At 33.8% G+C, this 72,089-nt stretch overlaps 3 protein-coding genes, 1 non-coding gene and 2 pseudogenes across 5 annotated transcripts; 4 read left to right on the top strand and 2 right to left on the bottom strand.

Annotated features, from left to right (window-relative positions):
• Window positions 1-30,312: 30,312 nt before the first annotated feature.
• LOC120200332 (protein ORANGE-LIKE, chloroplastic-like) lies at window positions 30,313-32,371 on the top strand. The gene is made up of 6 exons (XM_039201205.1): window positions 30,313-30,506; window positions 30,697-30,814; window positions 31,306-31,425; window positions 31,616-31,702; window positions 32,058-32,134; window positions 32,257-32,371. The coding sequence occupies exons 1-6, from the start codon at window positions 30,400-30,402 to the stop codon at window positions 32,348-32,350; spliced, it is 603 nt and encodes a 200-aa protein (XP_039057136.1). The 5' UTR covers window positions 30,313-30,399; the 3' UTR covers window positions 32,351-32,371.
• An 867-nt stretch (window positions 32,372-33,238) lies between these two features.
• Window positions 33,239-33,318, top strand: TRNAL-UAG. Its single transcript has one exon. It is a non-coding gene; the product is annotated as a tRNA-Leu (tRNA).
• A 520-nt stretch (window positions 33,319-33,838) lies between these two features.
• On the top strand, window positions 33,839-34,906 carry LOC120200320 (annotated as a pseudogene).
• Window positions 34,907-36,509: 1,603 nt separating this feature from the next.
• LOC120200379 (40S ribosomal protein S14) lies at window positions 36,510-47,305 on the top strand. Of its 2 annotated transcripts, none has more exons than XM_039201255.1 (6): window positions 36,510-36,665; window positions 36,746-36,791; window positions 36,961-37,046; window positions 37,133-37,262; window positions 37,354-37,424; window positions 47,295-47,305. In XM_039201255.1, exons 2-5 carry the CDS (start codon window positions 36,776-36,778, stop codon window positions 37,419-37,421), a joined length of 300 nt encoding a protein of 99 aa, XP_039057186.1. In that variant the 5' UTR covers window positions 36,510-36,665; window positions 36,746-36,775; the 3' UTR covers window positions 37,422-37,424; window positions 47,295-47,305. The 2 variants fall into 2 exon arrangements, with proteins under 2 accessions (XP_039057186.1, XP_039057185.1); XM_039201254.1 differs by lacking the exon at window positions 47,295-47,305 and adding an exon at window positions 37,461-37,601 and having other exon boundaries at window positions 37,354-37,421.
• Window positions 39,089-57,768, bottom strand: LOC120200319 (annotated as a pseudogene).
• A 1,285-nt stretch (window positions 57,769-59,053) lies between these two features.
• LOC120200318 (40S ribosomal protein S5-like) lies at window positions 59,054-61,741 on the bottom strand. Its single transcript, XM_039201193.1, has 4 exons — window positions 61,670-61,741; window positions 59,717-59,760; window positions 59,362-59,565; window positions 59,054-59,198 (listed from the first exon to the last, which is right to left on the bottom strand). The coding sequence occupies exons 1-4, from the start codon at window positions 61,739-61,741 to the stop codon at window positions 59,144-59,146; spliced, it is 375 nt and encodes a 124-aa protein (XP_039057124.1). The 3' UTR covers window positions 59,054-59,143.
• Between the last annotated feature and the right edge of the window lie 10,348 nt (window positions 61,742-72,089).

Raw genomic sequence — 72,089 nt, 5'->3', positions numbered from 1 at the left:
GAGTATTTTTATAAATCCAATACATTTCGTCTAATTTATCAAAAGTAGACATAATTGTTCTACTGTTATTGATGAGTCAACCTTGGATTGAGGATCTCTGCTGCATTCCTTACTCTGCTAGTCTTTCCTAATACATATGCATGAAATCAACACACGCTAAGTATTTACTTAGTGAGGCATGAAAATATAAATGAAGTGTAATTCATACACAAGTGTATCATGACTATCAAAATACGAACTAAATCATACAATTCATAAGAATAATTATAACTATTCTGGTAACCCAAGTTTCTTTCATATAGTCATCGTATTATTTTTAGTATGGCCATCATACTTATCTATCGATATTTTTCCAATTATCCTTTATTTGCCCAATATATGCCAAATGAGAATGCAAGGTACTTGCATTGCACTGAAGTGCCGAAATGGAAATTCACAAACAAATTATGAATTCTATGGATAAACTCATAGTGCTAAAAGTACACATAGTACTGATACAAAAATACATCATTATGCATTAAACAAAATCGATTGATAACTTTTATACACAATTGTATATCGGAATGGTAATTTATAAACTCGTTATGAATACCATGATTGCACATCTAGTGCCGAAAGTACATATATTACTAATACAAAAATGCACTATTATGAATTAATCCAAAATCGATCGATAACTATCATACACGAAGTATGTTAGAATGCACCTATAATTCTTAATGTACATACAATGTGCTTTTAAGTCAAATTCGCAGATTTAAACATTTATTTCTAAAACATCGATAACCATTGAACAACATAGACTTTCATCTATTCATTTTAGAGCAGTTCATACTCTAAAATTTATTCGTAATATCATTTCCAATAAACATTATGAAAACATATCAAAGTATTGTAAAATATGCTTTATCAAAACATTCGAGGTTGACTCGTCGCAAGTCTCCCTCATTTCATAGAAGTACAATAAATGCACTCACTAGACATGCCTCACTATTATTCTTTAAAGATGTCCGACTATTCGACAACATTATCCTTGCCCTTTTTCTTGCTTGACTCTGGATCTTGTTACGATCTACACAAGCATCCATAATTACACATACAATATAAATGTTAGTATACTTTCTAACACTTATACTTTTAATAATACTAATAAGTACTATTATTTTCAATTTCTATTTAAACTTCATCATATCTGAACATTTCAGACTGACTGGTATCGGTACCCCTCCTATGGTATCGATACTTTTATACTATGGTATCGATACTCCCTTCAGTATTGATACCATTTTTGCATTCTGTATCCCATAATATCGATACCTCCCTCTTAGTATCGATACCCACAGTAGTATCGATACTCTTGCATCAGTATAGATATTGTTCATCATTTTTATCGAATTTAACCTTATAGTATCAATACTATTCTTCCAGTACCAATACCCTTACCCAAATTTTTCATTTCGATTTTTACCCAAATTTCGTTTAAATCTCTTACTTTTATCACCAATCATACCATTAAGCTCATCATCACTTAACCCAACTAAATTTCCTCCATTAATCATCTTATAACATATAAAATCTCCAAAGAACACTCCAAACTAAGAATCACACTAATTTTTCATACATATTTTTAATCACTTCCAAGGCTTTTAATATCTTATTTACTTCTTTGACAAGTCAAATTTACTTGTAAACTTCAATAAAAGCTCATATTTCATCATATCATTCAAAAACTCATTTCCTTAAATCTCAAATAATTAACTAATCATTTAGTTTTAATCATCCTAGAACTTTCCTTAAGTCTCTATAACACTTAAGGTTTCAAACCAGCCCATAAACTAAAGAAAAACCAACTTGAAGAAATCTTACCTTTGGTTATGAGGAGAGCACGGGACGAGAAATAGGAGAAAAAGAAAATAACTTAGTTTTTTCAACTTTTCCCCCTTTTTTCTTCTTAAATATCCCTAATAAAAAGAAATTTTAAATTCATTTCCATTTAAAGGACCAAAATACCATTTCATTCTTCCATTATTATTAATTGGTCTTAAACACAATTTCCTAAATCATTTTGTTATACTTTACCATTTATTCAATTTAATCCTCCAAATTTTAAACCGTTTTAATATATTCACTGACCCGATGTTTCAGGTATTACAATTCTCCCTCTTAAGAAAATTCGTCCTTAAATTTTAAGAAGTACCTGAAACGAAGAGGTATGTAAATTGCTTCCTCATGTTCTCCTATCTTTACTGCTTCCTCATGTTCTCCTCTCTTTCCCAAGTAGTTTCTTCTATTTTATGGTTTTGCCAAAGCACTTTAACTAGAGAAATCTTCTTGTTACACAATTCTTTGCTTTATCGAGCCAAGATCCGCACTGGTCCTTCTTCGTATGTCAAATGTGGTTGGATCTTTATTTCCTCTGGTGTGATAATATGTGATAGATCTGATCTGTACTTTCTGGGCATCGACACGTGAAAAACATTGTGGATCTTATCCATATCGGGAGGAAAAGCTAACTGATAAGCTACTAGTCTGACCCTTTTTAAAATCTCATAAGGTCTAATGAATCTTGGACTCAGATTTCCTTTGTGCCCAAACTGCAATACTTTCTTCCACAGTGATACTTTCAGAAATACCTTATCTCTCAGTTGATATTCAATCTCTTTCCTCTTTAGATTAGCATAAGATTTCTGTTGATCAGAGGATATCTTCAGATTATCTTAGATAATTTTAAATTTCTCCTCCATTTCTTTCTTAAAATCCGGGACAACTAAGTCTCGATATTTTAGCTCAAACCAATTTAAGGGTTTTGTGCACTTTCTCCCATACAAGGCTTCATACGAAGCCATATTAATACTCGATTGATAACTATTATTATAAGCAAATTTCGCTAAAGGTAAATACCTTTCCCATGATCCCTTGAACTCAATCAGACATGTCCTTGGTATATCCTCCAATACCTGAATAGTTCGTTCTGGCTGCCCATCTGTCTGCGGATGAAAGGTTGTACTGAAATTCAATCGTGTACCCAATGACTCGTGCAAAGACTTCCAGAATCTTGAAGTAAACCTTGGTTCTCGGTCAGACACTATCGATATGGGCACTCCATATAGCCGAACTACCTATTTTATATACAACTCCGCGAGTTTATCCATCGATTAATCTACCCAAACCAGAATAAAGTGAGTTATCTTGGTCAATCTGTCCACAATTACCCATATTGAGTCATTTTTACTTGGTGACAAATGTAGCCCCGACATAAAATCCATTGTAATTCGTTCACATTTCCATTCAGGAATGGATATCAGATGTAGTAATCCGGAAGGCCCTTGATGCTCAACTTTCACTTGGTAACATGTCAGGCATTTTGCAACAAACTTTAATACAACTCTTTTCGTACCAGGCCACCAATAACGATTATTTATATCTTGATACTTCTTATTCTCGCCTGGGTCCATCGTCAAAGGACTATAATGTGCCTCAGAGAGAATATTTTTCCCTAATTCTTCATTATTTGGAATGCCAAGTCTTCCACGATAATACAAACATCCATCTGTTTTGATTTCGAAGTCTTTAGCCTCATCTTTTTCTACTTGTGCAATTTTAGTCAAACATTTTCCATCTTGTGTTTGCAGCTCTTTTACCCAATCCAAAAACATCAGCTTTAACTTAAGCTCAGCAATCAATGCACCATATTCATTTAAAGACATACATACATCTAAAGCTCATACAGCTGCAAAAGTCTTTCGACTAAGTGCATATGCTACCACATTAGCCTTTCCTGGATTATAATCAATCATCACTTCATAATCTTTTAAAAGTTCGATCCATCTTCTCTGCCTCAAGTTTAGTTATTTTTGAGTCAATAAATACTTTAGACTCTTGTGATCCGTATAAATATGGCACCGCTCACCGTACAGATAATGACGCCAAATTTTTAAAGCAAACACGACCTCTACCAATTCCAAGTCATGTGTGGGGTAATTTCTTTCTTGATTCTTTAGCTGTCCTGAGGCATAAGCCACAACTTTTCTATCTTGCATAAGCATACATCCCAACCCATTTTGAGATGCATCACTAAAGACTACATAGTCTTTACCCAACTCAGGTTGTATAAGCATTGATGCCTCTGTTATAATCCTCTTTAGCATTTTAAAACTTTCTTGGCAATTCTCTGACCAAATAAAAGACAAATCTTTCCGTAACAACTTAGTTAGCGATGAAGCTAACATTGAGAAGTTCTTCACGAACCATCTATAATAACCAGCAAACCCCAAGAAACTCTGAACTTCAAGAAGATTATTTGGGGTTGCCAATCCACTATAGCTTGAAAATTTTTGGGATCTACTCTTATGCCTTCTGCGGAGACTATATGCCCAAGGAAAATAATCTCTGCAAACCAGAATTCACACTTGGAAAATTTGGCATACAACTTCTTCTCTTAAAGAGTCTGAAGAACAACATGAAGATGAGCATCATGCTCTTCTCTTGACTTGGAATACACCAAAATATCATCTATAAATACCACCAAAATTTAAGCAAGTAATGTTGGAATACTCGGTTCATTAGGTCCATAAATGATGCAGGAGCATTAGTCAATCCAAATGGCATCACCAAAAATTCGTAATGTCCATACCGAGTCTAAAAAGTTGTTTTTGAAATATCCTATTCCTTAATCTTTAATTGGTGGTATCCCGACCTTAGGTCTATCTAAGAGAACACTGTTGCGCCTTCAATTGATTGAATAAATCATCAATCCTAATAAGAGGATACTTATTCTTTATCGTTACTTTATTTAACTGATGGTAGTTGATGCATAATCGCATAGACCCGTCCTTCTTTTTTACAAAAAGCAAAGGTGCTCCCCAAGTATAAACACTGGATCTGATAAATCCCTTATCAAGTAGCTCTTTTAATTAGGCCTTTAATTCTCTTAACTCCGTTGGAGCCATTCGATATGGAGCTATATAAATAGGTTCGATACCCGGGTAAACCTTAATCTTGAATTCCACCTCACAGTCTGGAGGTAAACCTAGTAATTCTTCTGGAAAAACATTTGGAAACTCCCTAACTGTTGGAATATCTTTTAATCTCTCTTCCAAAACTCGAGTGTCTATCACATTAGCTAAGAAAGCTATACACCCTTTTGACATCATTTTCTTTATAGTGATGTATGATATCACATTATATGGTGATTTCGCTTTTTCGTCGATCACTACGATTTTTAAGCCTTCCGCATCCTTAAAAAATAATCTCTTCTTGCGACAGTTAACCCATCCATGATGTGGAGACAACCAATCCATACCCAAAATAATTTAAAACTCATCGAAAGACAACTCCATTAAGTTTGTCGGGAACACAACCCCTCGAATCTTTATCGAGCATTTTCTACATACCCAAGTTACTCTCGCACTATGACCCATAGGGTTTACCACTATCATCTCACTAAAAATTGGTTCTAAAGGAATTCCTCTAGCTCTAACCAACTTTGTACTAATGTATGAGTGTGTAGAACCAGGGTCAACCAAAACAAATACAAGTTCATCAAAAAGATGGAATGTACCTGTTAAGATCTCTGGGTCATTCCGATCCTCATTAGTCTTAATATTGTAAATTATGGCAACTCCCTGAGTCTCTTGTCGTAGCATTGACTCAGATTGTCATCTAGATCTACCCCAGTCCCTGTTTCTATTAGAAGCTGCTACCGATCTCTCAGATTGCGCTAAATTATCCCCGGATTTCTTAGGACAATTTCGAGCAGTGACCAATTTCACCACACTGGAAACAAGCTCCACTAAGAAGTTTACATACTCCACGGTGAAATTTACCACATGTCAGACATGAAGTAGTTCTCTCTTCAAATGCTCTACCCGAGCTAGCAGTAAAAGACTGTGATTGCTTATTTTTCTGTGAAGCTGCAACAAAACCATCTCTATCAGTATATCAGGAACTCGAACCCTTACCTCTCTTAGCATGATGGGAAGTTGAAGACGTTCCAACTCTTTTTCCCATCTGCATACTCTGCTCCGCTGCTAGAGTCTCTTCTTAATCTCTTTCAATAGCCTTGTATTGGTTTATAACTTCTTACATGCTAGGCAAGTTTAAAGTCAACATCATCTCTTTCAACTTTGGTCTCAAACCCTCGATGAACCAATCACGTTGAGCTTTGTCATTGGGAACTACCTCAGTAGCAAAACGACTCAGCTTGTTGTACTCAGTCTCGTACTCATGCACTGCTCGATCACATTGGTTCAAATTAAGGAACTTCAGCAGCATCGCCCACCTAAACTGCTCACCAATGTACTTGTTCTTTAATTCCTCCTGAAAGACTGCCATGTCATTTGCTCCGGTGGTGCATACATCGTAGTATTTGACCACCACACTCGAGTTGATACTCGAAGTAAAGATGCAGCTCCACCTAGCTTTTCAAAATCCAAGTAGTGAAGACTTTTAAGCAATACCATAACATCGTTTAGCCATAAATCAACCTCCATAGGACCTTCATCATCTTCTCCCTGAAACTCAAGAGCTCCCAAACTTTTCAGCTCTTTTAGGATTAACATTTGTGGTGCTGGAGGAGTAGGGGGAGCTGGAGGAGGTTGGAACAGAGTCAAAATGGCATTGAGAGCTTGCATAAAGGCTCCAAACTCTAGCACATGCATACCCTGATGTGCAAGCATACTAGCGTTTTCAGATGGGATCAGATGCTCACTATTAGCTTCATAGCTCTTGCTACCCGATCCTTCTCTAATTACTTGATCACCCGCTCTACACGAGTTTGAAGATTCTGACATCTAATAGGACATACATAATAATAACACTCAAGTTAGTAAAGAGTGAAATCAATCATATTCTAATGACACCATATCAATAACCTTGACAATCTTAATGGCATGTAAATCCTTTATAAAGTAAAATACACCCGGTTTTGTCTGAGAATCGGCTAAACCTGTAGCACCGATACCAATAAATGTAACAATCATTTCCCGTATACATTTCCAGATACAAGTCACAGGTGTCACATGAATTTTAAAAACATTTCTTTATTTGTAAACTCATAAATTTCGTTCCAATAATAAAACATTTTAGTGTAATAAAAATAAGAGCTTGTTAACTTTCAGTAGATAAAAAAAATCTTAAGGTTATAACATAATACAACCACTATAAGTCAAATACATTCCAGAGCATTTTTATAAATCCAATACTTGCCGTCTAATTTATCAAAAATAGACATAATTGTCCTACTGTTACTAATGAGTCAACCTTGGATTGATGATCTATGTTGCCTCTTTACTCTGCTAGTATTTGCTAATATCTACGCATGAAATCAACACACGCTAAGTATTTACTTAGTGAGGCATAAAAATATAAATGAAGTGTAATTAATACACAAGTATATCATGACTCTCAAAACACAAACTAAATCGTATAATTCATAAGAATAATTATAACTATTCTGGTAACCCAAGTTTTTTTCACATGGTCATCGAACTATTTTTATTATGCCCAGCATACCTATCTATCGATATTTTTCCAATTATACTTTATTTTCTCAATGTATGCCAAATGAGAATGCAAGGTACATGCATTGCACCAAAGTGTCGAAATGAAAATGCACAAACACATTATTAATTCCATGGATGCACTCATAGTGCCAAAAGTACACATAGTACTGATATGAAAATGCACCATTATGTATTAAACAAGATCGATCAATAACTTTTATACACAATTGTATATCGAAATGGTAATTCATAAACTCATTATGAATACCATGATTGCACATCTAGTGCCGAAAGTACACATAGTAGTGATACGAAAATGCACCACTATGCATTAATCCAAAACCGATAGATAACTATCATACACAAAGTATGTCAAAATGCACCTATAACTCTCAATGTACATACAATGGGCTTTTAAGTCAAATTCACTGATTTAAACATTTATTTATGAAATATCAATAACCATTAAACAACATAGACTTTCATCTATTCATTTTAGAGCAGTTCATACTCTAAAATTTATTTGTAATATCATTTCCAATAAACATTATGAAAACATATCAAAGTACTGTAAAACATACTTTATTAAAACATTCGAGGTTGACTCTCGCAAGTCTCCCTCATTTCATAGAAGTACAATAAATGCACTCACCTGATATGCCTCACTAGTATGCTTTAAGGATGTCCAACTATTCGACAACTTTATCCTTGCCCTTTTTCTTTCTTGACTCTGGAGCTTGGTTACGATCTACACAAGCCTCCATAATTAAACATACAATACAAATGTTAGTATATTTTCTAACATTTATACTTTTAATAATACACATAAGTACTATTATTTTCAATTTCTATTAAAACTTCATTCTATCTTAACATTTCAGACTGATTGGTATCGGTACCCCTCCTATGGTATCGATACTTCTATACTATGGTACTGATACTCCCTTCAGTATTTATACCATTTTTGCATTCTATAATCCATAGTATCGATACCTTCCTCTTAGTATCGATACCCACAGCAGTATCGATACTACTTGCATCAGTATCAATATTATTCATCATTTTTCATCGAATTTAACCCTATAGTATCGGTGTCGTAATTGGTTTTTGCCCGGGCACGAATTTTTTTTACTTGGCGGGAAAAATGAAATAAATGATTTTAATTTAAAAATATTTTGGGAGTCGCCATTGAACTTTTTGGGTTAGGTAGATCAAATACCTAAAAATAATCTTTTAAAATAGTTTTGAATAAAACATAATTTAAAAGATAAAATTGATCTGCGTATAACCAAAAATTTTAGTAAAAAAAGATTCGTGGTCGATTACGTTTAGGGAAGGATAACGCCCAAAATCGGTACTTTATTAATTATAAATTGTCTCTATTATTAGAAATTTAAAAGTTCAAAAATATATTTAATTCATAATTCTGTTAAGTTTATTAATATAATTTTAAGATAATATATTAATATATATATTTTATTAAACAAGATATTTATTTATTTAGAAATATCAGAAAAGTGCTTCTAGGTGCTTTAAGACAGCTCCTTTCTTAATATAAAAATAAATAAATTTTAATAGAACATAAAAATAATATAAAATAGATTTATATATTAAAATATTTATTTTTTATTTAAAAATATCAGAAAATGGACAACCAATTGCTTTAAGACTATTCTTTCTTAATATTTAAAATATGATTAAAATGATTTAAAATAATATATAAATAGGAGTTTCATAAAATAAATAAATATTATTTATATATATATTTATAAGACTTAGATAAATATTATTTATATATATATATATTGACATAACTAATAATAATAGTAATACTAATGATAATTAAATATATATAACGATAAATATATAAAAGTAAAATATGATTAAACAATGTTTAAAAAAATTAAAAGATAGTATTAAAATGTAAAAAGTAATAAAGCTTGTAAAATAAATGAAAATATTAATCTTAGGGAGTAAAATAAAATTATATAAAACATCAGTTATTAAATGTAAAATATTAAAATTCGCAGACCTAATTCAAATTTTTAAAAATATATGTATTAATAGTGTAGTTTGACCTAATTAATTATTGGGGATCAAAATAAAAGTAATTAAAATTACCAGTGACTAAATAAAGTATTTATCCTAAAATATATATAACTATTGGAAATGACTAAATTATAAAGTAAATATAATTTAATACTAAATTGAAATTTTTTAAAAGTCAATTTCAGTGACTAAATTGCAAAGTGTACAGACGTGAAGCACTGCGGATGGGGTTTACCCCTTTGAGAAATTACGGAAACACCCTCACCAAAACGGTGTCGTTTTGGTGAGGGTATATATATCCTTTAAATCGCCCCGAAGGGCCATTATTCTCTTATTTTTCTTTCTGGCAGAGAGATAACCTCTCGTTTTTCTCTATATTTCCCTCATCGGAGGGAATTCTGGCAGCAGCCGGCAGCCACACGCCGCCGCAAGCTCCACGGCCAGCCACCACCATCGGTGGTCGAAAAATCCCAAATTTTCCTAAAATATAGATCGGAATACCCTAAGGCCGATTTCGGTCTTTGTTTTCCCTAAAAACCTTCGAAATTACCTAGATATATGGAAATACGTTCGGTATTTCAGTTTCTTTGATGGCTCGTGTAGGCTCCGATGGATGTGATCCTTCCTCGGTAAGTGCTTCTCCTCTCATTTATCTCAGTTTTTGGTCTTGGTTGCTGTTGGATGTGTTGCTTGTTGTTGTGTCTCCTCGTTGTTGATTGTTCCCCTCTGTTCTCTCTCTATTTTGTGGTCCTCCCCCTCCTTTTTGTTTTGCAGGTGTGGTGGCTTTTATAGCCACCACCGAGGCTCTCGTTGGACCGGTCCCAGAGATGAGTTCTGGTGAGTCACCGAACCTGTGGTGACTTACCGAAGAACGGGACGCGTGGACGGTTGGACTGACTCTTCTAGGAGCTTCGACGGGCGTCGTGGCAGTGGTAGCGTCGACAGCAGCTGGTTGGACCATCTGGCTTGGGAGGTGTTGGCAGAGGCGGCTGCTGCAATGCTAGGGTTTAGAAATCCTAGCTGAAACCCCAAATGTTTAGGGTTTCTTTTTGGTTTGGGCTAGTAGTAAACGGGCCTTGTAAATGGGTTTAGGGTTTTATAATATTTAATTTAATAATATTAATAATATATATTATAATAATAATAATATAGTGAAAAATTAATGTCTACAACTGCCCCTCTTTGCTCATTCTTGTGTTAACAAGAATAGAGTAAAGACGAAAAAGACAATAATTTTTTTGTATTTGACTTCTTTTGAGTAGGATGGAAAGGCTGAAAACATTCTTTCCAAATGTCTTATCATCTTGCACTGTAGGTCTTATAGATGACCCGGAGGCTTTAAAAAACATCAAAAAGCTCCCGAAGGTTTTAAAAACATCATGCACTGAAGGGCTTACAGATGACCCGAAGGTTTTGAAAACATCATGCACTAAAGGGCTTACAGATGACCCGAAGGTTTTGAAAACATCATGCACTGAAGGGCTTACAGATGACCCGAAGGTTTTGAAAACATCATGCACTGAAGGACTTACAGATGACCCGGAGGTTTTTGATAACATCATGCACTGAAGGACTTACAGATGACCCGAAGGTTTTTGATAACATCATGCACTGAAGGGCTTACAAATGACCCAGAGGTTTTGAAAACATCATGCACTGAAGGACTTACAGATGACCTAAAGTTTTTGAAAACATTATGCACTGAAGGACTTACAGATGACTCGAAGGTTTTGAAAACATCATGCACTGAAGGACTTACAGATGACCCGAAGGTTTTTGATAACATCATGCACTGAAGGACTTACAGATGACCCGAAGGTTTTTGATAACATCATGCACTGAAGGGCTTACAGATGACCCGGAGGTTTTGAAAACATCATGCACTGAAGGACTTACAGATGACCCGAAGGTTTTGAAAACATCATGCAATGAAGGGCTTATAGATGACCCGAAGGTTTTGAAAACATCATGCACTGAAGGACTTACAGATGACCCAAAGGTTTTGAAAACATCATGCACTGAAGGACTTACAGATGACCCGAAGGTTTTTGATAACATCATGCACTGAAGGACTTACAGATGACCCGAAGGTTTTTGATAACATCATGCACTGAAAGGCTTACAGATGACCCGGAGGTTTTGAAAACATCATGCACTGAAGGACTTACAGATGACCCGAAGGTTTTTGATAACATCATGCACTGAAGGGATTACAGATGACCCGGAGGTTTTGAAAAACATCATGCACTGAAGGACTTACAGATGTTGGAAATAGTTTACTAAGTAAAAAAACTATGGAAATCATTTTCTTACTTTTCAACAATTTCATTTTTAGAAAAGATTAAATGGGAAATTTTGGAAATCGTTTTCTCATTGAAATAACTTTTTGATTGGGTAACATGACCCAATTAAAATAATGTCTCTTTTGTGGATTGCGTCCATCTATTCTTTAGATGTTTGCGTGATTCCTGCATTTGAGGTTTTGAATTCTATCTTCTTCTTGTAAGGTATTGTTCATCGTGAATCTTCTTTTTCATACGAAGATCTGTAAAACTTCATGTTTGAATGCATTCAGATGTATCAATGTAATGCATTGTCTATTGTGTAAATGATGTTCTTATGAATGCATGAATGTTTATGCAATCTTAATTTGACTTCAAAGTAGTGAACTTGGTCTTCTTTTACTTTATCATTTATTGCCAGGGTTACCTTCGGATATCAGTGTAGCAACCTATGCCATAAAGCTGAAGAACCATCTGAGCAATCTTGTATCTTTGTATCTTCTTTGCTTGCATTAAAATCTCAGAAGAAATGTTTCATTTACAGAACTCTTGCCATAATCAGAATTATAACCTTGATGCCCCATTTTGTCTTTGATAACATCGGATTTCTTTGCTTGGACTTGTGTAGAAATCCAATAAAGCTTTCATCTTTGAAAAGAGAATATATCATCTTTAAAGAGATAGGCTATCATCTTTGAAGAAAGAGTCTATCATCTTTGAAAAGTGTAGATGTAGATATGTCATACTCAGCAGGGATTAATTAGGAGAGCAATGCCTGTTCTAATTTGACTCTTGCAACACATTATAAGGAGGATGTATCCTGATTCCTTCCATGTCTCCACATCTAATTGGATCTCGAACAAGGCAACTTGTCATTCAACTTTAGTTGGCTCCATTAGTTTCTTATTGTAAAACATTTGATAACACGTTCATCATTTCTTATGATTTCAACTGATCTTGATATCATCTCGAGCAAGGGTAAGTGTGATATCGATCACGTTTTCTTTCGAAATAAGCATTGTAGAAAGTAGAAACACTTCAACTATAGGATCCATGTACAAAAGGAGGTTTATGGAATTCTTACTGCTGGGGATGAAACACACATGATAAACCAAATAGATGAAAACTCAGTTCACCCTGGCTGGTAATGATAACCCTGATAACAACGGGAATAAGAATAACATAAGATGAGCCTCTTTATTTGTTCAATATCATCAAGTAAACAAACACTGATGTGAAAAATAGCTTCGTGATCTCAACAGCATGATTGAAACTAACTGTCAGGAATCTCAAAGAAATATTTCCAGTCATTACCGACACACAAAATATAAAATTCAAAGCTGAGATTTTGAGAAACTGAACCCTGTATCAAATAGTTTGCCTAGAGACCATCATTATTCATGCAACCGTGATGTAGCTTAACAAAGAACATGTTGTCGTGTGACGTATGATTTAAGAAGATTGAGTATTTGAAACCATTCTTGCTGAGTAGATATTTGTTCAACAATATGATCCTGATGTAACTGTCTGATGAACGAAGCAATCATGTATAATCAGCTCGTCTGTCACTGCTTCATCATTTTCATTCTTCATACCTTTTTGCCTCAATGGAAATATTTGCACAAATTAATGATCTTTCTATAAGATGATATGGGGTTTCAGCATGCCCCAACATTTGCTAATACAAACGTTTAAAATGCGTCAACATTCTTCATTCTGATTGAAAGGGGCTTTCAGCATGCCCCAGCATTTGCTGATATAAATGTTCAAAATACATCTCATGATTCTGATTAAGAGGGGCTTTTAGTATGCCCCATCATTTGCTTCTTGTTAATCTGAGCCTTAAAAATGCCACACATGGATCTGCCTGAAATAACCTTTAAAATGTCCCAACATTTGCTGATACAGGTGTTAAAATGCATTCACATTATTTCTTGTTGAGATGAGCCTCCAAGAATACCCAAATATTCATATTACTATGAGCCTTCAAAATGCCCTACCATTCTATTCCTGGTTGAAATGGGCTTTCGAGATGTCCCGTATGGATCTGTCTGAATTGGGCCTTCACAATGCCCCTGACATTCTAAACTGTAAGGCTTACTTTCAATCTCTATTTGACTTGAATATCATGATCCCCACAAGGTCCAATTTTGACAATGCACAGTGGTGTGTACTTGTGGTTTTATCCGTACCCCAAATCTGTTTATCTTGAATAGTCTCATTCTGGTGTTACAAAACAACATTGTTTAAGTAACTTGAGGAATACTCTTCATGTTGTCACGAACTTAAGAAATAATCAATCATTCTGACAGAAATGTATGAGATATGTGCCTCTTCTGAATGAGGTGCCTATTTTTTTTGGATCTGGAGGGATCTAGTCAGACAGAGTAGTATAAATTGCTTGGTAATTTATTTCAGGCTGACATAGTGAACCTTGTTTTCAATGAAGGCTATTTCTGGAATATACTTTTATGTGGGAGAGAAACCAATTTATGTGAATAGTAATCTGATTCAATAGTAAGACTACATATACAGTGGTACAAGCTTTTGAAAAATTTGCACCCATGCAACATGTTGATTCTGATAACTACTCATCTGATTATGAAGCGATCTTTCAAGATGATTTCAAAGATATTGATAGTTCTTCTGATACCGAGGAAATCCTGAATTCTTATTATGATGAGGAGAATAAACTGTTATACTTGACGGAAATGGGGTACTCAGAGGCTGAGGCTTTAATAACCATTGAGAGATGTGGTCCAGATTCATCAATTACAGAATTGACAGATTTTATATGTGCTGCTCAAATGGCTAAGGCTGTTGATGCAATTCTTTCAGGAGAAGATAGGAAGCCATTATGCAATGACCATAATTACAAGAAAATGCTAAACTCGGGCTATGATTTTTGGAAAAGGGAGAAATAGAGGAAGCTTGAAAAGAAGCTTCTTAATGAAGACGATTATGCAATTCACCTTTCAAATCCAATGATTGGTTTTGGGGTTTCTATCGAACCAAATCAGATAACTCAAAGAACACTTCTAGAATACTATTGGGCCTCCTTATTTCTACTATGAGAACGTGGCGCTTGCTCCAGTTGGTGCTTGGACCAAAATGTCACGGTACTTATACGATGTAGATACAGACTTTGTAGATTCAAAGTATTTTTGTACTGCTCCACGGAAAAGGGCTATATTCATAATCTGTCAATTGAGAACAAATTTCCTCTTATTATGCTTCCTCCATGCACCATACATGATGCTTTTCCATTGACAACAAACTGGTGACCTTCCTGGGATCCAAGAACAAAGTTGAACTGTTTACAAACATGTACAGGAAGTCCCAGATTGACAGAAAGGATCCGTAAGGCTCTTGAAGCTTATGAAGATGAGCCACTTTCGAGTGTCCATAAATATGTTCTTGATGAGTGCCGAAAAAGGAATCTGGTATGGGTTGGAAGGAATAAAGTTGATCCACTTGAACCTGATGAGGAGGAAATGCTTATAGATTTCTCTAAAAACCATACACGAGGATCTGTATAGAGACATGCTCCCTGGTGGTATCAATGTCCTGTCTCTTTTCTCTGGGATCAGTGGTGCAGAGGTTGCCTTCTACCTGACTTGGCATACCTTTGAAAACAGATGCGCAAGAACTGAATGGTGATCGGTTAGAGCAATTGATGAGTAGATTTGTCGGATTCGACCTGGTTGTCGGTGGTATCCATTGTAACAACCTTACTGGAAGAAATAAACATCATCGGGGTGAACTAGAAGATTTCTGTTGGTGTATTTTCTTGCAATGACTGCTACAGTGACTGTCTCTTCTATTGTCCAAAATACGCACTGTCATATCCCACTCTGCCCGAACCATGGAAAGGTTTGGCTGATAATAAAACTGGTTATCTCAACTTTTGAAATCCTGTAACCAATATTACCTCATATGAAAGGCCTATAAGTGTAGAATATGTTCCAATGTCTTATTTAAGTTCAACAATCTTCTGAATGATATAATGGATATAATCCTGACAAGGAAAATGATCGACATATAAGAAGTAGCAATGATGTACCAAGACTTAAGCCAGTATCACGGTATAACCAGAGTGTAAGTGGTGACTTGTTCATTCCCATAATACACTTAATGGGACTTATAATTCTGTGATTGGAGAATCTGCTAGAGATATGGATTGATGGTTGGGGAAAATAATTTATCTGGTGATTCTTATCGCCTTCAGCATGAGATAAGTGATAATCTTTCTTGATGGATTGCTAATGTTGTCACAAGTTCAATTCTCCAAACTTTCTGGCTTTTCAGACCACTTGATTTCAAGAATGCTTCATCATTCTGGTCTGACTTATTCTTTCTACAATAGATGTAGAATAGGCAACAATCTGCTTTAAGGACCTTCCTCATTTGAAACTGTCTTGTTTGAAAAATGTTTTTCCTCATTTCTTTATCGAAGAATGACAGAATTTTGTAAAATGTTGCCTATCAGAGGTTCACAATAAAATCAAATCATAAGCATGAATTCAAAGAATATCAAAAGAATCAACAATTCTTTAATGTTTGAGAATTATAGTTCTTTGACAAGTATCAAGATTTGGTTTGGTTTCAGGATGGCTTTCCTATTTTCTATGGTTATATCTATTTAAGATGTCACTCATCTAATGCTCTTTGTGAACTTTGTCACATGTCTCACTTTGAGGATTTGGTATTTTAACTGGATACGTACAAAATGACGCAACTAGGATTGACAATTACTAGACCTTCTAGAGTCCTTTCATTTCAATTCTATGGAATTTTTCATTTAGACTCATCTAATCAAAGTAGTGCGAAAATATCGGTCTAAAAATAAAATTTCTGAGTGCTTATGTGAAGTTGACTATAACAGGTGTTTCGTAACTCCCTTAGTCCATTTGTTAACACATTTGTAATTTTGGCTAGCTGAATTCAGCTTTATTGTATATAATAATATAATCACCTTTATCAGGTTAATTAAAACTTATCCATAAAGCCGAGGTGATTAACCAATTGCTCTAGAGGGACAGTTTATTGCATATAATAGTATAAATAGATTAGCTGAATATTATCCATAAAGCCGGGGCGATTAACTATTTGCTCTAGTGGGACAACTCAAGCTTTATTGTATATAATAATATAACATGGGTATCCAAATCCAATTTCTTAAGCTTGTTAAGAAGAACCTGTTATAGTCTAGGTGTTTTGGTGGAATTAAGAAAATCTCTTCGTTAGAGTTCAATTCCCAAGCAACTGACTTAAACTAGATTTACATATTTATAAAAATTATGTTCATCATCGAACGTCATCAATAGAGAAATATTCTAATCGGTTTTGTAATATAATACACCAACGATGCCCCATGTTGTACGCTCCTATATATAAATACCAAGCCTTTTTGTAATTTCTTTCAATAGGAGTAGGCTATCTCATATTTTTAATAGGATAGTGTTTGGGTGTATTTCTTTTGAGGTAAGGTCAGTGGTCCTTGTTTTTCTGGTTTTCAATCCTTATATTCTGTCAAAGATTATAACTCTAATCATGAAGAGCTTTTTAATCCAGTTGATATTCAAAGAGCTGCAAGATTGCAAAATTGACTCAATGCTCATAACCTTAATAAGCAACACAAATTTATTTATTGCACAAAAGGCGGATAAAGGAACAAAAAACAAGTTCAAACAAGATGCTGAAAATAGAAAAGCACTACAGTGGTAGATAACAACTTCCACTTGTTTTGTTTAACTTGCTATCTCATTCCTCGAATGTTGGGTGTGTAAAAGGATCAGGGTCATTATCTTCATTTGCCCCCCATTTCTTGATCATTTCTTGCGTCAAGACTCCCTTGTCAACAAGCGTCTTTATTTCTTTTAATAGTGGCCAACAATTCCCTGTTGAATGCCCCTTCACCCCCAAGTGAAAATTGCAGAAACTATTTTGATCCTAGCAATGAGCAGAAGGGTTGGATGGCACTTTCGTTGGTATTCGTTTGATATATCGACCTTTAACCAAATGAGGGTACAAGTCTAAAATAGAAGTTTGGAACACTTCCAAAGTTTCTCTTGATCGTATGATTTTCTTTGGTCGATCAGAACAACTACTTGCTCTTTTTCTTTTGTAATTACGAGGATTCTGGATGCGACACTCATTCACATCATCTGCTTTCACTTTTTGATCCGTTGGGCTCTTGGATGTGACTTTTGAGTTGTCTTCGATGACTACATTTTCAATTAATTCTCCACTTATCACAAGATTCTTGAATTCCTTCGTCGGATTTGCCTGTATTAACTCGAAGAAAGGAGCGGGAAAGGAATTACGAAACATACGTGATATCTCTTTTTCTAACATGGGAGGTTGAACTTGTGCTGCCACTCCTCTCCATCTTAAGGCATATTCTTGAAACCTTTTATTGGCTTTTATCGTTAATCCTCGAAGATCCATACGTGTTGGAGCTAAGCCTTTAACATATCGATATTGTCCCAAGAATGCATTAGCTAGATCAACCCATCTTTTAATCTGCTCTTGGGTCAACTGATTATACCAGACTACTGCTGGTCCAATGAGGCTAGCATGGAAGGAGTGAATTAATAGATCATCAGAACTTAAATATCCTTCCATTTTTCTGCAAAACATTCTCAGATGGATTAGGGGACAACTGGTGCCATCATATTTCTCAAAATCAGGCATTTTGAATTCATGGGGAATAACCAAGTATGGAATCAAGCTGAGCTCTCTTGCTTCTAATTCTTTGCGGGAGGCATTAACATCTTTCATATTTCTGATTGATTCATCCATCTTCTTGAATCTCTCCTCATATTATGAATAATTAATGAGGCTATTATTTGGGTTCAAGTGGGGTGCCCCAGGGTATATTATCATTCTTAACTCATTAATCTGATAGCACTGTTGCTCTTTAGCAGTTATCTCTTCCTTGTAAAATGTCATCCCTTGAATAATTTGATTTGGTCCATCTGGTACTAAATTCGATGTTTCTTTCTTTATATCCTGAGGTAACTCTGTCAATTGTTCTGGCCACTGATCTTGTAGTCTCTCATGAGATTGTTCCATTGTTTTCATGATGATGGTACAATATGAATGAATGGTCTCGATTTTACTGTTACAGAACCCTTCATGAATTATTTATATGTTTTTATAATTAATGTATATACCAATACTTTAACAAATAAAAAATGTAAATGCAAAATGCATAAATGCAAAAATGTAAATGTAAATTATTTAAAATACCAGAATAGGACATCCAGTTATATTAAGACTACCCTTTTATTTGATATTGAAAATAAATAAACATTTAAATATGTTTTAATGCATGATGTAAATGTAAATACAAACGTAAAAATACAAAAATGCAAAATGCAAATGCATGTATGAAAAGGTGTTACTCAAGAGTGATCATCTTAGAACAGATTTCATTGAACACAAAAGTTTCCGTGCATCAAACAAAACTTTTACATGTAGGGGATAGCTTTTACTCCTAACTTCTCTATTTCTCTTAAAACCCAAATTAACTTCCACTCATGTTCAGGTGTGGAGTTATCCATCTGCTTCAATTCTCTCGCGAAGCCAGCTAAGTTCACCAGCTTATGAGCCACATTGCTTGCTTGAGCAGCAATTTCCTTCGTGACATTGTCTTTTTCCTTCTTCTTCTGTGTCAACTCTCGGGTTTTTAAACAATGTTGTTCATTTTTTCTTGTGAGAGATTCTTTATGTTCAAGAAGTTCTCGTACAAGATCTCCATAATCATCTAAACATTTCTTCAATGTTTTGTTCTTGGCCATAGTGGCTTTTAATTCAGTGTCGATCTCAAGCTGATGAATCTGATATGATGCTTCCATGTTGGTCATAGCCATATTTAACCTTTGATTTTCGACTTGACATCTTTTCAATTCACTGACAGATATATTTTGTCTTTTTTCTGCAACTCGTAAATCATGAGAAAACTTCTTGGCTCGTCCTTCATGTATGTTACAGTTCTTTTTCAGTTTAGTGACCCCTGTTATCCACTCTTCTGGGGTGTTTCCTAGGCCAGTATTTTGAAAGGCTTGACTGACCTTCTGGAAATCTTCATGCATGGTTTCCATTTTGGTGCTCAATTTATCGTTTGCAATCTTTAGATGACATATTTAAGCCTCATATCTCAGCAAATTTTCTTCTTTCTGGGTGCCCCTACTGATAGTCTTACCTTTGTCCACTTTTGGTAATAATATAACAGAACCTTCAGTTACCAAACTAGGTTGATCCTTTGTCATAAATTGTAAGGTTCCATGATCCAAAAGACTTTGGACTCGACGTTTGAAGGCAAGACAATTCTCGATGGTATGTCCTTGAGTTCCGGCATGATATTCATAATAAACGTTGATGTCATACCAATTCGGATACGGAGGTTGGAACGGTTTTATGTAGTACGGGGCCACTTCTCGTGCTTCAAGTAGTTTTTCATACAACTCTTTATATGATATAGGGATAGCATCAAAATGAGAATCACATTTTGTCTTGGATTGAACCTGAGTTTTAGACGTCGGGAGCAGACTAAACTTCGTCGATTTCAAATTATATGATTTCTTTTCATCTCTGAGAGCTTTTACAGTTGTCACCATTTCCTGAATATCTCCAGATAACTTGTGAATACAAATAATGATTGTCTGAAACTTCTCAAATTGGTTAGGATCAGAAGTCCCTTGCATAACTGAAATTGCAGGATTATCTTCATTAAGCTTTCTCTCTTTCTGTGCAGGAATCTCTTCTCCTTTGGCCAAAACAGATATTCTATCCATCATCTTGGACATCTGCTCTCTTATTTCTCGTATCTCCTCTTGCTCCTTAATGGACACATGATCTTTAGGTGCATAGCTCTCCTCTATCTTCAGAGTTCCCTCAGGATGCCATTACATGGTTGCGTCATATTTTGTTTGATCATAAAACTTTATTTCCATTTATGATTTCTTTCCAATTTGATGAACAGTCTTTCAAGTCAACACCTTTTGGTTATACTATGATCATGCAATGCAAACAAAAGAAATCAATATAAATAAGTTAGAGCAAAACAAAATGTATGAAAAATAAAAATGGGAAGGAAAAAAATAAATTAGTTAGTACCAAGAAAGATTCTATCTATCAAGGTATATAATGTATCCTAACCTCATGCTTTCTAGTTCCATGCTTTGTTTGGAAAAATTAACCTAACTGCATGATTACTAGTTCGCATGCATTTATTCAGAGAGAAAAATAATAAATTTAAAGCTAAAGCTTATTTCTCCCTTGTGTACACTTATGGACAGAGGTTCAGTACTGTCTTAGATCAGGAGAATTTCTAGGGTTCATTATATGCAGGGTTTTGGTTCTAAGAGTAAAGGTACTCGAACTGTCCTTGTTGATGCCCCTTGGACTACCAACCCTCAATCCTAGTCCATCACAGACTTAAGCGGACCGAGTTCAATTCGAGGGGACACATTTCTTTATGCCTGACACAGAGAATAAATTCTCACGAATATATAGAGCATATGAACCCTAAAAGCTACTTGCTAGGTCTGACACGGAGAATAAATTCTCACGAAGACGTCGCTTTCACTCTCACTTAAAAGGGACAAATCTCAGTTATAGAGATTATGTTTATGCAATGCAAGTGTTGTGTGTGAGGAGAAATATTCAGACTTCTAACAAACAATTAAATAAAAATGAAATTTGACACCTTTAAATAAAATAAAAACAATCATAAAGAAGAAATATATAAAATATTACAAAAATAATAAGTATATGTATAAAAAATTTGAAAGGAAAGAATTATAAATTAAATATATGAATTTTTAATTTCTAGAGACAATTTATAATTAATTTCAAAGCTTGACTGGTCCCCAGTGGAGTCGCCAAGCTGTCGTAACCAGTTTTCGCCCGGGCACGAATGTTTTTTACTTGGCGGGAAAAATGAAATAAATGATTTTAATTTAAAAATATTTTGGGAGTCGCCATTGACCTTTTTGGGTTAGGTAGGTCAAATACCTAAAAATAATCTTTTAAAATAGTTTTGAATAAATCATAATTTAAAAGATAAAACTGATCTGCGTATAACCAAAAATTTTAGTAAAAAAGGATTTGTGGTCGATTACGTTTAGGGAAGGATTAGCACCCCTATAACGCCCAAAATCAATACTTTATTAATTATAAATTGTCTCTATTATTAGAAATTTAAAAGTTCAAAAATATATTTAATTCATAATTCTGTTAAGTTTATTAATATAATTTTAAGATAATATATTAATATATATATTTTATTAAACAAGATATTTATTTATTTAGAAATATCAGAAAAGGGCTTCTAGGTGCTTTAAGACAGCTCCATTCTTAATATAAAAATAAATAAATTTTAATAGAACATAAAAATAATATAAAAATAGATTTATATATTAAAATATTTTTTTTTATTTAAAAATATCAGAAAATGGACAACCAGTTGCTTTAAGACTGCCATTTCTTAATATTTAAAATATGATTAAAATGATTTAAAAATAATATATAAATAGGATTTTCATAAAATAAATAAATATTATTTATATATATATTTATAAGACTTAGATAAATATTATATATATATATATATATATTGACATAACTAATAATAATAGTAATACTAATGATAATTAAATATATATAACGATAAAATATATAAAAGTAAAATATGATTAAACAATGTTTAAAAAAAATTAAAACATAGTATTAAAATGTAAAAAGTAATAAAGCTTGTAAAATAAATGAAAATATTAATCTTAGGGACTAAAATAAAATTATATAAAACATCAGTTATTAAATTTAAAATGTTAAAATTTGCAGACCTAATTCGAATTATAAAAAATATATGTATTAATAGTGTAGTTTGACCTAATTAATTATTGGGGATCAAAATAAAAGTAAATAAAATTACCAGGGACTAAATAAAGTATTTATCCTAAAATATATATAAATACTGGAAAGGACTAAATTATAAAGTAAATATAATTTAATACTAAATTGAAATTTTTTAAAAGTCAATTTCAGTGACTAAATTGCAAAGTGTACAGACGTGAAGCACTGCGGATAGGGTTTACCCCTTTGAGAAATTACGAAAACACCCTCACCAAAACGACGTCGTTTTGGTGAGGGTATATATACCCTTTAAACCGGCCCGAAGGGCCATTATTCTCTCATTTTTCTTTCTGGTTCTCTCTCGTTTTGCTGAGAGAGAACCTCTCGTTTTTCTCTGTATTTCCTTCATTGGAGGGAATTCCAGCAGCCGCCGGCAGCTACACGCCGCCGCAAGCTCCACCGCCGGCCACCACCACCGGTGGTCGAAAAAACCTAAATTTACCAAAAATATAGATCGGAATACCCTAAGGCCGATTTCGGTCTTTGTTTTCCCTAAAAACCTTCGAAATTACCTAGATCTATGGAAATACGTTCGGTATTTCAGTTTCTTTAATGGCTCGTGTAGGCTCTGATGGACGTGATCCTTCCTCAGTAAGTGATTCTTATCTTCTTTCTCTCGGTTTTTGGTCTTGGTTGATGTTGGATGTGTTCCTTATTGTTGTGTCTCCTCGTTGTTGATTGTTCCCCTCTGTTCTCTCTTTGTTTTGTGGTCCTCCCCCCTCCTTTTTGTTTTGCAGGTGTGGTGGCTTTAAAAGCCACCACCGAGGCTCTCGTTGGACCGGTCCCAGAGATGAGTTCTGGTGAGTCACCGAACTTGTGGTGACTCACCGAAGAACGGGACGCGTGGACGGCTGGACTGACTCTTCTAGGAGCTTCGACGGGCGTCGTGGCAGTGGTAGCGTCGGCAGCAGCTGGTTAGACCATATGGCTTGGGAGGTGTCGACAGAGGCTGCTACTGCAGTGCTAGGGTTTATAAACCCTAGCTGAAACCCCAAATGTTTAGGGTTTCCTTTTAGTCTGGGCTAGTAGTAAACGAGCCTTGTAAATGGGTTTAGGGTTTTGTAATATTTAATTTAATAATATTAATAATATATAATAATAATAATAATAATAATAATAATATAGTGAAAAATTAATGTCTACAATCGGTATTGTTCTTCCAGTACCAATACCCTTACCCAAATTTTTCATTTTTCATTTCAATTTTTACCCAAATTTCGTTTAAATCTCTTACTTTTATCACCAACCATACCATTAAGTTCATCATCACTTAACGTAACTAACTTTCCTCCATTAATCTTTTTATAACATCTAAAATCTCCAAAGAACACTCCAAACTAAGAATCACACTAATTTTTCATACATGTTTTTAATCACTTCCAAGGCTTTTAATCTCTTATTTACTTCTTTAACAAGTCAAATTTGCTTGTAAACTTCAATAAAAACTCATATTTCATCATATCATTCAAAAACCCATTTCCTTAAATCTCAAATAATACACTAATCACTTAGTTTTAATCATCTTAGAATTTTCCTTAAGCCTCTATAGCACTTAAGGTTTCGAAACCAGCCCATAAACTAAAGGAAAACCAACTTGAAAAACTCTTATCTTTGGCTATGGGGAGAGCACGGGACGAGAAGAAGGAGAAGAAGAAAATAACTTAGTTTTTTCAACTTTTCCCCTTTTTCTCTTCTTAAATATCCCTAATAAAAATGAATTTTAAATCTATTTCACTTTAAAGGACCAAAATTCCCTTTCATTCTTCCATTCTTACTAATTGGTCTTAAACACAATTTCCTAAATCATTTCTTATACTTTACCATTTATTCAATTTAATCCTCCAAATTTTAAACCCTTTCAATATAGTCACTGACCTAATGTTTGGGGTATTACACTAAAGGGATGTGTAAGCTCCGAGATGCAGAACCCTTAGCCACACCATGATGTCTACCATAGAATAGAGAGTGAGTATACGAGTACACTCACTAAAGCAAAACAGAAAAATAAACCAAATAGTTGTAGACTTGATAGCTTGAGCATTTCAGTGACAAACTTTTAGTAAGTTTTAGTTATTTGTGTGGTGCAGAGCTATTTAGCTCAACCTTCGGATTTTTTTCAGTTGGCAAGTTAGTAGATCGAGAGTTCGAGGAGTAGTATATAGATCAAGGTCCAGACTAGTGAAGATTCAGAGTATGTCTCAACAGTTTTTGATGGGTATGTATATTTTGTAAACTCTATTGTATCAGTTGAGTCGTAAATTCTATTAAGAGTTGGCCTGTAATATTTTGATTATAAATATATATTTTGGGAGTTCCCTAGTATAAAATTTTAAATTATTTTATTTTATGGATGTTTTATTTGTGGAAATGGTCGTTTTATAGTACAAGAAAAGTGTAAGGTGTTGGTCAGCTACTCCAGTAGTTTCGTGTGGCATCCTACGTCGGTCAACTGTGTGTCATACTGGTATAGGGTATTACATGATCGACTAGAGGTTCATCGATGACAACGACGATGAATAGGGGTGGTCGACGTGGGTATAAGGATTGGAATAAATGTTCTTAAAGTTTGGGGTTTTAAAAGATTTTTAAAAGTTTTGAGGTTTTTCAAATAAAATTATATTTTTAAGTTTTTAATTTTAAAAAATTTAAAATTATTAGAGCGAGACATGTAACATCCCAAACATCAGGTTAGTGACCAAATTATAAAATTTTAGAACTTAGTAACTAAAGTAGATAAATTAAAAAGTTCAGGGACTTATATGAAAAATTTTGTGTAGGATTGAATAGTAAAGAATGGTGATTGAAAGGGAAAAATGGTTATTTGATCAATAAATGAATTAAAAATGTATTATGGTGAGGATTTATACACGTGAAATTGAAAGAAAAGGTGAAAATAAAGTTTTCTCCAGAAATATCTTCACTCTTCTTCCTCTTTCAGCCGTGAACTACCAAAAGAAAAGGTAAGTTTCTTGTTAGTTGATTGTTCATTGAATTTAAGCTCGGTTTATGTTCCTTAGATAATACTTAAGCTTAAGGAAAGCTTAAATTGTCCTAAAATTAAAAGATGAAGGAGTTAGAAAGGATTAAAGATAAGAAAGGGATAAGTGAAATCTTGGAAGAGAGTTAGTAAGTAAAGTTTGAAACTAAATTTGACTTGTCATCAGTTAAATTAAGGAGTATGAAGTGTTAGAATTGAAATTAGAGCATGTTGGAAAATTGGTAAGATTCTTGGTTTCAAGATTTAGGATGAATTATTGAAGATGAGGATATGTTATATGAATATAATATAGGTTGAGTTAAGTTTAGTAATATGAAAGGAATTCAAAATAGAAGGTATAAGTAAGTATGAGTAAATTTTCGAGCTAAAAAGATAAATTTTGGGCATGGGGTATCGGTACTATTCATCCAGTATCGATACTTCAAAGAGAAAATGGTCAAAATTTGAGAGAGGGTATCGATACTATATGAATAAGTATTGACGCCATAAGCCAAAATTGGACAAGTTATTCAAGGGGTAGTGATACTTAAAGGGTAGTATCGATACCAAGAGTACCCATACCATAAGTCAAGTATCGATACCATTTTGAAATAAGGATTCCAGAACCGAGATAGGGCATCGATACCCAGGCTTGGTATCGATACCACAGCTAGGGAAGTATCGGTACCATACATGTGGGTACCGATATTACTCACAGAGGAAATTATATTAAGCATTTCTTTTATCTTGGACTATTAAGGATCGAATTATAATACTTAGAATTCTGATATGCATATCAAATTTATGATTGTGTAGATATCGAGCATAAGCAAGTTCCGGAACGATCGAAGAGTTAGAAACGATCAAGAAAGAGATTAAGTCATAGAAGTTGATTTGGATCAAGTGAGGCTAAGGTGAATGCATGTTATAGTATAGATGTAGTTTTATGGAAATAAGACTTGTGATAAGTTTATTTCCTATGTTTAAATCTCATGGTTTAATAGTCATGAACATGCATATATTATTATCATTATAAGCACATACATAAGTGTTATATGTTTATATGTGTTGATACATGTTATATGATCCAGGTGAACATAATCAAATGACATAAGCTATATGATACGAGATTGATGATTATATGTACATGTGATATGATATATGGTATGATATAAGATATATGTGATTATAAGAGAAATGACATGAGTACATGAATATGTAATGAATTAGTGATTATATGACGATATGAAACCTATAAATATTCAAGCCCATGTTATATAATATGATAGTTGTAGGTATAGTTGGCATACCAAGAGTCGAGGGTTATATGAGGTCATTCGGGACATATATCAGGTCCTTCGGGACATATACATGAGGTCCTTCGGGACATATACATGAGGTCCTTCAAGATAAATTTTATATGTCACTCAGTGGGAAATTATATGAGCTGTGGTGACATCATATGTGCACAACCTCACAGCACTCGCATACTTTAAGTTCTCAGTAATATACATGGGCGCATAAAAGATATAAAAAAAAGTTTAATTTCTTATAAGATATCATGTTCTTCTTTGTTAATAATGAATCATATGTGATATGATTGAATAGGGATATGATAGTTGTGAATATATATGAAATAGTTAGGTTGCATGTTCATAATATAGGAAATGCATTATTATATTATTATGCCTCACTAAGTTTGTGACTTAGCGTATGAGTGTTTCACACGTAGGTACTGAGAAGCAAGGAGATCAGAAGTAGGATTTGCAGAGACAACATATATCTACCAACAGATCAGATCAGAAGTAATTTACACAGTATGTATTTTATTGTAATAAGTTTATTGGCATGTAAACAAAGTTGTGAATTGCGTAGGCTCTGATCGATCTTGTAATGTTTTGAACATACTTATGTAAATTTGTTAATTTTATTTTAATGAAGGTTTAAATTTTCCATGATTTTTGTAAGTGTAAAAGTTTTGAAAAGTCAATGTGACACCTCATATTCGTATCCGGGTCGATTACGGGTTGGGGGTGTTACAAGACACATGTTACTTAACGGAGAATATTAACATCGTTTACAGTCTAGACACCTAGGGTGCGTTTGGTTCACAGAATGTAAGATTACCGGTATGAATAAAAGATTACCAGGGAATAGGATTACTGGGAATGTTGTATTTTGTGTTTGACTGGTTTAGCAAGAATGTAAGATTATTGTGTTTGATTAAAGGAATAAAAGATTATTGGAATTAATATTTGACCAAATTGTCCTTATTATATATTTGTATAATATTACAAGTTGAAAAATATTTATATATTTTCTTTAAAAAATTTAAATTCATAAAATTTATATAATTTTTTTACAAAATTATAAATATAAAAATGTTTAATGAAAGGGTAAAATTTTATTTTAACACATGAACTTCATATAAAATTTTAATTATAGATTTTTTTTGTAAATCTAAAATAGTTTAAGGATAAATTTGTAATTTAACATTCGTAGAATTTTTATTATTCAATGACAGAAGAAATATATTTTTGAGAAAAAAAAATTAAAGGCATTTTAGTCCAAAACGCCGGTAATGTTACAACACCTAAGGGAAGGGATGTAATGACATTCCTGGTAATATACCCAAAAAATTCCACTATTGGTAATAAAACATTACCGGGAATGACATTCCCGGCCAAACCAAATGGGGGAATGTGGATTCCATTCCCGGGGGAATCCTACATTCCCCCTTCCAAACGGCCCCCTAAAGTGATAATATTTGTAACGTTAGGCACCTGCATAATTTAAAAAAAAGTTTGGGAACATATTTATGAAAAGCGATATAGTTTGGACAATTGTTTTATAGTTAAACCTTTCCAAAAAATACAATAAAATTTTGATGAGATTCTAAATTAACGTGGCAATCAAATTATATTATAAAATAAATTATTTATTTCTGGTATAACTATTCATATTCGATCTATTAATCGACTAATCCAGTTGATTATTGTAGAGGTGAGGGTAACTCTTCTAACCCAAATTTTCTCAATTCGTAAACGTCAAGATTTGATTATTTGATCTTACTTAAAAGATTGTGTGCCTCATTCTACTAGACTAACTAATTGTTGATATAATTATAAATTAATTTAGGGTAAACTACATAAACAGTCATCAAACTTTTAGTTTGCTTGTATTTTGGTCACCCCACTTTTAAAACTTGCAATACAATCACTAAACTTTTATTTTATTTTCAATAAGGTCCATGGCATTACTTCCCGTTAGTTTTATATGAAGTGACACGTTACATCCCGTTAACCCTTCTTCTTTTGGTCTCACCTTCACTATGCGATTTGCAAGCTCTTGCAGAGTGTCTTAGGCCAATCTAGTAGGCAATCTTGTTGGGTTTTGGAGAGAACCATTGCGACTTGGTCTCATAGAAATTGTGCTTGCTTTCATCATCCCTTTGTTGTCGATTTTTTTGCCTTGGTTTGTAAAATTGCAACGATACCTGTAGCTATGAAGTTACTGTTGGAAAGTTGATACGTACTAGTTGTCACCTTTTCCATTTTCATATTCTGCTTACAGATTATGGCGCCACTTAAATTCAAGAGAATGTACCATGTTATAATGTGTATCTTATTGGGCTTAGCATCATCGGTGGAATGACATTGTTCCCTTTTATAATTGAGGTAAATTTCATCTTTCGAAAATGGCTTATAATTTGACTTTCATGTATGCATATATTATTGAAACTTTGAAATGGGTTCCTTCTTATGATAGGGAGCGATTATGAGATCGTTGATCACGACAGTCGTAGTTGTTTTGAAAGATTTGTATGTCAAATTTGTTCACAAAGAACCCCAAAAAAAGGACTAGAAGAAAAAGTAGAGAACAGTATATCTACTTCAATAGGTTTGCTTCCACCGAAGAAAGGTTATGTACATTAGCACGGCTGGTTTCCAACAATTCCACATTACAATTCTCTGCAATCCATTATAATAATTATTAGTTACACTGACACTAGAGAATTGGTAATTTTTACTCGAGAAACAAATGACAATTGTTATGTCTTTTCTCTTCATCCTGGTGTTTGGCAATTTGTTTAAAAATATGCAAAACAATTAGCAAATGCAGACCTACTCTGGTGAAGAAGAGTTATGTTGTGGCTATGTTCCCACGAATCATCTTTACATTGGTGATATATTCTTTATCAATATCAAGAATGTCACAGCAAACTGAGTGGATATCTTGAAGGTAAGGTCGCTCGAAGAAGAAGAAGAAGAAGAAGGTTTAACAGGAGATAACATGCCACGTCATATAAAACTAACGAGAGGTAATGTCAAGGACCTTATTCAAAATGAACTAAATGTTTAATGACTGTATTGCAAGTTATAAAAGTTGAATGACCAAAATGCAACCTCCGTAAAAGATAAGTGATCATTTATGTAGTTTACCCATAATTTATTATACACCTTATTCAAGTAATTTTTTTATCTACCATAAAATTCAAGCATTTTTGCCGGCTTATTTTAAATATGCGAGGGAAGTTTAAGCTGTCTCTTTTTTAATATATAAGCCAAAACAAAAGAGATTGAAGAAGAAATGGGCACTTTCCATCTCTGCTCTCATTATCTTCATCCTACCACTTCTCCAAATTTCAAAACCCTAACCCCAATACATGGAAACCCTAAATTCCCCTCCCCCCCCAAAGCACGCTGCTCCTAATCCATCCCTCTCTTTCTGCTCTAAAAACAACCCTCCCCCTCCTGCTGATAACATTCCCAGGTTCATTCCTTAACTCTCATTTTTTGGTTGAATTATCCATCTTCTTGAAGTCTCTGTTGTATTTCATGATTTTGTAAATGGATTTTTGATTTTATCATATAAAGTGTTTATCCTTTTGTGTTTTTAGTATCGGTTGCTTTCATTGTGGAATTTTTAAAAGGAATATTTTTTTTCTTTTTTGGGTTTTCAGTAACTTTTGCATCATTGAAGGACCGGAGACTGTTCAATACTTTGTGAAGATGCAGCTGCAGGAAATTGAAGATAATATTAGGAGTAGGCGCAATAAGATCTTCCTCCTTATAGAAGAGGTAAATAAATGAAGTTTTTTAAGGTTTATAATGAAGTTCTTTGATTAATGCCACGCAATAATTTTTTTAAAACTTAGATGAAAAAGTTTGAATACTTTAGGTACCTATGTTGACATAAAATACTTTAGGTATCTATTTTGATATAAAATACTTTAGGCATCTATTTTGACATAAAATACTTTAGGCATCTATTTTCACCAAAAATACTTTAGGTATTAAAATGAAAAAAAAATACTTTTAGGTACTTATTTATCATATAAGCCTTTTTTTTAATACATAGATTTATCACAGTAATCAGGAGCTTCTAATCCCAAATTATTTGCATGAAACCATTTTGTTCAAGCTGTCAAGGAATTTTATCTTCAATCCATGAAGCACGGGCTAAAATGGAAAATGAGAATATTATGCTTTTGTGGATTGGGTTAATGTGTTTGTTGTTGTTTCTCATTTGATTTGTCCTTGTAAAGTCTTTTTTTCTTCTCCCCACATAGGTAAGGAGATTACGAATACAACAGCGGATAAAGAATGTGAAAGTGATCAATGAGAACGGCGACGAGGAAACAGACGAGATGCCTGACAATCCATCTTCAATTCCTTTTTTCTCTCATGTGGTTAGTTGTAAGTTTCATATGTATTGTATGTTTGCATTTCACGCTTAATTAGTTGAAGCACACGGGAAATGCTCGAAAAGCAGGTCTATGTTGGAAAATGAATGAAAACGCCCTTTTGGGATATTTGCTTAATGATTTATTTTGATTTTGTCATTGTTTTGTTACCTTGTTAACCTTTCTGTTGAAGAAGACACCGAAGACAATGAAGCAACTGTATTTCACAAGCCTGGCGTTTATATCTCGAATAATTGTATTCGGAGACCTTATTGCGCCAACGGTAAGTAGTAAGAACATCTGAAGTTATTTTAGTTTAACTCCATGTTGTAGTATTTATGCTTATATTTGATTTTAAGCTGTCATTTCTTTCCTTTGACCGGCATCTACCACAAGTAGTGTTTATAGACTCATTTCTAGTCATTATGATCTAACTATGAGAATTTATTTGCTTAAATGTGAAAAAAATAGAGTATTTGGAACAGGTCTGTTAATTCTGTGCTCATTAGTCGGTTAGGTATAGCTCTTACTCGAGCCAAAATTCCAAGCACATGTCTTCTTGTATCGCAGTTGATATAACTATATTTATTTCTACTTACCGGTTGTTTTTGTTATCGTAATCTACTTTTCCGTGGCAGCTGGAGCTAAAATTAGGTCTAGGAGGCACCTCGTATGAAGATTTCATACGCAGCATGCATCTGCTGTTGCAGTTAAGGTATTAATTGACCTTATCTTCATTAACAAAATTGTGAACCTGGAGCAACTAGTGCTCGGGTGCAAATGACTCTAATTGAACAATTAAAGTTACTGTTTCAACTTGTTTGTTTGTTGGTTCAGTCAGGTTGACCCTATCGTGGCATCGTTTTCAGGAGGGGCGGTGGGTGTCATTTCAGCCTTGATGCTAATCGAAGCCAACAATGTTGAACAGTAGGAGAAGAAAAGGTGTAAATATTGCCACGGAAACGGTATGTTTTAGTTTGTTGTATGGACGTGGACTTTTCCCTGATTTCCTTCCGACGATGTGAAGTTATACTATCATATGAACTTGCATTAGTTTTTATCATCTTTTGTTTTTCAGGGTTGTCCTACGGGCAGGATATTTGGCCTGTGCGAGATGTACTGCAGGTGGTGTAAGCTTGAGCATCGATCCTATCTCGCTATCCAGTGCGTCTGAACGGACTTTAAAAGTGCCTACTACCGAAAGGTGTCTGAACTACTCTGGTTCGGGAAAGGTAAACAGAATATATGCACAAATATGTGATTGACAAAGTACAATTACGAGTTTTGAGAATCCAGAGGCTAATATCTTCTTACTTTAGGTGATGTGCCCAACTTGTCTGTGCACTGGGATGCTGATGGCTAGCGAACATGACCCACGAATCGATCCATTCGACTAAGAAGACCGAAGACTCTTTCGATCACTCCTTGTTCCCGGGGTAAAAGAATATAACTGACAGACGGGAAACGAGGGAGGAATGTTACATATGATTGCAAGTGTCATAACTTATTATGGTTTACGGATTCTGCTTCTTTCTCCTATTCCTACAGATACAAGAAATGATATGTACCTTTTTAGCAGCAATGAAATCAGGTTAAGTTTTGGTGTAAGGCATGGTTTAAGGCAAATGTCGAGATTCAAACCCACACAATATAGAACAATATAGGCATCTTTGATCACTCGGTCAATTAATAGACCTCGATTTAAGGGTGATTTTGTAGTCAAATGAATCTACTCCAATCGTATATGTGCGTTTTGTAAAGAATTTAAAAAGTAAAATTATATTTATTAAACAAATATATAGGTTAAGTATACATGGAAGACAGTTTGGCCGAGTGGTCTAAGGCGCCAGATTTAGGCTCTGGTCCGAAAGGGCGTGGGTTCAAATCCCACAGCTGTCAATTGCTTTTGTATTTTTTTTCATAGATAAAAGTTCAGCACAGGTCCCTTTACTATAGCAGGAATTAGTTTTTGATCCTTAAACTTTTTGGGTTTGTATTTGAAATCCCACAGCTGTTAATTTTAATGGTTTTTTCTCATGGGTAAAAGTACCGCACTGGTTGCTTTACTATAGCAAAAATTGTATTCTGATCTTTATTCTTTCAAAATGAACATAATGATAATCTTTATAATAGTGATCAAAATAAGACGAATAAATAAAAAGGATTAGAACATAACATTTTCGATCTCTTTGAAACATTATAACTAGGACGGGGACCATGAAAACATGGGTCCAACGATGCCGCTAATCGTCCACTCGACACAAGACTGGAACGAGTACTGGCAAAATCACGATACAGAGTTCGCAACCATGGCCTCTACAACCAGTAACTTGATCAAACACGTGCATTGCAGAGAGAGTTGTGCATGTTACACTAACATTTCAATAGTGCCTCAAACTGCATTGTATATGAACAGGTCATGCAGGTGATTCAATACGCGACATAAGAATTTATGTTAAGAATATCAGCTTTGGGTACTTGATTCTGTCCCAGGAGAAGTGAAATCGGAAAACAGTGACGGTGAAGTACAAAAGGTTTTACAGACCTTGCAAAGTTTACCTTCAACAGTTCCATCACGGTAGTAAAACCTCTGTCCCTCTTGTTTCTAATTCTAGGCATTGTTGTTTTTGTTTTCTATTGTCGATCGGATCGATTTAGTTAATTAATTAGCTTCGTAATTATTCATTATCGTTGAGATTTGAGTTGGAATAAGTAACATTATTTCCTGCAGATGTTTTGGGTTCAAAAGGAAGATGCTTGCTCTGATTATTAGCCAAATTTTAGTGAACAATAAGTTGCACGTTTCAACATTCAGGGTCCGTTTGTTTCATTGAAAACAGATTGGTCATTCTGCTTGGTTTACTTGGGCTGTGCATTTATTAACTGTATGCAGTGTGCTGGGTGCTGAAAATTCCTTGTTCTTTTACATATAACGGTGTATTAAACCCGTTTGCGTATCGTGTACTTCCGGTATCTGCTTTTAGGTGGCTTGTTAATCATATGGTCGAACTTGGCTTCTCTAAGTCGTTGTCGGAGTGGATAGGCACCAATCTCAAGAAATCCGAGGGAGAAGAGACCTGGGCCTTTAATCTTGATGGTGCTGTTCAGATGTTTAAATCCTACAGGTAGTAATAACCAATGATTCCACATTGATGTCACTTGTTCTACTTTTACTTAGCCTAGATAATTTTCTTTGTTGACTTAGTGAATTATCAATGTGAAATTTTCTAGGGAGATGTCGTATTGGTCTTTGTTGGTGCACCCTCCGAAAGAACTCGAGACAGCGATTGTATGTGCGTAGAAAAGTGATCGGTGGGATGCGGATGTGATTTCTCGGCTTAAAAGACTTGCGAGTGGGGAAGGAGATGGATCTGCAGGGAAGATTTCAGTTCATGTTCTTCCCAATTCCTGCCACTGGGTTCATGTGGACAACCCGAAGGGCCTACTCGAGATCGTGACGCCCAAGCTGAAGTCTCTAATGTCTTAATGTGATTTTGAGAGGATTCGATACCAGGTTTGAACCTATTTTTGCTTTGGGATTCATATATTGTTCTTGGATTTGGTCCCAATGGTGTTGGGATGGCTTATGATGGGACAAATGTTTCACCCGTGAATTTTCTTACGATTGCAATAATCTCGTTCATGATCGTTAGCACTGATTGTATAATTTTAAATAAGTAATAAACACCTGTGTCGTGATATTAATCACTGTTTTATAAACGAATTCGCCTTCATGTGTGTAATCGCTGCAATAGGTGGTCATACTTCGAGGTTAACACGATCTCTCTACAAATTCGTACACTCAAAAATCGGAGTGATAAGTGGTGTAGAAAAAAATGAAGTGTTTTTGGAAGAATTCCAGCTAACAGAGAGAATATTGTAAAGCAGGAATATTTGCTTGGGATGATTTTCAAATGCCTCTCAGCCTCGGTATTTATAGGTAGACGGAACCAACAAACAATTAAACTCAAGCATCAACTATGCCTAAAATCCAACAATAAACAGCTGTAATCACAACTAATAAACAAACTGTTATAACAACAATCAAATTACAGTTGATTAAGCAAGTGAATGAACCAACAAAAACGTCCAGGTTCATGAGTTTAATATCAAGAATCAAATCGAGTCGGACGAGCGATGACGACATGCGTGTTCAAAGTCCTTGTCTATGGTCCTCAACAATAGGGTATTGCTTTATTGAGTCACCCAACTATTGAAAATTATAAAATGATCTGCTTTATTGAATCCATTGACTATTAAAAGTTACAAAATAGTCACCCGACTATTCATATGTTCCAAACTTGTCATTTTTAAGTAAAAAAATTGACGTTCATTTGAGCTGAATGTTAACTTGATGACTGAGATATGATAGTCGTTTGACATTATGATATCATATTTTAACATATCATAGTCATCATGTTAACATCTGACCAGACTAACGTCAAACTTTTAAAGGAAAATGATGAGTTTGGAACATATGAATAGTCAAGTGATCATTTTATAATTTTTAATAGTCGAGAGACTCAACAAAACGACGCCTTATGATAAAAGGATTATTTTGTAAATTTAATAATTAGGTAACCCAATAAAATAACAACATATAGTCGAGGGAATATTTGTGACTTTACCATGCAAAAATCAGACTCTAATAAATAATAAAGACAAGGTGTTTTTAGTCATTTAATGTTAGGGTTATAAAAACCTACCTATAAATTAGTCGCAGCCGATTCACCATCTTCCCCTCAAGCTTAGAGTCGTCAGAGGCCAAAATCATCATATTAAGCTCATTATTTCTCTCATCTAAGCCATGGTAAGTCTATTTACATTTTTGATTTATGGATTTTTTTTCCTTCTCGGTTGGAACTGTTTACTTTGCGCTACCTTTTCTTGTGTTTCTGTGCTTGGAAAACTGAATCAAAATATATTTACAAATTCGCAGTTCTTTGTTATGTACATGGAATCGAAAGCTTCAAATCGAGACCTTTTTCCAATCAGATTAGATTTAACCTTGCTTATTTTCGCCTTGGGGTTTTCCTTTTTAGGTTTATTGCCATAGCAGATTCTTAGATTTACATGGGTGCAAATAAGATAATTGATTTGTTCGTTGATTTTGTTGTATTTTCTAGTCAAGGAGAAAGGTTAGGGAGCCCAAGGAGGAGAATACTACCCTCGGACCTGCTGTTCGAGAGGGCGAGTTTGTTTTCGGAGTGGCTCACATTTTCGCTTCGTTTAATGACACATTTATCGTAAGTGATGACCTAAATTGATTACATTGTTCTTTTTCTGGTAGTTTATCATGCATAACATGCTATTATTTGATTTCCAGCATGTGACTGATTTGTCTGGAAGGGAAACGATGGTTCGCATCACCGGTATGCTTTATGATTATCATTAGAAAATGGGTTCTTTTGCTTTCGTCGGTTTTTCATGTCGAATGTTGATTTTTGTTGCAACGTGTGTTGATATTCATGTCTGAGGTTGGATTTTTTTCCCGTAAATATTATTTTTTGATCTTATATACTTTTGATTTTTCAAATGTAGGTGGTATGAAGGTGAAAGCCGATAGAGACGAGTCTTCCCCTTATGCTGCCATGCTTGCAGCCCAAGATGTTTCTCAACGCTGCAAGGTCTAATTGCTTACTCTTTGTCTCGAGGGTAGTAATGTTTTATGCATGGTGAACTTATATGCCTATATGTATTTGTTTTCTTGCAGGAGTTGGGTATTACTGCCCTTCATATAAAGCTAAGAGCAACCGGAGGGAACAAGACCAAGACGCCTGGTCCTGGTGCACAGTCTGCACTTAGAGCCCTTGCTCGTTCAGGCATGAAAATCGGACGGATAGGTACGGTTCATTTATTCTTTTGTTTCTGGAGTTTTCAATCGGTCCATTCATTTCAACTCTCATAAACCGACTTGAAACCTTTTTACCTCAGAGGATGTTACCCCTATTCCCACTGACAGTACTCGTAGAAAGGGTGGTAGACGTGGAAGAAGGCTGTGATTCGTCGCTTCATACCTTTTGCTCATTGCCACCGCCGGGTATGGTCGGAGTTTCTGTTTTAAACAATTTTCGGTTTAGATTCAAGCTTGTTTTGCACTTTTCCATTGTTTCACAATAGTTCTGTAGTGGATTTTGATGGTAATTTAAACAGACAAAAGTCGTGGAACTCTTCTAAGTTGAGCTTATATTGTTTCTGATTTTGCTGATCCAATGTTATGGCAGATAAGAATTCCCTGCATTTGTTTGATGCATTTTATATCGTCGGGTTTTCAAATGACTTCCCCAAGTTTATTTTTGACTAAACTACGCATTTAATACCGAACTCAGTTTTGATTTGTTTTAGTTCTTTAACTTTCAAATTTTTCAAAATCATATCTAACATTTAGTTTTCATTTCATTTTAGTATCATACATTTAAAAACTTAACGTGTTTAGTACCTAAACTATCAGTTTTCACCCGTTTTAATACTTAAGCTTTTAATATTTTCTAAACTTTATGTTAAATTTTGAACATGGTGCTAAAATGAAACAAAAATTAAAGTTTTTAACGGTGTGTTATTAAAATGAATAAAAAATTAAACTTTAGGTATGATTTTAAAATAATTGAAAGTTTAAATACTAAAATTGATAATTTAGATATTAAATATGTAATTTACCATTAAAAAATTTATACTCTCAATAATATATACAAGTCCAAAAAAATGTTATATTTCAAATTCTAAGATATAGAAATATAATAATTTGAGTGGTTATAAGGTAATATTTGTTTAATTTTTTTATTATTAACACAAATTTTGTTGACATAATAGTTCGAATATTTGTCCTCCATAGAAGAGAATTATTTTCACCATGGAGATTATTCAATATATTCGTATATATATTGATTAATCTGAGTGAATTTAAGATAATATCTTTACAAATATTTTTAATCATTTGACAATAAACATGCATATATCTTCTTGCATTTCATTTCTTCATTTTTGTATCAATAGAATATTTGACATGTCATTTTATTAATAAAATCAATTAAATATAAAATAAATGATATTATTTTAATAATTAAAATAAAAACAATTTTATTAATATGCATGTCATTATCCAAGACATGATATATATTATACTATCACTTGAGATATATAATATATATTACATCATCACCTTGTGACACGTATATTACATTAGCATTTTGAAAGGACGGTAAATATATAAGAGAGAAAATAAAATTCAATACTAAATAATATAATTTGCACTTATGTCTAAATCATATCAATTCATAAACTAAATATATTAATCATATCGAACATGATCAGATCATATAACAACCCAACTTAATATATTTTGTCAAATTTAAAAACTTCACACCGGTATATTTTTATTAACATTTTTTTTATTAATTTTGGTCATTTGCAGTAACATAAATGCATTAAAGATTAAAATGACCTAAATCTGTAGTACGTAAAACTAAATTGCACTTTTGATTATAATACAGGAGCTTTATTTATTCTTTAACCAGAAACATAGTAATTATTCAATAGACTAACACATGATAAACGTTCATGCACTCCTTAAAATTTTATAATTCCGCATTCCTTTAAATTCTTAATATAACCTCTTTAATTCTCACTCAATGACATAAATTTCTACATCGGTCTCCATATATACAAACCATCAGTTCATCTGAGGCTTATTCATGCTCCACGCATTAAGGTTGTTTATGGTGATGGTCTGATCCCCATTGTTGAATGCATGCAAGTGAGCATTGTCAAGCACAGCTAATGTCGGATAAACCCTAGATGTTATGCATGTTTTTCCTCCTCCGAAACTTTCCACCACGGAATGATCAATCTGCAACCCCAAAAACCAAAAATTTTATATATGAAACGATTGAGTGTGTTTGAGATATTTTGTTACGAAAATTCTAAAGAGGTTGAATTTCACTTTTCATGTTATATTATGAATTTCACTAGGTATTAGTTTTGTTTTGTGTTGGGTATATAGTCTAGGGTAAATTATGTATTTACTACTTAAATTATTAGTTTTAGTCTATTTTAGGATTTAAACTTTTTTTTTTCAAAATCATACTTAATTTTTAGTTTTTGTTTTGTTTTAGTACATCAATGGTATCTTCAAGCAAGATTAGTATTTTAAAGTCGGCTTGTCGGGAATTTACATTATCCTGGTCGACTTCGCGTATTACGTCTTCCAAGTGAACATCTTCCAAGCCAAACTGCTCACAGACCTGTTGGAGCTCATCTTGAGTGATGTAGCCACTCCCATCTTTGTCGAAGTAGTTGAAAGCTGCAAACAGATGATCCTCCTTTTGGATCTTGTTTAGATGAAGCATGGCCGCTATGAACTCGCTATAGTCTATGGTGCCACTGTTATCAATATCTGCCTGCAGTTTTTTTAAAAGAAAATGACAACAAATCAACAATAATGTTAATTATGTTATAGCTTAGGTCTGTGAGCAAAACTTGATTCGAATCGAAAAATCAAATTTTTCGACTCGATTCGAATCAAGAAAACTCGACTCAAATTAACTTCAAGTTGTAATTTCATAAACACGACTCGGATCGAAAAAAAATTTCATGTTCAAATCGAATTGTAAAATACAACTCGAAATTTTAAAAAATTAGTGGATTGATTTTTATATTTAAGTTTAGTCTCTTGACTTTGTATGATTTATATATATATATATATATTACATATGAATAAATATATTTATTGTATATGGTTATAAAAACCATTTAAATTGGAATCAAATAATATCATAATATTATAAATATTTATTATTAAATTTAAACAGAAACTCAAAAATTTGACTCAAATTTCGTAAACTCGACTCGATTCGGAAAAAAATAAAGTCAACTTTGAGTTATAAAATAAGACTCGTCAATTCAAATAACTTAAAAAAAATTTACTCACTCGATCGAACACTTACCCCTAACCTAAGTGCTTGCCTGGTCATTCTTAAGCCATGCATATGCACGAGTTGATCTCACATTTGACATGATGAATGGTGAATGTAGTTTCAAATATAGAAGAAAAAAAACTTTGTTTTCTAACAACTTCAGCCATTGGACTTATTAATGTCCATGGTCAACGCACTTAATAATAGAACATGAAAACGACTGATATTTGTTATGGTAAATTACAATTTAGTATCTAAATTTCAGTTTCAATTCGTTCTAATATTAAAATTTTTATTTTTAAAAAAAATCATATTTAATATTTAGTTTTTATTTCATTTCAGTACCTGCCGTTAAAAACTTAATGTGTTTAGTAACTAAACTATCAGTTTTGGTCTATTTTAGTACCTAAACTTTCTATTTTTTTAAAACTTAACATTAAATTTTGAACGGAGTTACTACAATAAAACAAAAACTAAAGTTTTGAATGTGGTACTAAAATGAAACAAAAACTAAACTTTACGTATGATTTAAAAAAAATAAAAGTTTAGGTACTAAAACGAATCAAAACTGATAGTTTAAATACTAAAGTTATAATTTACCCTATTTGTTTACTAAAAGGAGACTTACTGTTTGCATTAACCCATTGATCTCAGAATCCTTGAGATTAGAACCAACTTTTTCCAAACCAATTTTTAGTTCCTCAAGAGTGATATTCCCACTATTATCTGCATCTATCATCTTAAACATTTCTTTCAGGCCTTCTATTTCCTCTTCTGATAGGCTATCGGCAATGACCTGAATAGATAAATACAAATTTTGATAAGAAGTTTATGTACTTATATACATATATATAAAGATGTCATGTCCCCTGAAAAACTAAATTACAGCCTTTTGCAGCTACTGCGCGATAAAAAGGAAAACTACATGTTTAGTATTTCAATTATCACTTTCGTTCTTCTTTAGTCACTCAAATATTACATTTTTTTCCTTTTCTTTTTTGGTTAATATGGGGAAGTACAAGGCAATATATATTCATAGATAACTCTCAACCATTTGACATTGAACGCTCACATATTTGGCTTTCATGGTGCTCGAACCCGAAACCTCAAGGAACAATAACAATTATTTTATATTGAAAAAAATTAACAGAACTGTTGACGTGATATTTAAAAAAAATCAATGATGACATGGCATTACCTTAGGGTGATACTTCAGCGTCACTATTAATTTTTGGGTAAACTACACATTTAATACATAAACTATTAATTTTGATCCGTTTTAGTACCTAAATTTTTAATTTTTTTAAGTCATACCTAAAGTTTAGTTTTAATTTCATTTTAGTACAATGTCGTTAAAAACTTAACGCATTTAGTACATAACTATTAGTTTTGGCCAGTTTTAGTACCTAAACTTACGATTTTTTTCTTCAAAACTTAACATTCGATTTTGAACGGTGTACTAAAATGAAACAAAGACCGAAGGTTTTAACGGCGTGTATTAAAATGAAACAAATAACCTTTAGGTATGGTTTTGAAAAAATTGAAAGTTTAGGTATTAAAACGGACTAAAACTAATAGTTTAGGTACGAGCTGTGTACTTTACCCTTAATTTTTAAGGGTGGGTGACCAAAATGGAATGTTAGGTATAATTTTAAAACAAAAAATAATTAGGTGACCAAAATGAAACAAAAGCGATAGTCGAGTACTAACGTGTAGTTTAGTCCATTCAACATGTTTCTTTCATGTATGTTATTGTGTATAAACACAATTCTGTCGATAGTCATTTTCGTCCCGTCCTTTTTATATTATTATTATTATAATAATTATAATTATTAATAAATAATAAATTTTATTACAATAGATATTTACAAACCGAAACCCATTTGACCCGATCCAGAACCTAGTAGCAAGGGTTTCCTACACTTTTCCTCCAACCGTCCAAGTGTTCACTCCAACACTGCCATGCCGCCGCCTCAGTAGAAGACTCCAGAAGAAGCAAGGAGAACCGCACACCTCACTCCCTATGGTGAGTCACCATTGTAGATCCGGTGACTCGCCAAAATGAATGGTTGTTTGAAGCTTTCCGATGCCTATAAAAAGCCTTGAAAACCTACAAAAAAATAACAACAACAAGAACGTGAAGAGAAGCAACAGACGACTGAGAGAAATGAACAGAGGAAGCAAAAGAAAGGAGAAGAGATCTTACCACCGTTGAAGCTCAAACATCATCGGAAAAGTGATTTTACCGAAGGTAAAATCTCAGATCTAGTCCGATTGACTAGCTTTTAGCAAAAAAGAAGCTTAGATTCGGGTCGAGGGAAAGCCGATCTACGTTTTGAGGTATTTTTATTTTTTTTGACCACCGTGAATAGTGATTAACGACCGGAATAGTGCCCGGCGGTGGTCGGAAGGTGGCCGGCCGGTGACTGGCTCTTCCTCCGGTGAGGGAATTTAGAGAGAATGGAGACCTTCTCTCTCTTTAGAGAGAAGAAAAATGAAGAAATGAGAGAAAATGAGGATTTTAGACCATTTAAGGTCTATTTATATCCTCCTCAAAACTACGTCGTTTTGGGGAGGGACTTCTACGTAATTTCTTAAACGTGCAAATCATGTATGTGGTTCATGTACTTTGTATTCATTACAATTTAGTCACTGGAATTGATTTTTGTGCACTATAATTTGGTTTTTAGATTTTATTTTATTTTATTTTAATCATTAATCGCATATTTACATATATTTAGGGTAAATAACCTATTTAGTCTCTGATGTTTTAATTATTTATATTTTAATCCCGAATAGTCATTTAGGGTTAAATTACACTATTAGTAATTATATTTTATAATATTTTGAATTAAGACCATTAATTTATATATTTTTACAATTTAATCACTGAGGTTTAATATTTTAATTTTAAATAATATTTTAGGATTATTTACACTAATAATACCTAGATTTCATGATATTTAGAATTAGGATTTTTAATTTTGATATTTTACAATTTTAATCCTTTATTTTTAAAATAATAATTTTAAATATTATTTTTAGAATTATTTACTATTATAGTACTTTGCATATTAAGTATTTATTAATAGTAACCTAATTTTTTATTATTTTTAATCATTAAATTTATTATGTGTGTTTGGGTTATTTTATTTTATACAATAAATTATAAAAATATTTTCTTAACTTATTAGGAATTTATTTTAAATAATTTGTTGGTATAAAATAATATCCTTAATATTTTTATGGGATCATAAATTGAAATTAAATACAAATTTGTTAATTTATTGCAAAGACATTAATTAATAAACAAGGTACCAATTTTGGGCGTTGTGGGGGTGTTAATCCTTCCCCACACGTAATCGACTCTCGAACTCATTTTCTGGTAAGCAGACCCTTTTGTGTTATTTTAATATTATTTTTATAAATTTTATTAAAATAACATAACATTTTTGGTGACCAATCACACCTTAATAAAATGATTGGTGGCGACTCTACAAATTGTGTTTTATCTTATACCAGAAGAAAAACACTCACTTTTTCGAGACGAGATTTAGAAAGCAACGACACTTGTTTTCGTCGGGCGAAATACCGTCTCGACAGCTTGGCGACTCTGCTGAGGATATTTTTAGAGAGTTAAGCCACCAGTTTATTAATTAATTGTCTTTGCAATAAAAATTATAAATTTGTTTTAATTTTGTTTTAATTCCTTGATTATTTTAATAACCATTTTCTGTATAAGTAGTTGTACTAACTGGTTTGCTATTGTTTTCAGGTTTAATTATATGTCTTTATATTGAAAGAATAAATTTTTTTGTTGTACATTATTTGTTTCTTTAGATTTAAAGATTATATTTTGTGTGTTGTATATTATTTATTTCTTTTTATATTTTCCTCACATGATGAGCACTGCATTCATGACATGAGCTAAAACCTCGCTCTTATCCTGTTTAAGTAAATGAGAAACTACTCCCTCGTGTGGTTTTCACCTTCGTATGGGATAGGGGACCATTTTTTGAGCTCACACCTTATGTTCCTCGTGTGGTTTTCACCTCCGTATGGACTTAAGGAAGTGTGTTCATTCGAATTGAACTCAATTTGAAAGTCTGTGATGGACCAGGATTGAGGGCTTGGTAGTCCAAGGGGGCACCAACAAATGACAATTCGATGGCCCTTTTACCTTAGATCTAAACCCAACATATACTAAACCTAGAACTCGAATCTAGTCAGAGCCTAACCCAAGAGAATCTCGTAAGGTTAGCACACAAGGAAAAACATATTGAGTCTTAATTTACTTCATTTTCCTAAAAAAATGCATGTGAACTAGAAATCATGAGGTTAGATTTATTTCTCCAAATAAAGCATGGAACTAGATTACATGAGGTTAGGATTTTTATGATATTTCTACCTAATTTTCCTTTGTTTGTTTTTATCATTTTCATTATGCATTACATTTTTCATACCATGGTGTTGATTCATGATTGATGTTCATATAGAAGGCTAGAAATATAGAACGAAGAGTCCTATATGAAGTAGAAAATAATGCAAATGTATCTGTAATATGTTTAAAACTTCGTTTTAGTATAAAAGTTGTTCTAAGGAATCAGTTCAGTATCAACACCTCTTTGCATGCATGCATTTGCATTGCACAATTCACATTCTTATTTTTTCATTTATACATTTTTTACATTTTCATTTTGCATTCACATCTTTGCATTTGCATTCGCATCTTTACGTTTATATTTACATTTTCATTTTTTACATTTGCATCTTTGTATAGTTATATTTATAGTTTCAATCTTACATCATGCATTTGCATTTTGTTTCAAATTATTTTACATGCATTTAATCATAAAAATATGGGAATAATTCGTGGAGAATTCCATGATAGAATTTTGAAATCAAATTGGAGCTAACTTGGTCTTCCTAAAGAAGGATAATAGCCATGAATGAGATTTTATCAAGGATTGGTAGAATCGAGAAACTGCAAGAGCAACTTATCAAGACTCAACAAGGGATGATTGATCAAGTAAAAAAGTTCCAGGGTGATTCAAATGAACAAATGGATCAAGCAAAAAAAATTCCAAGATGATTCAAAAGAGCAAATGACAAAACTAATGGATATGGTGAATATTGTGATCCATGGAGAGAAACCCTTAGAGGATCCCATTGTAACAGATTTGAATGGGTTTATAAATGTTAGTAGTATAGCCAATGCAATGGAAACAAATGACCAAGAACTTGTCAAGAAATGTGGAAATCCAATAAGTCTCCAAAAATCGGGTATGATCCCAGAAAAGGCAACAAAGATCAAGTTGAAGCGAAGTATAGAAGAGGTTAAAAGGCCATTGAAGAAAGCTAGGAAAAGCAAAAAGAAAATAATACCTCTCATTCCAATTCCAATCTCATATTCAGATTTATTACCATTTTTTTTTAAATTACCTCATAACATCAATTTCTCCAAGGCCTAATACTTATTTGAGTCCAGATTGGCAGGGTGTCAAGAATTCATGCAATTATCATTCAAGAGAGTTTAGCCACTCTACGGAGAATTATAGGGTTATGAATTTAAAGGTCCAAAACCTCATCGCAGAAGGTTTGCTATATTTTGAAGATGGAAAACCTAAGCTCCTCATCAAAACTGGTCGAGAAAGAGAAATTTTTGAATTACTATTTGTCTCATGATGCTCAAGAGTCAAACATTCAAAGCAAACATTTTGGTCATCATTCACATGGTTTTCAAGAAAGCAAAGTAAACAATTGTAAATAGACAGTGATGTCAAGGGAGAATCTACCCCGTTTTCCTTCAGTTTCATGCAGCAAGTTATATTACAAGTTGCTTTAAGCTCAGATTATTGCTCCATGTCGAGCTAAGCCTTTGTTGCTTCCATACCCGAGTTGATATAATAAGAAACTCTCTTGTGATTATCATGCTGAAGCCCGAGGGCACTCCATCGAGAATTTTGGTAACTTCAAACGACGGGTTCAAGACCTTTTGGTTCATGGAATCATAGAAGTGGATGTTAATGATCAGTCTGTTTTGGTCAAATAATTGGGAATCAAACCCCAAAATAGAGTTAGTAATATCAAAACAAGTAAAGTACATGCCGCAGAGGACGAGGAAAATGAAGTACTTAAGCCAATGATAAAACATTCAACTCTCAATACCTCTCTGATTATAAATGATAAAGAAGTAAAAGGAGAAGTAATCCGAGACTGGCACATAGGTTTAAAAAAGAATAGGGTAGATGTAACCCATAAGACACCTCAGACACCTATATCAGATTTTCTGAAAACAAGTGAGGTAGGGGCAATTTAAGGAATCTGGTGAATACTACCCCAATCGTAGGTGCAATGAGCATTCAAAACCAAGACAAAACTATCATCACCAAAGAAATTTGTTCTGGATCTAAAATTGAGCCCAAATTCCAGTCAGAGAAGAAAAAGATGATGATGAGATTCTACCAAGAAACTGCTCAGAAAGAATAAGAAATTTGTGTATCTAAAGGTTTATCCAAAGAAGTTGACACAAAAGATGATCAAGAAATTGGGGCAAATGAGGACAAAAATTTTGGGCCGATTACACACCCAACATTACTGGAATGATGGGGTAGGCTAAATAAATAAGTGGAAATTGTTATCTACCACTATAGTACCTTTATATTTTCAGCATTTTGTTTGAACTTGTTTTTTATTCCTTTCTCCGCCTTTTGTGCAATAAATAAATTTGTGTTGCTTGTAAGGTTATGAGCATTGTGTCAATTTTGCAATCTTACAGTTCTTTGAATATCAACTGGATTAAAAAACTCTTTAAATGATTAGAGTTATAAACTTTGACAAAATATCAGGATTGAAAATTGGAAAAACAAGGACACTTGACCTTATCTCAGATGAAATATACCCAAACACTATCCTATTACAAATATGAGATAACCTTCTCCTATTGAAAGAAATTACAAAAAGGCTTGGTATTTATATATAGGAGCGTACAACATGGGGCATCGTTGGTGTATTGCAAAACCGACCAGAGGATTTTTCTATTGATGACATTTGATGATGAACATGTTGTTTTTACAAATAGGTAAATCTAGTTTAAGTCAGTTGCTTGGGAATTAAACTTTAACGAAGATATTTTTTCTGATTTCCACCAAAACACCTAGACTATAACAGGTCCTTTTTAACAAACTTAAGAAATTGGAGCCATATACTCATGTTATATTATTATATACAATAAAGCTTGAGTTATCCCCCTAAAGCAATTGGTTAATAGCCCCAACTTTATGGATAATATTCAGCTAGTATGTTATGCTCGAGTTGTCCCTCTAAAGCAATTGGTTAATCGCCCCGGCTTTATGGATAATATTCAACTAACCTATTATACTATTATATGCAATAAAATTATCCTCTAGAGTAATTGGTTAATCGCCCCGACTTTATATATAAATTTCAACTAGCCTGATAAAGGTGATTATATTATTATATACAATAAAGCTGAATTCAGTTAGTTAAAATGGCAAAAAATTACTAAATAAAGATGGACTAAGGGGATTAAGGAACACCTATTATAGTCAACCTCACACGAGCACTCATAAATTTTATTTTTAGACTGATATTTTCGCACTACTTTGGTTAGATGAGTCTAAATGGAAGATTTCAGAGAATTGAAATAGAAGTATTCTAGTAATTGGTTATACAAGTTGCGTCATTTTGTACGCATCCGGTTAAAATACCAAGTTCTTAAAATGAGAAATGTGACAAAGTTCACAAAGAGCAAGAGAGGAGTGACATCTTAAATAGATGTAACCATAGAAAATAGGAAAGCCATCCTGAAACCAAACTAAATCTTGATACTTGTCAAAGAGCTATAATTCTCAAACATTAAATAATTGTTGATCCTTTTGATATTCTTTGAACTCATGCTTATGATTTTATTCTATTGTGAACATGTAAGAAACAATACTTTACAAAATTCTTTCATTCTTTGATAAAGAAAGGAGAAAAACATTTTCAAACAGGACAGTCTCAAATGAGGAAGATTCTTGAAGCAAATTGTTGTCTATTCTACCTTTATTGTAGAAAAAGAATAAGCCAGGCCAGAATGATGAAACATTCTTGAAAACAAGTGGTCCAAGAAGCCAGAAAGTCTGGAGAATTGAACTTGTAATGATCTCCTATGACATTATTAGCAACTCATCAAGAAAGATTATCCTATTTTAAAGGGACACTTATCTTATACTGATGACGATAAGCATCACCAGACAAATTACTTCCCCCATCCACCAATCCATGTCCTCTAGCAAATCCTCCAATCACAGAGCCATAAGTCTCATTAGGTGTATTATGGGAATGAACAAGTCCATCACATGCACTCTGGTTATGTTGTGATACTGGCTCAAATCTTGATACATCATTGCTGCTTTTTCCATCCCGATCATTTTCTTTGCCAGGATCATATCTATTATGTCCTTCAGAAGATTGCTAAACTTGAATTTGAAAACTTATAGGGACAGAATAAGACATTGGAACAGATTCTACACTCGTAGGCTTTTTATATGGGGTAAAATTTGTTACAGGATTCCACAAGTAGAGATAACCAGTTTTATCGTCTACTAAACCTTTCCATGGTTCGGGCAGAGTGGGATATATTTTGGAGCAACAGAAGAGGCAATCGTTGCAAGAAAATACACCAACAAAAATCTTCTAGTTCATCTTGATGATGTTTGTTTCTTCCAGTAAGGTTGTTATACGGGATTCCACCGACAACAAGGTCGAATTCGCCAAATTTACTCATCAATTGCTCCAACCGATCACCATTCAGTTCTTGCATATCTGCTTTAAAAGGTATGCTGAGCTGGTAAAGGACAATCTCTACACAACTGATCTCAGAGAAAAGAGACAGGACATTGATGTACCTGGGGAACATGTCTCTTAAGACCGAAAGATGATAAACCACTGTGTCGACCTAGAATGGATTCCCAAGCGATTTATACCGCTATGTCCGACTAGACCCCTCCATATCCAGAAGGAGATGATCACCTCATTCAGAAGAGGCACATATCTCAGACATTTTTGTGAGAAGAATTAATCACCTTTTAATTTTGTGGTGACAACATGAAGAGAATCCCCAAGTTACTTGACAACACCGCTATCTAGTAACACTAGAATGAAAGCATTCAAGATTAAGAGATTCGACACCAAGAAAGCCACGAATACCCACAATAGGGCATTATTAAAATTGGACATTATGAGGATCACGAGATTCAAATCAAATGAACATTGAGAGTGAATCTTACAACTTAGAATGTTGAGACATCTTAAAGGTTCATTTCAACCAGAAATAATGAGGGGCATTTTGAAGGTCCATATTATCAATGATTGGGACATCTTGAATACTCACATCATCATGTTGGGACATTTTGAAGGTCCATTTTGACCAGAAATGAAATTTTGGTACATTTTGAAGGCACATTTCAGACAGAAATGATCCATGAGGAGCATTGTTGAAGGCTCATATCAACAAGAAGTAAATGTTGGGGCATGCTAAAAGCCTATTTCAATCAGAAATAGGAATGTTGACCCATTTTGATTGTTCATATCAACAAATGTTGGGGTATGCTGAAAGCCCATATCATCTTGTGTTAAGATCATTGAATTGAGCAAATATTTCCAATGAGATAAAAAGGTATGAAGAATAAAAATTGTGGAACAATGACAATAGAGCTGACTATACATAATTGTTTTGTTCATCAAACAGTTATTCTGGTGATTTGATACTGGCAGTTAAAGCATTCCACTTGTAGTCTCACTGAGCTTTGTTCTTAAATAACGTCATACAAAAGCTCTAAACGCTATGCAAAGAGCTTCACTGACAAAATGTTTTTGGGCAGAAGTCACAGGAAAGAATAAATGTGTTGTCAAATGTTACGAACCAGTGATTATGGTGCTAAACCAATGTTGCGATCATATGTTGTTTCCATTTGTTGATCCGAGATGAAGGTTGTCTGCTACAACTCCAAAGGATAAAAATGAGAAATTATGAAGATTACTTTCCACAGAAAAAAGGCATTGAAATTTTCAAGAAATTAGTGGAACCAACTAAGATTGAACGATGGGTTGTTGCATAAATGTCTCAACATGATATAGTCTGAATGGTTTGTACGAGATCCGATTAGATGTGGAGATGTAAAAGGAATTAAGATAAATCCTTATTGTGATGTATTTCAAGAGTCAAATCAGAATAGACACTGCTCTCCTAATTAATCTTTGTGGAGTTAGGAATATCTACATTCTTCAAAGATGAAAGCTTTATTGGATTTCACACAAGTTCAAGGACAAAATAGGGACACTGAGCTCATAATTCTGACTGTAACAAGAGATCCATAAATGAAACATTTCTTATGAGACTTTAATACAAATTGAGACAATGAAGACACAAAGATACAAGTTGATCAGATGGTTCTTCATAAATGCAAGCTTGATAGCATAAGTTGCTACACTAATATTTGGAGGAAACCCTAGAAAGGAATTATTAAGTGGAAGAATATTGAATTCGTCACTCTGAAGTCAAACGAAGATTGAATCGACATTTTGCATTCATAAGAAAATTATTTGCATAAAAGATCATGCATTACATTTGATTGCATTTGCATAAATACATTTTCCACATAAAGATACAGGGACAAAGTACCTTAAAAATGGAAGGTTGAATTCAAATCCCACATACAGGAACAAGCAAAGCATGAGACTCCACCCAAGAGATAAAACAAGACTTTTAGAGCCAATTTCAACTTCACAGCGAAGGATGTTGGGCTCAACAAACAACTTTTCAGTTTCATTCAGAGTCAATTTCAACTTCACAACAAAAGATATTGAACTCAAATCAATACAACCAAAGATTGGATTTCAACTTCACAACGAAGGATATCGAAATCAAAGCTCAACTTCACAGCGAAGGGGCTTTCCAGTTTCATTTAGAGCTAATTTCAACTTCACGGCGAATGATATTAGACTCGAAACAACAACAATGCAACCCTTATATTTCAACTTCACGACGAAGGATATCCAATTCTAGGCTCAACTTCACGACGAAGGGGTCATTCACGATATCAACTTCACGACAAAGGATATTGTGTCCACCAGCAGCAATGCATCCATGATTTTAACTACACGACGAAGGATATCGTGTCCATCAACATCATCCTTAGAAAGCCAAACGTCCTTATCACGAAGGAACTGTGTTATCTCAAGTATCTTCAAAGATGGCCATACGTCCTCATCACGAAGGAACAATGTCATCCATCGATCAGAACTCCTCATCACGAAGGAGCAACATCATTATTAGATAACCAGATATCCTCATCATGAAAGAACAATGTTATCTCAAATATCTTTAAAGATGGCCAGACGTCCTCATCACGAAGGAACAATGTCATCCACCGATTAGAACTCCTCATCACGAAGGAGCAACATCATTCTTAGATAACCAGATATCCTCATCATGAAAGAACAGTGTTATCTCATCATGAAAGAACATTGTTATCTCAAATATCTTTAAAGATGGCCAGACGTCCTCATCACGAAGGAACAATGTCATCCACCGATCAGAACTCCCCATCACGAAGGAGCAATATCATTCTTAGATAACCAGATGTCCTCATCATGAAAGAACAGTGTTATCTCAAATATCTTTAATGATGGCCAAACGTCCTCATCACGAAGGAACAATGTCATCCACCGATCAGAACTCCTCATCACGAAGGAGCAACATCATTCTTAGATAGCCAGATGTCCTCATCACGAAGGAACCGTGTTATCTCAAATATATTTAAAGATGGCTAAACGTCCTCATCACGAAGGAACAATGTCATCCACCGATCAGAACTCCTTATCACAAAGGAGCAACATCATTCTTAGATAGCCAGATGTCCTCATCACGAAGGAACCGTGTTATCTCAAATATATTTAAAGATGGCTAAACGTCCTCATCACGAAGGAACAATGTCATCCACTGACCAGAACTCCTCATCACGCAGGAGCCGAGTCATCCTCAGATAACCAGATGTCCTCATCACAAAGGAACCTTGTTAACTCAAATACCTTCAAAGATGGTCAAACGTCCTCATCATGAAAGAACAATGTCATACACCAGTTGGATCTCTCCCATGAAAAATGGAACGGATTTCCCATCAAAACATTAAGTCAACTGGACGAAAATTCATTGTCTTTTTATCTTTGCTCTATTCTTGTTAACACAAAAAAGAGTAAAGAGGGGCAGCTGTCGACAGTCATTTTCATCCCGTCCTTTTTATATTATTATTATTATTATTATTATTATTATTATTATTATTATTATTATTATTATTATTATTATTATTACTATTAATAAATAATAAATTTTATTACAATAGATATTTACAAACCAGAACCCATTTGACCCGATCCAGAACCTAGTAGCAAGGGTTTCCCACACTTTTCCTCCAACCGTCCAAGTGTTCCACTCCAACACTACGATGCCGCCGCCTCAGTAGAAGACTCCAGAAGAAGCAAGGAGAACCACACACCTCACTCCCTATGGTGAGTCACCATTGTAGATCCGGTGACTCACCAAAATGAATGGTTGTTTGAAGCTTTCTGAGGCCTATAAAAAGCCTTGAAAACCTACAAAAAAATAACAACAACAAGAACGCGAAGAGAAGAAACGGACGACTGAGAGAAACGAACAGAGGAAGCAAAAGAAAGGAGAAGAGATATTGCCATCGTTGAAGCTCAAACATCATCGGAAAAATGATTTTACCGAAGGTGAAATCTCATATCTAGTCCGATTGACTAGCTTTTAGCGAAAAAGAAGCTTTGATTCGGGTCGAGGGAAAATCGATCTACGTTTTGAGGTTTTTTAATTTTTTTCGACCACCGTGAATAGTGACCAGCGACCGGAATAGTGCCCGACGGTGGTCGGAATGTGACCGGCTCTTCCTCCGGTGATGGAGTTTAGAGAGAAGGGAAAGCTTCTCTCTCTTTAGAGAGAAGCAAAATGAATAAATGAGAGAAAATGAGGATTTTAGACCATTTAAGACTTATTTATATCATCCTCAAAACTACATCGTTTTGGGAAGGGGCTTCTGCGTAATTTCTTAAATACGCAAATCATGTCTATGGTCCCTATACTTTGTATGCATTACAATTTAGTCACTGGAATTGATTTTTGTGCACTATAATTTGGTTTTTATATTTTATTTTATTTTAATCATTAATCGCATATTTACATATATTTAGGGTAAATAACATATTTAGTCTCTGATGTTTTAATTATTTATATTTTAATCCCGAATAGTCATTTAGGGTTAAATTACACTATTAGTAATTATATTTTATAATATTTTGAATTAAGACCATTAATTTATATATTTTTACAATTTAATCACTGAGGTTTAATATTTTAATTTTAAATAATATTTTAGGATTATTTACACTAATAATACCTAGATTTCATGATATTTAGAATTAAGATTTTTAATTTTGATATTTTACAATTTTAATCCTTTATTTTTAAAATAATAATTTTAAATATTATTTTTAGAATTATTTACTATTATAGTACTTTGCATATTAAGTATTTATTAATAGTAACCTAAAATTTTATTATTTTTAATCATTAAATTTATTATGTGTGTTTGGGTTATTTTAATTTATACAATAAATTATAAAATATTTTCTTAACTTATTAGGAATTTATTTTAAATAATTTGTTGGTATAAAATAATATCTTTAATATTTTTATGGGATCATAAATTGAAATTAAATACAAATTTGTTAATTTATTGCAAATACATTAATTAATAAACAAGGTACCAATTTTAGGCGTTGTGGGGTGCTAATCATTCCCCACACGTAACCGACTCCCGAACTCATTTTTTGGTAAGCAGACCCTTTTGTGTTATTTTAATATTATTTTTATAAATTTTATTAAAATAACATAACATTTTTGGTGACCAATCACACCTAAATAAAATGATTGGTGGCGACTCTACAAATTGTGTTTTATCTTATACCAGAAAAAAAACATTCACTTTTTCGAGACGAGATTTTGAAAGCGACTACACTTGTTTTCGCCGGGCGAAGTACCGTCTCGACAAATTCAATTTGAAAAATCCTGCACAACTACTATGAACTTTCAGATAGTTGACATGAATCTGGGTACTAACCCTGATGGCAATTTTCTTCAGCTTGTTCATTGCAGAAAATTGCTTCAAACGAAATAGGACAGCAGAATCAAGAGGTTGATCTGGAGCAATACCTTCCTCCTGAACCCAAGGGTGGCCTGCCATGATACAGTAAGGTAAAAAATCCATATACAGTCGAGCGACACATAATGCAATACGCCGGTTTCGAGTTCTTTTGATCAATGATAAAATGCTTTCACGCAGACAAAATAATTGGACTTGAAGAAGATAAATTTTGGGGTTTGTTTGACAATATAAAGGATGTGACAAATCCAGGTGTTTGAAGTCCTTGGCTGATGTTGCAGGAAGGAGACAAGAATCAAAATAGGGATTGCATCAGGGAAAAGAGGCTAAGGTGAGGTTGCATAAGGTCATCTGGTTTCCTGACCAGGTTCCTAAGCATGCAATTATTGCTTGCATGATTACTTGGGATAGATTACTTACCAAAGATAGGCTTGCTCATTTTGGGATTGTTCAAGAGGATATCTGCGGATTGTGTGGTGTTAACAATGAATCTAGGGACCATATGCTCTCTGTTTGCTCTTATTCTTACAGGATTTGAAGTACGATTATGCATGCTTGTGGGCTGCAGTATATTCTAAGACGTTGGGGGAGGGCCTGCTTTGTGTTGAAAAGAATTTGAGAGGTAAATCTCTGCTATAAGAGGAACGGAACTGTACGCACTTTATGGGGTTGCTTACTCTGTTGATATCTGTTTGATCGCGTGAAAGATATGGTTCGAATTAAATTATATAGTACGAGTACAGATAGGGATGACAATATAAATAAAATGTTGTGTATAGATTGGGGGATTTAGTCTGTCTATAATCTTGGTGGGGTGTTTTTTGTTTGGGTTGATTTGTAGTAGCAGTTGCTACTTTTCTTTGAGATAAATATTGTAATTGATTTATTATCAGTTTTAGTTCGTTTTAGTATCTAAATATTTAATTTTTTCAAAACCATACTAAATGTTTAGTTTTCATTTCATTTTAGTTCTATGTCATTAAAAAACTTAACGGGTTTAGTATCTAAACTTTTAATATTTTCAAAACTTAACGTTAAATTTTGAACGGGTATTAAAATAATTACTATCAAATTTTTCGTAACTAATCCTAACACGATAGACTCATTTAGACGCTCAGCCAGCCCATCAAGCATGACAGGCACATTTAGCAGAAACTAATCCAATATGTGATGCTGCAAAGGTGAACATTCAGTTGAAATAGACAGAACATGATCAAGGCCTTCCAGATAAAATAATATTCAAGTTCATATGTACTAGAGAGAGCAAGATCAACGCATACTCACAAAGAACTTCATAGGCTGTAAACCGCTTTTTAGGGTCCTTTACAAGCATTCGTTTGATCAAGTCCTTTGCACTGTTAGAGATGCTAGGCCATGGATCCGCTGTAAAGTCGGGTTGACCTCTCAAAACCTGCTCGAATATCCCTTGCTCTGTTTCTGATAGGAAAAAAAAGAAAGAAAGAAATAACATCCGTAAGTGACAGTAAGCATTTACCGATGGTTCGAACCATTGAACCACAAGCAGCGAAACACTCACCATCCCAGAATGGGGGTGCTCCACAAAGTAAGATATAAATGATCAACCCCAGCACTCCAAACATCACATTCTGGACCATAGTGCTTCAGCAACACCTCTGGAGCCACATAGTAGGGACTTCCAACCTCATCATGGAACACTTGACCTAGAGGAAAAAGGATTAGTTCCCACACAATAGAGTAGACTAAAATAATAAATTTTAATGAAATTTATTACAAAGATGACTGGCACCATGTAATTGAAGACAATGATGGGACTGTGAGTTGCCTAGATATGACCACACTCAAAAGCTGTAACACGGAACTAAAGCTATTTTATATACCAAAAACTTTTTCCATGATTGCACATGGAAATTACAAAGACTGTGGTTATGGCAGGTGATTAGCGAAAGGAAGGATAGATTTCCTTGGCAGAAGCTGGTGTGGTTTTCGTTTCACGTTCCTAGGCATGCTGTTATCTTGTGGTTGACGTTGCTGGATAGGCTTCGTCGTATGGGACTTGTAGCTGAGGGTTCTTGTGTGTTGTGTAGTGATGCGGCTGAGAACAGGAATCACATATTTTTTTAGTGTCCCTTTTCGGGTGCCATTTGGAGGATGGTTTTGTCGCGCTGGGGGAGTCTCATGGAAGCTCCGGCAGTTGGGAAAGTGAATTGAGATGAGCTCTTGCTCGTTGGAAGGGTAATTCCATTTCTACATTTTTGTTTAAGATTTCTTGGAATGCTTTTATATATTTTATTTTGAAAGAAAGAACTAAAAGAATCGGGTTGGTGGGATATGGTTGGATTGTTTCTTATAGCAGCTTAATGCTTCTTTGGATTAAAATACATGCATTTTATCCACGCACACAAAATTACAAAGACTACGTATACTTCTCTGTAGTAATTAAGAATTTAATCTAACGGAATTTGTGACTTTTAATCAAAGATAAAACAAAAACCAGTTAGACATTTAGCACAATATGAGTTGGGTAAGGTTTTTGAAATTCACTTAAGGAATTACAGGACATGTTATTCTAGCAATTGAAAATTCTGGTTTGGAAGGAAGAATGATCAAATGTAATATAAAGTTAAGAAGTAGGAATCTGTGCACTCAATAACTCCATAGATAAAGTGACAGATATGTCAAATGACCAAATTTCCCTCCTAACATTATCCAGGTCGTCGGTCGAGGTCAGCTTCCTCTTGGCGATGGATTTGCAGGCAAACCGTTTCCCACTGCATTTCTCCACACATAGAAACGTTGTGCCGAATTGACCTTGCCATAACTTGCGCCCCAAGCTATATATCTCTTTAATGTTCCCAGTTTTCCTTCCTAGCACTGACTCGCGTTGCATGGTTGTCAACCTTTTGATTTGCTTTCGGGGTGGTTTCGGCTCATGTTTACCTCGTTCTTCCTTCTTTGATTCATCGTTCTGGGTCTTAACAGGATCAGGGGAAGCGTTATCGGCTGCATCGGTACCAGCATTTCGTTTGTTATCCCCCTGCAACTCGTCGGCTGGCCTTTGCCGCCAGACCGCCTGTGTGACAGATTGAATAAATCCATTGGCACCACCAGCATTAGTTGTTCCTGCACATGCGTTCCCCATCAAAATTTCCCAGATCCTCAGGTCCTTGCAATTATCAAAACTCTCTTTTGAATCCCAACATCAAAATGGGTGCCTGATAGATCCCAGATCCTGATTTCTGTCATCAATCCAATGGGAACCAAACCTTTTGAATTTGTTCCGAATTTGTACAAAGAAAAAATCCCAAAATCGAAATTTAAATAGATAATGGGAAAGAAATTCCTGAAGAAGAACAGCAATGGAAGCTATAAGATTAGTTCACAAAGAGATCAGTTTCCTCTGAATTCCGTTCAAACAAAATGCAGGAGACTTGCACACCCGGGTTATTTGATGAAGAAACAGGAGAAGAAAAGATGGTTAAAAATTCATAATTACATTGGAAAGCATGTTATTACAATCTGTGCTTATTGGAATTAAAATTAAAAAGATGAGTTTTCCACTTTCCATGGATCGGATCACAGTGGTAATTAAATGGTTTATTGCATGTATTGAATGGATTACAAGTCTTATGATTCGCATGTCATCATACGCAGCTCAGTTTTGCCCACTCGCTTTAATAAAAGGCTTAAATGTACCCTTGCCCCTTAAAGTATATGATATGCACCGAGTTGCCCCTTAAAGTATTTTTAGGACTTTTGTCTCCTGAAGTTTAAAATATTACTCCGTTTACCTCAAATCGTTAATTTCGTTAAAAAATAAATTGATGACCAATCACAATGTATCATGTTACCTTTAATTTTTATTTTCTTTATACGAATAATTAAATATTATTTTAAAAAAATAAAATAAATAATATATCAAAAAGCTTCCTACTTTTCCCACCTTCACTGTCAAACCTTCTCTTTCCCTAACTCCAACATCTATGTTTTTCCTTCGTCACTCGATTTGAGTAGATTATTAACCAAAAGTGCTTCCGGCTTTCGGTGTAGAGAGGAGGGTCGTTTTGCAAGAAAAGAAGGTTCCTCCAAACGAACTTCTGCAACACAACATCACCATTTTTATAGCTTTTTAATTTGAGTCAGTGATTTTTTACTGAAAATGAGTTATTTGGGAATATTTTTGCGTTTTAAACAGAATTTTGGGTCAAGAACTCTTTCATAAACATTCCCGATAGCCCCTTATTTCACCATGTGTGTATGACCCTGCCTTGTTTGCTTAATCATAGATGTAAGGAACTAAAGAAACACTCGTGCAGAGAAACTGTTCGTTGTTATCGGCACATTAAATGATGAAACTCGATTGTATCGATCAATGATGAAAACGCACAAAAGCATATATTACCATGAGAGAAAAAATGTTTCTTCGATACTATCTATTAAAAACTCATTTTCACCGCAAACTAACCAGACCACTTAAATAATCAACACAATCACACCACGTCCAGAAGACAAAATAGGTAACTCATAAAGTACTGAAATAAACTACATAATTGTCCACTTCCATAGATTAAGCAAGCTCCTTCCAATTCCTCAACGATTGGCCTTGGCAACACACTCGATTTCATCCTTCTTCTTGATGGCATAGCTGCACAAACGAGGCAATAACATGAATAAGAACGACAAGAGCATCGATCCAAGCAAACGGAGGTGAAAATCCGGTATTGCGTAAACGACATGTGAAAAAGCAGTTCCTAGTTTCAAAGAAAAAACAAGTTTCCAAAACAGAAAGTTCGAATTTCTTTATTTACCTGTTGGATGATCCCTTTGCAGCGTTAATCAGCTCATCGGCCAAACATTCAGCTATGGTCTTAATGTTTCTGAATGCAGACTCACGAGCACCAGTGGTTAGGAGATAAATGGCTTGGTTCACACGATGAAGAGGAGAAATATCAACAGCTTGACGCCTTACAACACCAGCAGAACCAATACGAGTAGCATCCTCACGACGCCCACTGCTACATCAAAAGCAAAAACCTCAACAAAGAATGATCCAATAAATCTAACTCAATCTCTTAATTAACATTTCCTGCTACTTAAGAGGTTAACATCAGCTGGAGATACATTTGAAAGAGGAAATATTGAACTTAAGGTCTTATAGCCTACCTGTTGATAACCGCATCAACAATGACAAATAAACGACAAATAAACTAATGTATTTAAATTGAAATTAGAAATATGTTTTTATGATATTTTATAATTTATATTCTAATTAATATATTATTTTCTCTTTTATTCTTTTTATCCGTTAATCTTTAAAATTTAAAATATGATTAATTTTTGAGTTTAGCCTAAATACATCTATTTAATTTAGTATAATAATTAATTATTAAACCCCTTTACAAGGTTTTAAGTCTTACTCCCTCCTGGGGATGAGCATTTGATCGAGTTGAGTCAAAATATTTCGAGTTATTCGAGTTTACGAATCGTATTTTACAACTCGGAGTTAACTTGAAATTTTTTATAATCGAGTCAAATTTTCGAGTTTCTATTTAAATTTAATTGTAAATATTTACAATATTATGACATTATTTGATTCTAGTTTAAATAGTATTTTATAATCATATACACTATATATATATATGTATTTTTTTCATATGTGATTTATATATATCATACAAAGTTGAGGGACTCGACTCAAACTTGAAAATTAATATACTAATTACTAAAAATTTTGAGTTATTCGAGTTGTATTTTACAACTCGATTTGAACTTGAAATTTTTTTGAGTCAAGTTTATGAAATTACAACTCAAAGCCAATTCGAGTCGAGTTTTTTCAAGTCGAATCGAAAAAAATTGATTTTTCGAATCGAGTTGAGTTTTGCTCACCCATAATCCTTCCTCGTCTATTATCATTTTATTAAAAAACAATACATGATATAATAACTCAATTCACATTAAACATTTGAGCATGTTGATTCAATATTTTCAACAACAATAATAATAAACTATTCCTTAAACATTAAAATATTTTAGCAGCGTTTTTCTGTCATATAACTGCGTTTTTAAGCACTGCTAAAAACCTTTATGGCACAAAAACAAATGCAGTAAAAAGCGCTATTGAAAAAAATACCGCAAAAGGTAGCGGCGTTTGTGTATGTTTTTAGTAGCATTTTTTTACAAAAGCCACTAAATGTCATTATATTTAACGGTGATTTTTCCAAATGCCGATATTTATCTTTTCTTTTATAGCGTTTTGTCCGAAAAATGTTGTTAAACGTTGTTACATATAGTGGCGTTTGTTCCCAAAACGCCACTAAATGTTTTGTCATATAGTGGCGTTTGTGAATGTAAAACGCCGCTATTGACTACATATATAGTGGCGTTTTTTGTATAAACGCCGCAAAAAATCTAGAACATTAATTTTCAAAAATGTCGGTATTGACTATGTATTTAGTGGCGTTTTTTATACAAACGCTGCGAATCAAAACTAATTTTTCAAATGTTGTTTTCTACTCTTTTGCTAGCTAAATTTAACATGTAGCATTATCCAATAAACTTGACATCCATAACAACAAACTTGAAATCCATATCAAGAAACTTGAAATCCATAATAATAAATCAAAGTTTACATTAAGGTAAAATATGATGTAGTTCAACATTGTTAACTACAATAAACAATAATAACACCTAAGATGGTGGACTCTGGGTTGATTTTGTCATATCATATGCATCATAGCTTGAATTTGATTTTGAAAATCTTTACATTTTTCTGATATGGTGCTTCTCTCTCTGCTTTCCTTGCTTCAGTTTCGACTCCATTTCGATATATGTCGCTTACCCTTGACAAATCCATCCAACTCTTATCCATTTCGTATTTATGGATTATCAATTTCAAATGTTAATTGCTAATATTATAGAGAAAGTAAGCAACTAAACATAAGCATTACATTTAATTTTACAATTGAGAACATATCACAACAAACTAAAATTCACAACCAATATATCAAATAATTATCAAATAGATTACCTGGGTTAACAGTTAACTTGGAATGATAATGCATCTTCTCGAGCATTCTCTCAGGATTTCAAGAAATGGTCATCAATCTCATTCAAAACCAACATCAAATTCACACTAGAAACGGCCTTCACCACTCCTTTCACATCATGCATCTCCATAGCTATCGCCATTGTCGTCCCTTATAAAGATTTCTTATAAATCGATAACATTAATGATTAAATCGTTAGTTTTGAAATATCAATGGAGAAAAGAAAAACATTAATGACTGTTTATTTAGTTTATCAAAGATTTCTTATAAATTGAGCATATACTGGAATGGGAACTGAAAATGGTTGTAATCATATGAAGTGATATGCAAGACTTCATCCATGAGAGAAACTGTTTTATTAACTCCGATTACCTCGTTCTTTTTTCAATGCTCAAGGGTAACCTCCTCAACTGCGGCAGAGAGTTTTGCATTGATCTTTTCCATTTCATCCAGCTCTTTCATTAGAGTCTAAAAGGGGGAATCAAAATGTCAGCAAAGCACGTGAATTTTATCAATGAAAAGAAAGGCCGAGTAATGAGGCTATGATAATTAACAGAATCATTGTTCAAGAGGAAATGAGAATGTCCAAAGTTCTAATTTCCCTTCAAATACTAACAGAACAAAATTTACCAAGAAGCTAAAGACCTATAGGAATTTTATTGAAACATCTTTTTCTTCTTACTTCCATCTATAAAACAATGATATATAATTTGAATTTGCTAGTGTTCTTTGCCTTGTTCTTTTTAATATTAGTACAAGTAAAAAGGCTATCTTACACCAAAAAATAGAGACTTCAATTCAACCTCTAATACTCAAAGCTTAGACATTAACGTGGACCATATCACAAACAGATAGCCGAAACAAAAATGTGCAACATCACAATTCATAGAATCCCAAAATAGGAGAGCAGCAACTGACAGATGTGATAAATGTATTAATGTCCCTTTGGGCATTATAAAAAAAGACACTGATAGAAATATTAGGATGCTCATAAAAATACCAGACCACGTCATAAGATCAAACATACCACTCGGCCTTCGGTTGCTGACAGGTATGCCTGAAGCTCTGATTCAATAACTTTAAGCAATGAATACGCTCCAAGCATATTCTTCTTTTCCAATTGACAAGCTATTTTTAAGAGTTGATGCCTTGCAAGATGCTTGGTCAGATGATTGATAAACTGCAAAAAATAAAAATAAAAAAATGGAGAATGCTTATTGGCAGTGTATAACTAGGAGGGGAAACAACTTTAAAAAATTCGTGACTGTTGTTCAAGTGGTTCTGAGACTAGTAAAAATCTGAACGCTACACTGGCCCTTGATCACAGTATGTCAAACATATTTAATTAGAGTGTGCTATAAAATACGAATTATTTAACTGGAACAGTTATCAACTTCCGTATTTTTCACTGAACTGGTATATTTTCTCAAGAGGAAGCATCAAGTCTAACCAACAGTAGAGATGATTGAATACAACTGACATGCAATAGGAACATTTTTTTCTTAACAGGTACTGTAAAATGGTGATTATTCCACGTGCCTGTTCTTAGTTTCTCACCTAAGCTAAATGCATTATATCTCCAATAAAAACTAAGAAGCAAAAGCTCCATGGCCCTACTAGAAAATTTAGGATATGGTTCTGCTTTTTATGGGAAGAAAAGAAAAGAAGCCCAAGCAAGATATAAAGAAATAAAAACTTTTGAATAATAGCCGAACATACCGCTTTTTGTCTGCTAATATAGAACTCTTGCCGCATAACCTTTAGATCATAATCACCTAAAAGGAGATAAAATTACAATATGATTTCTGACATAATTGTTGACCTGATTTCCGTTCTCAAAAAGAAAAGCAGGGAAACTCTACCTTGCAAAATGTATATGTCCTGGGTTGCGCTAACTCCCAGCAAAGATCTGGAATAGTCTGGAAAAAGAGAGGTGGAAACAGAAAAATAAAGAGTCAACTTAAGTAAATCCCTGACCTCCAAAAAAAGGACTAGGACATGTAGAAATACAATCATTTATGAACATAAGTGATGGCAGATAAAGTCACAACCAGCCCAAAACATAAGTGATGGCAGAAAACACCACTAAACATCTCATACACCCCTTATGCTGAAACCACAGCCACTTAACACCGGATATATAGGAGATTTGGGTAAAATCAGGAAATGCAAGACAGAAAGAAAAATACTCAAGCAGACCTCGGATAATAACTTCTCTTCTTTGTGATAAAGGTTTGAAACTTCTCCGACCAATTCAGCATGCTTTCTTCTGCAAATTATTATCATGAGTATGTAACAATCATAATAAGTAGGTAGATTTCTATAGGTCTTTCCAGGGATGATGAGCCACAGCCTTAAGAAACTCGGGCCTTTTTTGAAGTTAATTTTCAAGAGTAGAACATTTCTCAGTCTTATGATAATAAAGTGATAATTAAGTCTATATAAACATTTGATTATAAAATTGTGGTTGGGATGGACATTTTTTATTAAAATTTATTTTTAAATGATTTTTTACCATATCTTGCTAACCCCAACATATGGATTCCCTAAAAGCATATCAAAGGCATTGCCCATTACGGCAAAGTTCATTTGAACACAACAAGGTGTTGCTTCACAGGATCAGTTAAACAGCGAGATGGATGCAATTAATCAAGGAATTGGTTAATGAATTGAGAACTCAAAGTCTTGTAAGCTGAGTGCCTGAATTCTTATAAATAATGAATTGAATTGTAAAACAATACCCAAGGGAATGAAGATCAAGATGAATATGAGCACATAACAGAGAACTTTCAAATTCTTCCTTTAATTAAGCTTTTGCAAAGAATCACACGTGAGAAAATGAAAAGGCCTTCCAAATATTCACCTTAAATGTTCAAAATAACAGATAAATACACATTCCACGACTCATGTTCCTCTAACAGCAATTTTAAGAAGGTGGGTCATTAAAATACATAGTTAACCCCACCTATTTTTAGAAAGAGGTAAATCATTGCACAAAGCCAATTGCTCCAAAGGACCAACTTGTATTCTCGCACAAATGTTACATAGTAAAATTCAACATGTTGCAAGTTTTCTTATATCAATTGGTGTGGCTTGGCCGGAATATTGAGCCGATCACGAATGACTCGTTGCTCGTCCTCCTACAATTAAATAATTCCAAAAATTGATGATTTTGCCAAATTTAAGTTACCAGATAAGAAAAGTTGTTGAATAATGCAATGAAAAAAATCTTCAAATAATGTAGTTTCTCAAACATGTGTGAGGACCGTTGTACTTTGTGATGACCCAAGCATCGTGCCTTTGAATTTTCGACACTCTGATCTTCCACTTGCACTCTGGGTCATATTTAACACATTTCGCGTATATGGTTTTCTGGTTGGACTCTGCAACATGGACATCAACATGGCTTTTGATGCAATACTCTTTAATCGCCAGCGTAACTTCATTTTTTCCTCTGAATTGCACCCCAACTGAAAATTCACCAGAATTTTCGAATGATTCGGCCATTTGGTACGGAGGTAAATGTGGCATATCTGAGAATTCAGGTGCCCTCATCGCATCATAATCTATCTCGTACATGTGAGGAGTAGCTTCATACTGTGTCGAAACTTCATCAATGGCCAAGTCAAGTACACTTCCACCAAAAAAAATTATCATCGTCGCCCAAAACGGGTTTTTCGGTTTCTTCATCTTTGCTTGAATCATCATGAATTTCTCCTCATCAATTTTCAGCATCAATATTAACAGTCAATTCTGAATGGTGTATGTTTCTCGTCTCATACTCTGCTGCTGTGGATGTCCCACCGACTTCATTTCCACTTTCCAATAGTGCCATAAAACTGTTTGGGCACCTGTATATTGGGTCCTCAAACTCACTATCGAAAGCCATTTCAGATGGATTTCGAGCCACATTTCTTGATGACCCAAGAACATCATATATGTTACGCACATCAACAAATAACTCAATAACTGCAATATTTGTTGACTCATGTAATCCAATCATGGTTCCAATATAATCATCTTCTTCAAGTGGTACTGCAACATATCTGACTGGGTTGAGACATATCATAAACCTGTACATCAAACCATCAACTGCAACTCGAATTTTTCTTTCTTTCTTCTGCTTCATTTCTACAAATGTGATGTCTCTTTTGAACATCATATTTATTAGTTTTTCAGACTGAAAAACAACTCCGACCTCATTTTCCATAATCTGTCCATTATAATGGACAATCGTGAAAAAGTGGTTGCTCATTTTCTCTACAAATAAAAAAATATATAAATTTAGAATAAAAAATTTGAAAAGATAATTTCATAAATCATTAAATAAATAATATAATATACTATTATATTAACATAATAATAAATCATAAAATACTTCAAATGCAAATACAATTAATTCACACGTACTTCACTGTTTCAAATCTTACAACAATATAGTTTGAAAATAAAATATATTCGACCAGACCAAATGTTTTCCCTACAAAAATATCCTACGTATTTAATAAAAAGATTACAATAAATTTATTAAACTCAGAATAACGAAAGAAAAATACGTATCAAATTCTTTAATATGCTCCTTCTTTCAATCTTTACAAATGGAAAATGTTCCCCGTCTATTACTTGCTCACTCTCCCTTTCAATCTTCTCACTCTCCCTTTCAATCTGCTACCTTTTTTAATTTTACAACTCTATTCTTACCCTCCTTCAATCATACATTTATATAGTTAAATTTTTATTATTATTTTATTATGTTACAGCTGTTTGATTAGATATCAGCATGTGTTAAAAGCTGAATTTTTTCGATGCCACAAGTATAGGTTGCATGATGGTGCCACATGTATAGGTTGCATGCGTATGTTGAAAAATGGTGTAGGTATCGAATAAAGCTGATACGAGAGAAGTGGTGGTCTTATGGACCACCATGCATCTCCCACGTTGAACATGCATTGAGCACACAGTGACATAGGGTGCATGAAGGTCGCATGTTAACCCATTGAAGGCTGTAATATAATACAAAAATTATTGCTGTCATGCAGCAATTACTGCTGCTGCATGAAGGCATGCAGAGGTGATCACGGGTCGAAGAAAGGTTGCATGGAGCACACGGTGACCTAGCGTGCATGGGTCATGCACGCGAGAGAAGAGCTGCAACAACGAGGGAAGAGAGAAGAGTTACAGCAACAACGATGCTTGGTCGTATGGAGCACTTAGCGACCTATGGAGGTCATTCGGAGCACTTGGTGACCAATGATAACACTGTAGCAATCGCCCCATTCAAGCAAATAATTCTTCGAGTATATTATTTGAAGAACTTTTTTCATTGCATTATTCAACAACTTTTGCCCTTAAATTTCAATGGTTTTTTTATCGAAGAAATCATCGAAAATATTGTAAAATTACTGAAACATCTTTCGATCAATATATAGAGAAGTGCTACTCTTTTGTATAGCGTGGCACGAAGGCACGTTTTATAAGATGCCCTTTACTAGTAGGGATGAGCATATGGGTCCCGAATCCGACGGGGTCTAACTTGACCCGATAGGATCGATTTTTTTAAAGAAAAATATGGTTTGAGTCGGGTCAAGTTTTTTAAAGGTGATGTTTGGGTCGGGTTGGATTCTGATTTAGGGTGAAAAATACCCGACCCGACCCAAAAAAATAATTTTATCTTATATATTTAGGAATAATTACAATAATACCCCTTTATATATTATTTTTTTCAATTAAATAATTGTTTTTGAATAAAAATAATATTTTTTATTATTTCGGGTCGGGTTGGTTTCGGGTTGGATTTTATCTCAAAAAATCGGGTTGGTTTCGGGTAATATAAGAGTGAATACGAGTGGGAAATTGAGTGAAGAGAAGGAAAGAGAGAGAGATTTTGAATGAATGAAGAAGAAGAAAGAATATATTTGAAGGTAAGTATGGATTTTTTGTTTCGATTATTTTATTTATAAATTAGTATAGATGAATTTTTGGTGGTGTTGTTTCAATTAGCAAGTTTAGATTATTCTTTTTGTTTCGATTGTGTGTAAATTAGTATAGATGATTTTTTGTTGTTGTTTTGTTTCGATTTTTTTTGTTTAGATTAATTGATTGTTGTTAAACATTCTTTTCATATTCGTTCAAATGACATAACAAAATCAATAGCTTCATCTTGACGCTCAACATATTTCCAGCAATTTGGGATTGGTGTTGTTATTATTTAATTTAATAAAATATTATATTTTATTTGAGATCTAATTATTATTATTAAATGGTAAAAGTTTATTTTATGATTTAATTAAGACCTACAACAAGTCCTCCATCATCCAATCAATATTCCCAAGAAGCCACATCAATTGATTTAAGATAAATTACAAGAGGCTAGATTTTACTATGTAACATTTGTTCAAGACTTCAAGTTGGTCTTGGGTTTGATCATTGCATTGATTGAACATTGGAAACCAGAGCCATATACCTTTCATTTTCTGTGTAGAGAATATACAATAACTATAGAGGATGTGGCCATGCAACTCGAGGTCCCAACAAATGGGATGCCAATTGTGCATGATAATGATTACAAGGTGAATTTACTTTGCAATGTGTTACTTGGGAAGACAACAACAAAACCATATTTAAAAGGCCGATGTTTGAGGTTATCATTTGCATAATCAATTTTTACTCAATTAAAATAGTACCGAGAAAGAAATTTTATATGCAACTCGAGCATATATATTAGAGTTGATTGAGGGAGTTTTGATGTCAGATAAATCTGGTAATTTAGTTCACACTCAGTATCTCCCATTTTTGGGAAATTTTCAAAATACTTATAAATATAGTTGGGGATCGATAATATTGTTGAGGTAGTTTGGCTTCCACCAACCTATTCCGTAACTTTCATACAAGCATGAGGAACTCCACAATTTAAATGCACGGGGTAAGCATGACGAGAATTGGGTTCAGAAATATGCATACTTCATTAATATTTGGAACAACATAGGCTCATTCTTGATAGCTCTTACTCCCATTCAAGATAATGGCTTTGATTTTCAGACTTTGGCTTACCTTAACTTTTATTGGGATAATAGAAAGCCATATCCTATTGTTTTGGCGTATGTACCTGAGTTTATGTAGCCTCAACCACCCCAATTTATGTATCCTCAGGCACTCATCTACTCTTTCATTTTTGAATCAGCGTATGATTTTGAGCACATAACATCTATGATGTCAAATACTACTATTTGTCATTTTACGTTTCCACCATATATTTTAACACCAAATTTTGAGGAGGTAGGAGAGCACAGTGATTGACATATATTTAAAACACCGGATCAGATGCCCTTAGTGAATGAGAATGATGACTACATGACTTTTGAGCAACCACAACGTCCACAACACAATTGACATCCGCCTGGACATTATCATTCCACAACACCATGTCACTGACAATAATTATACGGTTCATTATTTTAGTATAAAAATTAATATTAAATAAAATGTTTTTTATATTTACCTATTCAAATGGTGATGATTTAATTTCGTTTAATTTATCACACCCATTCAAATAAAACGTGGAAATCAATCACACTCATTAAAAAAAGCAAATATTCATTCCAATAAAATATGGAAATCCATCACACTTATTAAAGAAAAAATAAATAAGAAAAACCAAACATTCATTCTTCATTCTTTTAAATTAAAATAAAAAAAGAAATTCAAATATTCGTTCGTTCAAATACAAATATGTATATGATTACTGATGAGGCCTATATCTTAGTAGATTTGGACACTTTTTTTAATGACCTTTACTCCTACATAATCTACATATCTTTGGTTGACCTTTCTCTCTACTATGGAAACCCATACTTATATGAATACAAGTAGACTCATGTCGACCCTTTGGTCTTCTACGAAGCATTGGATTTGACAGTCATTCGTCATGAGCCTTTTTTTACCAATATGATTCATCTGGGATCTGTTCGAATGCATAGTTGTAGATTTAATATCCTATGTATGTGAAAGCACTTATTAATATAAGTGTACGCGCTTTATACCAACATACATACATGTAGTGACTGCATGAGCATCGAGATATCTCAAAGCCTGAAAGTTACTATAGTCACACCATTTGTTTCGTAAATCAACTCTAAATATTTGACCGTATCCTCCTTCATTACGGTGTATACACGACACAACGAAAGTACGACCAATTAAGCCAGAGTTATGAACAAGCATTGAGGTTGCCAATCACTCGTTTGCTTCCACCACTATATGAGCCCAAGTTTGACCTCTATTTATGAGACACTCAATCTCCCTCCCTTTATTGGACCAAACCTTAGAGAACCTAAAGTATGTCTCTTTCACCACACTTGTTATTAGGAGATGGCATGTACCTTTAAATACTAAATTAATGACCCTAGTAAGGTTTGTTTTCATGTGTTCATACAGTCGACCACCATTGTATACTTATGACTATTTTTCCCGCAGAATTCTCAAAGCCTAATTCCAAACATACTCATCATAAACCACCTTCAAATTCTCCAACCTCTTATCCAAATTTGGTTGGCGGTGTGCATTTCCTGATTCATAATATATATTATATTAAACATCAATTAAGAAATACATAATTAGATACACGCATATTGAAAATAAAATAAAACTTACCCATCTTTACTATCTCGCTGTGAATGTGAATGTTATAAAACTAATCAATAATGATCTTACCAATATGGCATATACAAATTATGGGATATGCATGCAGAGATATCCAATGTCTTCTTAGTAGTTCAATTGTCACCAAAATGCTCGTTCCTCGATCAGATATCAAGAAAACTCTATATTCTCTAACAACATAATAATGTAGATTGGTCAAAAATATTATCTCTCCTTCAACAATGTCGAATACAATTGGGAAGATATTTCGTTCTCAATTTTGTGCAATTTCTATCAACAATACATGTTTATATTAGTCATACAACCATGTACCATCTACTTGGATCATATGTTTGTAAAATGAAAATCCTTTTATGCATGACTTGAATGCCCAAAAGAGTATAAAATATTTTCTTCCCTGGAACAAGTTCACCTTCTTTTTCATTTACAAGCATGATTTGAGACTTCACTATGGTTTCTGGGATGATTCGCTTCATTTCTTGTAACAAATATGGTATCTCATTATATGATGTATCCCAATCTTCATACGTCAGCTTCATTGCCTTCAACTTCGCATTCCAAACCTTTTCGTATTTTACATGGTATCCAAACTAGATTTGAATAGATTTAGTGTAATACCCTCAATACCGGGTTAGTGACTAAATTGTAAAGTTATGGAATTTGGTACTTAAAGTAGAATAATTGATTAGTTTAAGGACTTATATGAAAATGTTGTGTAGGATCAAATTTCAAAGAATGAAGAATGGAAGGACAACATGGTCATTTTGTTAGTAAATAATTAAATTTGGTTAGATATATATGGAGGCCACGTGTATGAGAGGAAGCAAATATCCAAGCTTCAAGACAACTCTTCTCCTCCTTTCTTCTTTGTGCGTGTGAGCCAAGGTAAAGGTAAGAATTCTTATTAGTTGATTAATAGTTGAGATTTAAGTTTGGTTTTGATCATTAGATGATAATTAAGCTTAAGGAAAGCTTAATTTATCTTAAAACAACAAGATGAAGGGTGTAGGAAGAATTAAAGGTTAGGAGTTCTTGAATGAAATTTTGAAATAAAGTTCATAATGAGAATTGGAAGTTGAATTTGATTTGTCACCAACTTGATTAAGGAATATGAAATGTTAGAATTAGATTTAAAACATGTTAATCTTTGCTCGTTATTTCTTCGATTTTTTGGAGTTATTATTGTTTATTTGGTTGTGTTATGCCTATTTTTGTGTAGGTCCTTACTTTCCAGAATTTGTGACAAAACAGGGGAATTCTGCATTTTTTTATTATTTGGTCACGGCTGGAGACATGGGCATGACTCTGGGCACGACGCGGCAATTTCTAGAAGGTCCAGTTAGCGGCGGTTTCTAGAAGACTTCATCCGCACGCCTTCTGGAAGATTGACGAGTAGAGTTACATTAGGAGACTAGTTTAAGTTTGAATTTAAATTTAAAAACAATTATCTTTTGTATTATTTTATTATTTAAATTTAAATTCATCCTTTAGGCTTTGAGAGGCTATAAATACCCACATGGGGTAAGCCTAAACTCATCACTCAAATTACATTCTTCTTTTCTCTCTAGTTTTATTAAAGTTTTCTCTTTTTACTTTTCAAGTTTTTCCCTTTTTTCTTTTATTTTCAAGTTTTGTTTTCAAAATGCTAAGTATGACTTTTGTCATGCTTAGCTAAACTTTTCAAAAGCCGAGAGCTGTCACGATGATTCAATTCCAACGGGAGAATTGAAACGGTCCCTTAATATCTTCGGAATATCTCTCTCAATCTCTGCGCTTATTTTTCAAAATCAAAACAGTTTTCAAAATCAAAGATTGACTTTGGTCAAGAGGAT

Source organism: Hibiscus syriacus, unplaced genomic scaffold (assembly GCF_006381635.1).
Source record: "Hibiscus syriacus cultivar Baekdansim isolate YM2019G1 unplaced genomic scaffold, ASM638163v2 tig00005939_pilon, whole genome shotgun sequence".
NCBI lineage: Eukaryota > Viridiplantae > Streptophyta > Magnoliopsida > Malvales > Malvaceae > Hibiscus > Hibiscus syriacus.
Note: the sequence above shows the minus strand (reverse complement) of the source record. Positions and strands in the feature narration are given on the sequence as shown.

Bases quoted from the DNA above. Each gene is read 5' to 3' on its own strand.
- LOC120200379 (XM_039201255.1), top strand. The intron at 37,047-37,132 runs GTCTAATTGCTT...GTTTTCTTGCAG, and splicing joins ATGTTTCTCAACGCTGCAAG to GAGTTGGGTATTACTGCCCT. The intron at 37,263-37,353 runs GTACGGTTCATT...TTTTTACCTCAG, and splicing joins CATGAAAATCGGACGGATAG to AGGATGTTACCCCTATTCCC.
- LOC120200318 (XM_039201193.1), bottom strand. From the start codon at position 61,741: ATGGCGATAGCTATGGAGATGCATGATGTGAAAGGAGTGGTGAAGGCC. The intron at 59,566-59,716 runs GTAGGCTATAAG...TTGATGTAGCAG, and splicing joins GTTGATGCGGTTATCAACAG to TGGGCGTCGTGAGGATGCTA. The intron at 59,199-59,361 runs GTAAATAAAGAA...TCGTTTGTGCAG, and splicing joins GCAAAGGGATCATCCAACAG to CTATGCCATCAAGAAGAAGG.
- LOC120200332 (XM_039201205.1), top strand. From the start codon at position 30,400: ATGGAAACCCTAAATTCCCCTCCCCCCCCAAAGCACGCTGCTCCTAAT. The intron at 30,507-30,696 runs GTTCATTCCTTA...TTGGGTTTTCAG, and splicing joins CCTGCTGATAACATTCCCAG to TAACTTTTGCATCATTGAAG. The intron at 31,703-32,057 runs GTAAGTAGTAAG...TTTCCGTGGCAG, and splicing joins GAGACCTTATTGCGCCAACG to CTGGAGCTAAAATTAGGTCT.